At 34.7% G+C, this 50,814-nt stretch overlaps 1 protein-coding gene across 2 annotated transcripts; it reads left to right on the plus strand.

Annotated features, from left to right (window-relative positions):
• Nucleotides 1-2,053: 2,053 nt before the first annotated feature.
• Nucleotides 2,054-50,514, plus strand: LOC123307282. Of its 2 annotated transcripts, XM_044889523.1 has the most exons (5): nt 2,054-2,523; nt 30,289-30,419; nt 42,877-43,417; nt 46,052-46,408; nt 48,303-50,514. In XM_044889523.1, the coding sequence occupies exons 3-5, from the start codon at nt 42,904-42,906 to the stop codon at nt 49,232-49,234; spliced, it is 1,803 nt and encodes a 600-aa protein (XP_044745458.1). In that variant the 5' UTR covers nt 2,054-2,523; nt 30,289-30,419; nt 42,877-42,903; the 3' UTR covers nt 49,235-50,514. The 2 variants fall into 2 exon arrangements, with proteins under 2 accessions (XP_044745458.1, XP_044745457.1); XM_044889522.1 differs by lacking the exon at nt 30,289-30,419.
• The last annotated feature ends 300 nt before the right edge of the window (nt 50,515-50,814 follow it).

A 50,814-nucleotide genomic window follows, 5' to 3' on the forward strand; every position in this document is an offset into this window, starting at 1 on the left:
TCTCTCTTTAATTTTTTCCCGTAGAGTGGTCAGTATTGTCGAATAGTAATCTCCGGTTATTGTTCTACCCTTATCCAAAAAATCAATCATGACACGAAACTTCTTAGGTCTTGGAGAACCAGAGTATCGCCATTCCATCGATTGTTGCTTTGTTTTTGGATCGTAGAAATGTACCGAAGTCTCATCCATAGTAACGATTCGGTCTACATCGTTTTCAAATCGTGCACAGATCGAACGCGATGCTTCTACCCTTGCACGCTTTTAGTCAACATTCAAACATTTTGGGATCCATTCTGCAGCAATTATTTTCATGTCCAATTTGACGTGAACTCTAGTGAACTCTAAATTTCTTTTATAGAGTTCACTGCGTGAACTATATATGATGGAAGCTTTCGTATGAAATATTCAGAGCTTCAGATATCCGTTTTAGCCCAATTCGACGGTCTGATAAAATCATGTCATGAACAGCATCGATATTTTCGGCGACTGACATGAAACTGGCCTTCCCGATCGGTCATCATCTTCAATGGAAAATTCACCTCTTTTAAACCTTGCAGTCCAATTTTCACCGTCGCATACGAAGGACATTGATCACCAAGGGCATTAAGCATATCTCCGTAAATCTGCTTATACCTCTTAACCCTTTTAAATACAGGTACTTGATGATGGCTCGATACTCAGCCAATTTCTCGATTTTCACAATTTCGGTGCACATCTTTCTTTCAATATATTGCGTAACTCTGGTTTACTTTTTTGACCTCAAACTTCACACTTACACTTCTAATGAGTTATTGTTCGTTACTATGGTAACGCAATATTTTTTTTATGCATGAAACTGGTCTAGGCTAACTAGATATCAATACATCCTCGTACCTTTTTTAGGTTTTTGAATTGTTCGAATAAATGATTGTTATTGCGTAGAAATAGAATGCATTCTTCCATTTTTGTATATACAAGGCATATAATGTTAGTATCCTTTTTTGACGGAAGAAGCCCTGCACGATCGGTTGTATTTCTAGTTGCATATTATCCTCACATCTATTTTCTGTAGTCTGAATAAAGAGTGCATGTTCCCTGATCCGTAGAATATCCAGAGATATAGAGAATATCAGTCCATATCTTAATTTTGCCTCTATCGTGGCATAATAGACGGTTTTCGTTACTTCGGGATTCAGGTAGGTATTTGGCTGTAACTCCGAATGCATGCATATAATGATGATGCCAATTTTGTCTCCCAAGTTTATTCCCAGTAAGGTTCCACTCTATGAATGGTCGTGGGAGAGATTCAAGGACGTGCTGTATCCATTGGGTGTTTTTGATAATGTGAAGGATCAAACGCTGAATAAATTGGGTGGTTTTCTTCCCTAAGTTGTTGCGATACATCAATTAGAGTCTCGTTTAGAGGTACTAGACCAAAGTCCAAAGTCGTTGATATATATTTATTATAAACATTGCTGTTCCTGCTACGCTATCCTGTGGTATTCCCAGCTGTATCTCCTCTTCTTCTTATCTAATATCCGATCCATTCATGCGGATTTTGACCAGTAAGTACGTCCATTGAAATACGACCCTTATGCTTATGACGTTTCCATGTATGCATAGCGCTCCAGCAGATTTCCGCAGTGGATTTCTTGGTGAAGACAATCATAGGTCTTGGACATGTTATCTGCATTCTATACCCCAAAAACAAAGCGTAAGCAGATCACACCATCTTCGGAAAGAGCCAAAAATAATAACTAAAACTGAAATATTTTTCAATATTTTCTGCATGGTCCTCCGGTCGCGGCGGTCCCCAACGTCACTGATGGCGCCAAATGCTGCCGGTGAAAATGCAATTCATCTAAAAAAATTCCCACACACTCACCAATACCAAATTTCATGGAAACATCGTAAAGAAATGATTTTTGTGGTAAATGCTTTGGGACATAGCATACCCACGCGGAATTCCGATATTTATCAAATATAAGGAATTCCTGCAACAAAATGGTATAAAACAACAATACAGAATTGGTAAACATGCGCAACGCCCACTTTTTCAACAAACCCAAGTCGAGACGAGCGATCTCTGCTGCGAACAAACCAGACCAGCTAGTTTACTGCAAGCAAAGACGTCCGCAGCCGACTCTGACAGTTGTTTCAGTGTTATTCATTTGTTGTATGAACGGCAATGTTTTTTTTCCTGTGGCACTCCCTCACCGAACCTTCCTGCATGGAAAGGACAGAAATCAGACGATTAGGATAAAGTGAATAGACAGTGAAGATATGGATGGTATAGTGGTGTTTCCTAGGAAACGACAGTGTTAATTGTCGAGTTGAATTTGTATTCAGTGTGCCAACAATGCTAGTTCTTCGGATTCTTCGTTGGTGATGGTTTGTTTGTATGTGTTTCCGATAAGGTCGCATCCTCGTGTGTGTAACTGATTAAAAATGACCCTTATGATGAAAGTAACGAGCAATGTTTTCAGTTAGGAGCTGTAGTTACATGGATATACCGCTGGAATCAACAGACTTCTTGATTGAAATGTGAGTACCATTTTGATATACCTTCATCCTTTAGTCCTTCACACATATTTTTGAGAATTTATTTTATATGCATTCAACATAAGTAGAAGATGCGCAGTCTGAAACTTGAATGACTTTAGCCATTTCAATGAAAAGTACTATTTTGGGTCGAAATTCCAGTTATGTTTAAAAAATTCTTTTATGTTTATAAAAAATTCACATTTCAAATGTTCGTAATCTAAATCGTTACAATTTGAAGAGTAACAAATTCTCCGCGAAACATCTTATACCGCATCGATGAAAACCCTCTGATTTTATTATATGTACCTAACTATACTTAACTGAATTTTATGAAAAGTCCAATGTCACGATTTTTTTTTACTACTGATTTTTTTAGCTGACCTGAATGAATTTATATTTTCAGGTATATAAATTTTCATTATATATAATTACATTGATATCGTTATAGGGTTTTGTTAGTGTTCTAATATAGAGTATCCCAAGTAAACGAGACATTTCTCATATTATAACGATTGGATAAGTTCAATCAGATGCGTTCATTAATGGTCGAAAGTTTTAAAAACGCAACCAGTGACGGGAGGGGGGGGGGTATTGCAAAATTATGACAAACCTACTCGAATATGATGCCCTTTTCCAACAGGATAGAGCAACCAGTCAACAACACTTTGAAATTTTCTCAGTGAATAGGTATTTACTCCGATGCTCGCAGAGGTCTTGAGAATGGCCTATACCTGTTCGCCAGATCTGATGCGCCTTGAGTTTTTTCCGGGACATCGGAAGGGACATCTCAAATAAATCAAACTCGGCCAACAAGATTTACGACAAAAAATAATTCAGGAGAACTCTATAAATTAAAACCAGAAAAAATTCGAGTTTAAGATATACCTATGCCAATTGACAAACTTTTTGAATTGCGTTTGGATTATTGTATGCTCGATTGTATGAAATTAAATGAAGCCCAATTTAATTTCAAGGATTCTCTAGTATTTTTGTGTCCAATAAAATGAGACTATCAAAATGGAAAGTTCTCGGGAAAGTTTTTTTTCCTGTGAAATACAGATTGGACTTTTCCAAAAGGGAAACTGTAGGACCTTCGAAATGAGGTGTCACTCGACCCATGTTCTCCTATTCAAATTCTTGTGATTACATATATGGCTCTCTTCTGAGTACCGCAAAATGTGTCCTACTAATGGACACTCATTAAAATTTTTTTATCATTATGATATGAACTCAGATATGAGAAATACCTGGGATAGCTTTTTATTAGAATACAAGTACATATTTCCTATACCTAAAATTTTTTATGATTCGGCTATGATAAAAACTGATAAAAAGGTATAACGAATTTAAGTTTTCATAATGAGCTGTGCCACCCCTGGAAAACAAAATTACCTTCAAAATAACTAGCTGAATCTGTGACACTAACACATCTGTGGATCTTTTAAACAGAGTTGTATTCAGCCAAAATATCTAATTTTCCAAATATCACAGATGTTTTTATTTTTGAATACTTATCAAACTACTCGAAAACGGCGCATTATACGTGAAAATATGAAGAAAGAAAATGGTAAGAGAAAAAAGCTCGGAAAAAAGTGTTTCTTTTGACCCCAAGAATCTACTCTCAAAGACCCACCCTCTATACATAGGTACACAATGTAAAAAATTGAGTAAATAGAATAAATGCTCGAAAAAATGTAAATCGATGGCGTGTTCTAGCATTTTCAAAATTGCTCTCGACCACACTGTATATGGATAAATTTCGAACACAAATAGATACCGAAAAAGTGATCTTTATGCAAATTCAATCTTGAATAACTTTCTAATTTTCTTTCGTTCACATCATTTTTTTTTATTTTGACAAGTTGTCTTAATTGGAAGGTACTTTTTTCCGAGCTTTTTTCCTAACTTTTTTCTTCTCTTTGATTCGTCATTTGCGAGATTATTTGATTTACAGCAATTCAAAATTGATTTAGGATTATACATTTATACAGTGTGGACCTCGGTATAGACCTATCGTGGAATTATATCCAAATATTTTAGTACTTACCTGTGAAAAACTCATACAAGAAATAATGACAAATTTTTGAGCGAATTTCTTGAGAATCATCTCTATTCAACAGTTTATTATTTGATTTATTTCAATCTCCTCATTCTGGATGAAAACTCAACTTTTTCAATAATCAATACTTTCGAAGACCGAAATCATCATCCGAAATCCCGAAATCATCTTGATTTCCGAAATCAATGTACATTTTTCACATAGTGGTTATCTCAAAGAGATCAGTTCAGAAATTATAGAAGTTTGAATACCCCTATTCAGGAAACACCTAGTACCTCAAAAACTAGGATTAAAAATTACCCTGAGATTAACTCCACTCCCGATAGGTCATTGCTCAGAAATCTAGTCAGAAATCAACCTGTTTAATCCGGTATAATCTAAAAACCAAAGATTAGTATCTTGCTAAAAACCTTTTGGTGTTCGGAGGCAATGTGTAAAATGTCAGGTAAAATGTACAGGGTGAGCAAATTTCGATGTTTTAGCACTACAGCTTTTAAACCAGAGGAGATAGTCAAAATCTGATACCCCATTGTTGTTCTCTTTTTCTGAGAAACTAACAAGGGTAGTAGTCATTTTTGGCCACCTTCTTTTGTTTCCGAGTTATAAGCGAAAATTGGAAAAATGTGGATTTCGAAATAAATTTATAACTTATAACTCCGCTAATACTGATGATAGGGCTCTGAAATTAAAACATTATACAGGCACTTTTTTAAGTAGAATCCAGTGGCGTGCTTGCCTTTTTAGCAGGATTTTTAATTACGAAGCTATGTTTTTTGAATGGAAACACTAGATTTCTGTACAATTTTTTGAAAGCTTAATTTTTACTGATTTCAAAAATATATAACGTCATATGGTTTGCATCAATATAAATAATAGAAAATGGTCCAAAACTTTTTTCTCAATATGTCTATGGTTTCAACTTTTGACGAGCACAGAAAAATAGAGCTTCCTATAATAAGAGCAGTCTCCTTCCGTCAATGTCATTCTTTCTATGCTTTTTACCAATTTTCACAAAATTCGAATCTTGGAGAAATTGAGTAAGAAGCATATAAATGAAAGGACCAATAGAAGGAGACTGTGGTAATAATAAGATGCTACATTTTTCTATTCTCATCAAAAGTTGAAACTGTAGAAATATTGAGAAAAAAAGTTTTTGACCATTTTCTATCATTTATATTGATGCAAATCATATGATGTTATATATTTTTGAAATCAGTAAAAATTAAGCTTTCAAAAAATTGCACAGAAATCTAGTGTTCCCATTTAAAAAAACATAACTTTGGGTCATAGCTTCGTAATTAAAAAAATCCTGCTGAAAAGGCAAGCAAGCCACTGGATTCTACTTGAAAAAGTGCCTGTATAATGTTTTAATTTCAGAGCTCTATCATCAGTATTAGCGCAGATATAAATTTATTTCGAAATCGAATTTTTCCAATTTATAACTCGCTTATAACTCGAAAACAAAAGAAGGTGGCCAAAAATGACTACCACTCTTGTTAGTTTCTCAGAAAAAGAAAACGAGAATGGGGTGTCAGATTTTGTCTATCCCCTCTGGTTCAAAAGCTGTAGTGCTAAAACATCGAAATTTGCCCACCCTGTACATAAGTTATACATATTTCTTTTGTTAATTGGACCGCCTATCCTTGAAAATCCATGTCGAAAGATTTTGACATAAATCAAAAATGAAAAGATGGTGCATGAGAATTTTATTCAAAGATTTATTATTGTTCCATTGAAGATGCTCAGAAAATTTGGAAAATATGCAACATTTGTGTCCACCCTCTTAATTAAATATGACAAAATCTAATTTTGCATCGTATAACATATAGGTATGGATAAGTTGAATCAGAAAAAAAGGTGGCAACCATATAAAAAATGATTGTGATCGAAGGAAAATATAAAAAATGTTAAAGATTAAATTTGTTAAAAAACTAACTTGTCCGCTTTTTTGCTCAGGAGTCTATACCTTTCTAATACTCGGGGTCACTTCGAAAAAAATCCTTGATATTACATCATAAGTGATCTCAGAAATCGTGGAAAACTACCACACTTAACTACATACACATTACATACTTATGTATGTATTTTGAAACAGATACCGTTCGAATATTATGAAAAGGAACAGTTATGTATATTACATTCTAAAACAATCGATTTATTGAATTGCAAATATAGTTGTTGCGGAAAAATGTTTTTTTATGCGATGATGAATTCATTTTTATGAATTAATAAGTTGAACTCTCTCCTTGGATAATAATATGACCGCTAATTGGAAATGAGAATGGTACCATATATTTCGCTCTGTTACCCTCGACAGAATTTATGTGTAGGTACCAGATTTTTTACATTTTTCTGATTTCCATTGGCAGAAGAAATCGAGCTACGCCTTTGAAAGTATTCTACATGTTACACTTCTGCTGCGTGTTTCAAAAAGTTTGGAACATACGGGGTGACAATTTAAAAATTTGCCAAGCCAATTATTTCGCGACAAGGATATTTTCACAGAAAATGCCGGAACAGGTCAATTTTTATTCGGAGTTGGACATATTCTGAGCAGAATTGTTAGCCGAAATCTCCTTAACCCTAGGTGTAGGGGCTGTCAACCCTAAATTTTTAATAGGGAATAGAGGGTGAGCTAAACCTCAATTGGAAGACAATATGACCCTATTCATGGTAGTATTGTCTTGAAATTGAGGTATAGCTCACCCTCTATTCCCTATTAAGAATATAAGGGTGATAACCCCTACACCTAAGATTGAGGAGATTTTGGCTAACAATTCTGCTAGAAACATGTCCCCTTCCGAATAAAAATTGACCTCTACCGACTTTTTCTTTGAAAACATCCTTGTCGTTACATAATTGGCCTGGCTAGTTTTCGAATTGTCAGCCCCTGTAACTACTTCAAGGACTCAATAAAAATTTGCAAACCATAGTATTCATGTAGAGGGACAAGTGATCTTTCGATTGAGATAAATCTCACCTCCTATTCCCTATTGAGAATTTAGAGGTGCGAGCTCCTACACCTAGGGTTGAGGAGATTTCGGCTTAGAGTTCTGCTCAAAATATGTCCCCCTACGAATAGAAATTGACCTGAATGCATTTTCTCTGAAATCATCCTTGTCGTGACTTAATTGGACTGACAAGTTTTCAAATTGTCACCCTGTATAGGGAACTATGTATTTTATCACATTTTACTACATTTCTCGAGATTTCTTCAAATGTATTAAAAATTCCTTGCAGCTAAATTAATTCTATAATATAATTATGAAATCATGAATCTTGTGCGAAGGTATTCTATATAGCGAGGAAAAATCTTTTTATATAATCTGAATTGTAGTGGAGATTACTGTGAAGAAAGCTCTGGTGTGCATCTAAAGAAATGAAAAGGTTGAATGAATGAATACCAACAACCTCGCCAACAATTATTTTCACTTTTATAAAGAAAATTAAATTTATAATTAACATTATATATATATTATATTCCAGCAAGACCAATCTTTTACAAATACTTACGTTACTCTTCCAATATACAGGGTGATGCACGAAGATCGTTGGTTAGAATTTTCCGAGGAATTTTCAAAGAAACCCTCGAGACAAACACTTGAAATTTTATAGTTAAGCTCTATTGAGAGATTAATTCATGGAAAAAACTTCTGATTACATCGGAAACGTTACCAAATTTTCCCTTTTAAGTATAACACGCAATTTTGTATTCATAATCAGATTACCCATTGAATTCTACATTGCTTTGATGTATAATTTGCATATTTTCCCTAGAAACCTTGTCTCTTGCTTTGTCTGAAATGTGAAAAATCTTCTACCTCAATTACACTCAGCCACTGCCACTGCCACTCGCGCTGCCGGAAATATTTCCCGAAATACTTCTGCGGCAGTATCGAAGGCAGTGAGTATTTACACTCTGCTCCATCATTTCTCTCGCGGCCAAGTTTCGGCAATGACGGATGAAGAGATAATTGCAGCCATATAGGTTGAAAAACATCATCTGCTCCTGATCCAGACTTAATGGACTGGATTTTTCTCCTCAGAAGTGGTCGGAATGTGGCCATAAGTGATTTTTTTTTCGCCTTCAATTCCTCAATTGGAATATCCCCCATATTCCGACTGATCCTTTTCCAGGCGTCGTGAACCTTATGTTTGATTTTATGGGCTTTGTCGCTTTTATCCCATATCACCCTTTCACCTTCTATGAGTTCTAATAGCATAATTATTTTTTCATTGTTCCACTCTGTCGAGGACATTTCTCCCAATAATATTGATTTGATATATTATATTGATTATTTTCGAAACCCTTCGCCGCTTACGTTGAGAGCAGCAACCCGGTTGAATGTAAACACGTACTGCCGCTCGCACTGCCGGTCCTTTGACTTCCGCACGAAAAACCGCCAATTTAGGGAGCGTAGGGCAGCGCGAGTGGCAGCGGCAGGAGCAGGAGAAGTGTAGTGATTACATTCTCATGCTGCCACTTCCCTGCTCACTTCCCTGCTCTTTGCGGCTGAGTGTAATCGAGGTATTCAAATCAGATTTTCAAAATTGACGTTAGATTTCTTTGAACTGTGCTAAAAATGAAAATATGCGATGGCTCACGATGTGGTATAAGCCGAGAAGCAACATTTTTTTCATGGAAGATGCCATTTTTCAATTCTAGGCTAGTTGACACGTCATGGCATAACGTCAAGTAGGCGTGCCGCGGTAGAAGTGTAGACCCTTGCTAGTTTCACACCCTTGCATATACTCGATGAAAATACTCCTCGATGTCCCAGCAGTTTTTCTGATGAATATTAGGTCCTTTCGTTTGCATAAAAAGTATAGCACTTTTCTACACTCGATTTTAGTATTCGTTTGCTCTTTGGATTTACACGAGGATTTACACCAGTGTAGAGGAGGTGTAGTTTATCTAAACCTCTTTTTGACAAGGTGTGAATAAACTACAACTCCTCTACACTGGTGTAAATCAAATCGAGTGTAGAAAAGTGCTACACTTTTTATGCAAACGAAAGGACCTATTATCACTGCGAATGATACATTTAATCAGTTCATCGAATTTAATTCGAAACTGTTATTTGATATGAGAAACTGTGTTTTTAACAAACGTGAAAGGAATTCGAGATTAGCGTAAATAAAAATATGACATAATACACATAATCGTTATTTATTGTGAATTTTGTGATGAGACAGAACATTACAATAAACGATCGATGTGAATAATATACAGGAAGCACATGATCACTCAACGCAACATTTCGAAATGAAAATGAATTACGTTTTCTTTTATTAATTCGACATTTTGGTATGATCATCTGATTGCCGAACTTCTAGCACACCTTCGAAAAGTTTGTTGCAGAAATTCAGACATTATTCATCAAATTCCACATGAATGTTGAAACGATTTGCTGAACTTTCGATTGAAGCCAAGGTTCTTCACATTGTTGGAGATTTCAGGATAAAGATACTTCCAATTATTAAACGTAATCAAAGTTCCAAAGAATCGAGTAGGTATATGGTTTTAAAATCATTTCACCGTCGTTATATACCTCATTTCAAATACACAATTTCAATTTCACAAAATATTTCGAATATACAGGTCTCTCTACTGAAATATTCCAACCATCATAAATAATCATAAAATTTATTGCATTTAGGTTCGTTGTTCCTATATTGGATTCATGTTGCCAATACTAGAGGAAAATCTATAATCCAGTTTAGCACCATGTGATTAAACAACTCATGTGAGTTCACTGAGTTCATTGTTCCTTACATCCTAAATCCAGCACAAAAAAATTACAGCTTTCGAAAATGTTTTGAGACTTGTAGATTAAAAAAAAAAAACGAGAAAAAAAGTAATAAAGAAAACCCCAGAAACTTCCAGAGCTTACTGGATGAATTTCCTACAAAAATGCTACCAGTTCTTGGCTTCACTATATAGTGATTTGGTTAGAGGAATAAACAATAAACCCAACGGGATCCCAGATTAACACTTTTATCCAAATGGAGCAAATACCTCGTAGAAAAATATTCCCAGTAAGTTTTATACCCGGTTATATACCATTTTAAACTTCATTTAGTAGTAGGCCAGGAAGTCCACTTTTTCTGGCCCGTTTTTTTTTATAAATACCGAACACAAAAACACAGCTTTTCACTCCAAAAGTCGAATCGGTACTATACCCACACAGCTCTGTGAACGGTGCTAACCCAACAACGCTTACCTCACTTTTATCAATATTGTCAAACTGACGTGCATTTGTTTACATTTCCGTTTGGTAAACCTAAAAAATCTCAGTTTTCTCGTGCTTTTTTGGCCTATTCTGATCTTGCTCCAGGGCTTAGATTGTTATCTTGGCAAGGCCTGACTTTCGTTCGTTTTCTTCGCGACCGGCGAGACGCAGCGGTTTGGACAAATAGACTATTTTCTGAATCTTCTAAATCAGCTGATTCTCCCCCTCCCTTTCTGTCCCACTCGGTGGTTACGAAATTGGCACATGAAGGCTTTTTATGGCTGGATAGTTACTACTCATGTGAACTATGCGCTGACTTTTTCCATCAAAACTATCATGAGATTTATTTTTTTCTCTTGCGAAATGTGGGTTTTCGAATTTTTTTGCTGATATATTCAAAAATTTTTATTCTCTCGATTAAACTTTACGAACATATTTTGGAGAACAAGCCGAGTGCTACTCTAAGAATTCCCATCAGATTAGTAGATTTTTCGAATTTATGACCTCAATATATTCGATAAATTGAAAAGTTTTGATTTCTCGATTAAACTCCAGGAACATACTTATTTTTTTGATTTTGCCGAGTAAGCACTACTAAAATCTCCCATCAGATCTCTTTTGAGTTTATTTCTGCCTTAATTCGAATTCTCCATCCTATTATGCCTGATGAAATACAAGTTGTTTTGTTCGATGAAACACGTAAATTCTTTGTGAAACTCATACAGCACTACTCAAAAGAAATTATGGTTTTCCACAGTCAAAAATTGATTTTTTCAATTCCGCACCATTTTTTCCATAGACGATCAAGAAATCATTTGACAGAACTAATTGGAATTGTTATCAGCAATTCGCAGAACTCTTTCAAACCTACTTAAGCTACCCAGATCTAAAAAAAAAGCCATTTTATGGAAACTTCGGTGTCAACTTCACAGGAAACCTGTTGATAAAAATAAGCCTATAGATTTTTTTGGGCTACAATTTTAGGTTATTTAATGTTTTTTTAAATTTTCTTTAATTTTTTTCCGCAATTGTTGGATAAATTGTAAGTATTCGGTATTGTTTTTGTAAAAAAAATTTCGAAGTTGTGTTAGTCAAAAGGACCTCACACTATCCCTGGATTTTGCTAAGGAAGTCAAAATCTGCAAAATACCCAACAGCCAGGAAATTTCCTATAAGGTGAGGGTTCTTTTGTTTAGCATTTCGACCTAATTTCTAGAATAAAAGTATAAAATTAGCAGTAGTGTCAATTTCGCACACAAAGAGCAGAAGATAATCATGTTCTAAAATTTTAAAAGTTTTTGTCTCGAAAAGGCTGAGGTTTTTATATTATTTTGAATGGTTGTGATTTGATCTATATGACCACCTCGATGACCACCTTCAATATTGTACAAGGTTCACGGCATTCACGCCTCACGGGACACCCTGTGTCAAAAGCGTAACTCATGCAATGAAAGTCCATCATATAGTGACGTATTTTATTTTTTTCGTGCTGGATTTCCAAGGTTGGCAAGTACAGATGGGATTATTTTACTGAACTCTGAAGAACTATTAGAAATACTTTTTTCTACCTGATGTAGGTATCATATACCAGTAATATTATGGATTGAAAGAGAGCTACGATGATGTATGGTATAGGTACCTATATATAAATATACGACTATCCATCAATGCTTTGTTATTCTTCAATCTTAATCATATCCTTGCGAATTGTTCGCTAAGTGGGATGATTAGATAGACCAAAATATTCGATACTTGACTAGTTCGCATAGAAGTCTCATTTCCTGAAAACAATTGAATAATTTCAAAGCGATAAGGGTTTTGTGATCGACTTTACAAATGTGTCAGTGCTAACTAGCATTATGTTTTAGTGAAGCTTGTTGGAAACTGATTCCGGTTGTAGTGATATGAGTTGTACTCCGGTGAGTCCAATATTTCAAGACTATTCTTGAAATATTCCGAATCTATATTCGGAGTCCATGGCTTGGTCTATGGTAGCCCAGGTTGAAGAGGATTCATGGTCCCAAGGTAAATATTTGGGCAAATACTTACTTTAGGAATTTATGATATTATGTTTTTGTATATCAGAGATCTCTAAACACTGTTTTCTATGAGAACTGATACTCCTCCCCACAGTTTTCAAGCTCTTCAAGACTTCAAAGTTCTACGGAGTTTCCAATTAAAATTATAATATGATTTTTACGTGATTTTCTCCACAATTTTACCAAACTTCTCATAATGTGTTATTATTCTCAGGATTTTATTAGAAAATAAAATTATTATTTTATGAAAACTACGTAATCTACATTCCTAGGCTAAGAATGTTATAAGTTGCTACTCGGCCATTATAAATTATTGAAAGCTAGCAGTTGGCCGAGTTGGCGCCAATTTTGAAATTCAACGATATTCAGTTCGAAACCGTTTAGTGAATAAGGACCACAGATTAATTCATAGCCGAGTACAGTACTACAGTCATATGAAGACCCTATATAAATATCGTTTTGGGAATACATTATTTGAATTTCAAGAGTTGGGCATCAGCAGGAAGCAGGAACAGTTTCAGTGCTTGATTTCACGAGTGTGTGGCAAATTTTGGAAGACTTTATGAATAATAATTCTTCGAATCTTCTACTCGTACCAGTATTTTATCAGTAGATTCTTCAGGTCGAAAGAAACACTTTCTTTTCTTACCATTTTTTCCGATTCGGCTTTGATAAAAAGAAATAGCCATTTTGAGTTTTCATAATGAGTTGTGCCACCCCTGGAAAAACAAGATAACCTTCAGGATAACTAGTTTAATCTGTGACACTACACATCTATGGATCTTTTAAACAGAGTTGTATTCGGCCAAAGTACTCAATTTTTCAAATTTCAAAGATACTTTTTAATCTTTGAACATCAAATTACTCGAAAACTGCGCATTATACGAGAAAATGTGAAGAATTTTGAATATTTCACAAGACGTTCAAATATTCATTAGGTCCAACTTAGTTTCAAGTGTTGGGTTATTTGAATTTTTGGTATTTTTATGGTGCGTAATGGTAATAAGGAGAAAGCTTGAAGACGAGGGTGATATCTTGTGTTCGAAAAAGATCCATCAAATAAATGAAAAACTATATTCCGAAATTCATTTAATAAAACCGTTTGTGAGATAGATAGAACTAAAAATAAAATTTTTTTATGGTTTTTCAACAGTCTGCATCTTTCAAACCAACCCGATTCGGAAAAAATGGTAAAAGAAAAAAGTGTTTCTTTTACCTCAAGAATCTACTGTCAAAATGTTTGTACGAGTCTAAGACCCAACCAGTATAATACATACTTGAGCAAGCGTTCTGTAAAAATATCTTGTAATTGTTTTTTATTAGAAATAAAAAGTTGAATACATATATTCTGGGAACTTGCCTATTTATTTTATTTTAATTCCCTCTTTCATCCAGAGTCGTATGTAGGCCTTTTCCAGTGCTATTTTCAACCATTTGTTTTCCGGCTACAGCAACTATATTGCCATCTCTTTCTCTCTCCATCTCTTTCTAAGTCTTCTTATGCTTCTTTTTGTTTATCGAGGTCTCTAAAATATCACTCTGTGTGACAGTGTGACAGTGACTTCATCATATTGATAAAGTCACAGTATGTGATATTTTGCTTTGCCACTTGTGCCATCCATTACTACCTAAGTTTCGCTATACATGATTCATGATGTCGGTTACCCGTTATTTTTTTTTATTTTCGGTTGTCTCTTAAGCTAACACACAACAGAGTCCTCCCAATGCCTCTTTCAGTTACTCTTTACTCTGAGCTTAGTTGTTCTGCCACATTTTTCCTTATTGCCATAGTTTCTAGACCACAAGTTGCCTCTGATAATATTACCTCGATTATTACTGCTCATCTTTAGGCGTATTCTTCTCCTAATTTCTAATATTTGGTTTTCCTTGAAATTAGGAGGTGCGTGATATGTCATAAGAAATTCAAATGTATTGGTCACTGAAACTTTGGCATTCATCACATAATCATTAAACGTTCCTGGAATTTCAGATCTGCTTTGTTTTTGAGTACCTACAGGGTGGGCAAAATTGGTGATACCTAAACTACAACTTTTTAACCCAACGAGATAGGGGAGATTGGGTTAAAAAGTTGTACTTAGTTCAGGTATCATAAATGTTGCCCACCCTGTACTTGAAAACAAAGCAGATCTGAAATTCCAGGAACGTTTAATAATTATGCGATGAATTTCTAAGTTTCAGTGTGCAATATGTTGTTTTGAATTAATAAATTCATGTCAGAAATTGATGTGTATGAATAATTATTTAATATACCATCATCACATTCACATTTGAAGAATTTTTTTTCATATAAGTTCCAGAATTTTCAAGCCAATAATAAAATTTTTTTTACAGAGGTATGCAAGACCTGTATGTTAGCCAGTCAGTATAGGTTCTTTATAATATGGCCTCTTTATGACATAATATACAAATTGATTAATGAATGAACAAAACACTCACAGCAGGTTTCATGAAACTGTGACTTTCCAAACAACAATTTGACAGTCATTCGTTTCCCAAATCGAAATCAATACAAAGGAGTAGCAGTTGGACGTACAATGGTTATAATTTCCTTGAATGGGCCCTTCATGCAAGGGAATCTTTCTGCATACAACAATTCACGTGGATGAACAGTTCTCAATTGACTTGCAGTAAAATGTTCACTGCACTCTGTATTATTTGTTGAAGTCATTGTCTTTACGATCTGAAAATTTAGTCCACTTCTAAGCATTGAAAATAAAAACCAATGAATGACACATGTTAAGTTTTAATACTCACATAACCATTTTCCTTAGTGATGAAACTTAATCCATTTTATTAAATCCACAGCTTTTCACCACGCAATAATTAATTAAATTAACAATAAGAAATTAGACAAAAAAAAAATCAATAATCAGCCACTAGAACACTCAAAACCTCTTTGATCTAAATGGCCATATGAAATCTTACAAAATTTCATATGCTTCTGGGAATGGCTCTAGAATTAATATTTCAACCAGTCCTACGGTCTTAGAAATACATTCGTAACACAGATGGCGCTCACATCACTTTAGTCACTTCGTTTCCAATCCTTCTACTCTATAATCTTTGGGTGTGTCATTATCTTCATAACATATAATGAGAAAATTCAAATTCAATAAATTTAACTATTTCATACGTATAATGAAGAAACACTTGATGAAAAACATGTCAATGACCAAATGATCCTCAGCAATAAAAGGCTGGTACCTATTACTGGCACACCTTTGTGGCAACACTAACTTTTTAGGGTTGCCAGTTTAAAAACCTCATCTGCCCTCCACCCCTGCAAAATTATGCATTATAAGTTGCTTAATTTAGAATAAAAATTGACCTATGCGAGCATTATTCTACAATGTTGATACCGAAGATATGACTTTTGTGTTTCACTTTTTACTCTCTCCGTTGATTCTATAACTTTAAGTTTTCATTTCATTCCTTTCCTTATTTCCCGTGAAAATCCCATGACACTAAATTGTCTGGCTTTTGTACTTCATCAAAAATTGCTAAGAACGCCCCCGAATGTTCTCACTTGATTGTATTCAAAAGTCGGGACCCCCTACACAGTCCGCATACAATTTCCAGGTATGTACCATTGACCCCCTTTTTTAGCATTCTTCGTTCGGGCCACGACCAATTAGCAAATGACATTTCTATGTCAAATAGATACTACCGATCGCTGCCTGTATTCGAGTTTTCTCACTCTCGTTTCTATTCATACGGTTGGCGAGCGACGAATTCCTATACGCTCAATTAAAATATACAGTTTCAATATTTTCGGCCGTTGAAAAAGTCAGGCAAAGCGGCGTTTTGTCGGTACCGTTAGGTTGCCAGTATGTGATACCTGACTGTCTACTATTTGCGTGGGCAAGAGTTAAAAGGTGTGTCCGTCCACTAACCAGAAAGATACGTGTCATGTAGGTAATTCGTACTGAGATTCAAATTGAATATCTACTATGAACCAAATTGGAATTATCGACTGTTAACACGAAATTTGCTCGTGGCGTTACTTCTCATATGGAAGAACGGTAAAATGTGGCCACAAAAATTTGGTACCTGTCGGATTAAAGGAATAGAGTTATTCCTAACTGAACGATTACCCGATAAAAATTGCATTCTATATCAAAGGAACTACAGCTTAATTTTATTTGTATTCTATGAAAACCTTTTACAGGCGTTAATAAGGATATTCTTTTTAAGTCAAGGCCACATAAATTCCTGTATAGTATACTGACTATACATGAATTTATGTGGCCGATACTTGATGACAATCCATAATCAAACTAAATTTCTTTTTTGATTACCCATATCAAAAGGGGGGCATAATGGACGCCATGTTTTTTCACGAAATTTAAATGTTTTAGGACAAGGGATCACCTCCTGCATTTTTGCCGATGCTCTAATAACCACCCTGTATAACTAAAATAAAATTGTAAGCTGAAAATTCACTCCCTGATCGAATCGAAAAATAGTGAATATCAGTTATTAGTAGTAAGAGAGATTTGCTTTGGATCTGCCTCACTCTTTTACATAACCTCACAATTTCTCGACCTCCGCACAGTTTTGTGGTACTCGATCTTTGTGTTGACTATGGGACATCAGAATATAAACCCCAGATGTTTGCAGAGGAGGTGTCTTTTTGGTTTCTTTAGGAATTGGGGGCATAACCCCATATTTGCTATAATAAATTCGCGCTCAGTTATGTGTTACCCCATTTCTGTGTTCCCCATTAGGCTCCCCCAGACGGTTCCACAGAAGTTGTCATTGGGGACGACATGCTAGGGACCCATAGAGACCACAATAATAGGATATTGTGAGGTTATGTCAAAAAGTGAAGCAGATCTCTCTTTGATATACTTACTACATATATACAGGGTGTTTTCAAAGGTGAGGCTTTTTTCTTTGACAGAAGGTAGAACTCATCAAAATAAGTCATTTAACCAAAAATTTTCTGTATGAAATATCCAAGATGGCTGAGATACAACCCCTAGAAGTTCGACAAAATTTCATTGAATTTCAAGTACAGGACTGTGGAAGGTGACTCCGGCATCGCAAAAACGAAATAAAACATAAAGATATGGCTGGACAATGAATGGTTCAGTACCAAGTTCATTAGATTCATCAGGTCACTTCTGAGAGAATTTGAGAGAATCATGATTGTTGTATCGTGCAATTTAGGGTGAAAATAATATAGAAAATCGGGGCAATTTTTTGAAAGTGCTTATTAGAGTTATGTTGAAAAAGTGCTATGACTTTTCCCAATTTCATCCGATTTTTACGACGATTGTTGGAATGTTCGAACAAGAAGATTGTGATGCCCATTGTGAAAAAATTCGTGAATAATTTAGACGAATTTTATTGGTGAGATTTTGAAGTATTATTCTATTTTTTACACTTGTGTCCTAAGTCTCTTCTGTCAGTTGGTATGGAAATGAGCCATTTCATAAAATCGCGTAAGTTACTATTATAAAAAATAATGAGAACAATTCGGCAATCCTAATTTTCCATTTTCATTACCACGTGAATATCGAACGAGTCAATATCCTGAACGGAACCACATGGTCGAATCAGGAGATAAGTTTTTTCCCACTGCTTTGGGATGCAGCTCACAAACGGTCTAGGGTCGTATTAGAATCTATTTCAGTAATCATTTTCAATTTTTTTTTCAACTTTGTAATTTTGAAAGTTTGTAATTTTTGTTGGAACGCTTCATTATGACCAGTTCTACCTTCTGTTGAAAAAAAGCCTCACCTTCAAATACACCCTGTATAACGTTAGGCATAACAATAATGCGTTTTTATGTATTGAACGTAACTTTTGATTCCTAACTTGTAAGGTAAATTTCAACATGTACCTAGTCATACCATTAACTACTTAAATTATTTATACATACATATACAGGGTGACCCGAAACTCAACGTAGAGTAGATACGGGGTGATAGGCTAGGTTATACTACTTCTGGAAAAAATAAGAAAAAAAATCCGTGTTACTTGGTCGAGTAAAAACAGTAATACTCTCGAAAATGTTGAAAATTTCACCCTAGATCACATATTTGGGTACTGTGAGCAAAATTTCCTGAATTCCCAGTGATTTTTTCGTCAATAACTATGCTATTAATAAATTAATTGATCAGTTGGATTTAGACCGAAGGGGTCACAAAATTGAACCAAGGCTCCCAATAGCTATCTCCATTTGAGGTTTCTTTTAGCTGAAAAGGACCATTAATTATTTGTTTTTAATTGGTATTCAAAGATTGGGAGACGTACCACTGTATCTACGTGAATTTAGATTTCAACAAACGGATTTCATGTGATACCCTGTTTATCAGGGGTATTCAGACTTGAATCGCCTGCGATCTACTTATATTATCACACTCCGATCTATCGACTTTGAGAAACTGCAAGTATCTATATGTAATGTAGGAAGTTATTTATACAGAATTAGTCTCGGAGTTAGTCTTTGAATCGTACAAATATTTTAATAGTAGATTCTTGAAGTCAAAAGAAACACCATTTCTTCCGATTATTCCCTGATAAAAAGATATAGCCATTTTAAGTTTTCCTAATGAGCTGTGCCACCCCTGGAAAAACAAAATTAACTACAGAATAACGAAATAAATCTGTAACACTACACAGCTGTGGATCTTTCAAACAGAGTTGTATTCAGCCAAAGTAGCCAATTTCCAAATTTACTTTTCGATTTTTGAACATCAAATTACTCGAAAACGTCGCATTATACGAGAATATATGAAAATATGTACTTTTATTTTACAAAATATTCAAATATTCAATAGATAGCGTCCAACTTAGTTTCAAGAGTTGGGTTCTTTGAATTTTTGGTATTTTGATGGTTCGAGATGCTTATAATAAGAACACTGGAAGACGTGGGTGATATCTTGTGTTCGAAAAAGTTTCATCAAATAAATGAAAAACCATATTCCGAAATTCATTTCATTCGATAAAATCGTTTGTCAGATAGAACTAAAAATAAATTTCAGTCTGTATCTTTTGAATCGAGCCGATTCGGAAAAATTGGTAAGGGAAAAAAGTGTTTCTTTTGACCTCAAGAATCTACTGTTAGAATATTTGTACGAGTCGAAGACTCATCCTGTAGATTAGAATCGGCTTATTTTTTATGAGATAGACTCAAAAATCTCACGCGATCGACAGTTTAAGTACCCCTACTGTATTTTACAACTTGCAGAACGATCCGGTATTTTTTCACAGCTATCATTCTGAACTTGTAAACATCTAGATTAGAGCGCCAGGCAATGTATCATCACCCAGTCGATAGGCTCAGCGGAATGAGTACAGCCTTCGAGACCTCATGCAAGTGATGGTCATCATCGTCAAAGAGGAAAACTGAAAATTTTTATCTGTTGATTCGTTAATGATTGGAGAATTTTCCACTCCGCGTGTGTAATATTTGGATAGTTTATCTCAAAATATATCTAGGTAGAGGTACGCGCCGCCAGTCCTGTTCATACTTCACTAGTCGTTTGCCGCACCTTATGATTCAACTGGGTCTCGCTTATTTTCTGAACTTTGCTTCTTGTCTCCGGTCGCAAGTTTCAGATGAATAGAAAAAAGAATAGCATAAGTCGGTCATGCAGATCCTGCTGATTCGCGTGGTTGTACTTTTATTTAGTCCACTTCCTAGGTGCAATACGTGTAGACAAATAATGCATACACTAGACAGCATAAAACTGTTGTTGTTACGACGGTATAGGATTTATTTTTGCTTTCATTTTCAACCATTTACTTTTTTAAGTGTAGATTTCAGACTGTATAAGACGAAAATGTGAGATTATGATGCTTGTCAAAACATTTTTGGGTTTTAAATCACCGCTTTGTTTGTCCATTCGAAACATAGACATAGACTGACATAGAGAATGGACTGAGCATTCTCTGTCCACCTTTTCATTAAGAGCCAATTTCACCAAACGGTTACACTTAACTTAAAACGCAGAGACCTTCCATTCTTCATTTCAACTGAAGTTAAGATGCTTAATGGACATAAATCGGCTAGGTTTATTTGTTAACGCCAGTTATGTCTAATCTCGTTTTATATACTTCGTGGAATTCGCCCTAAATATGGCAGAAAAATGTGAAGAGGACAACCGAACATGCGGCCAATACTCTTTTTCTAGAATATTGATTGGTCCAAACTCACGTCTATGTCCAGGGAAAAGAGAAAAGCATTGGACGCTTCATAGCTTTGTCTCTTTCTATTCTACACTCTACAGAGTGCTTTTGATGTACTTTTGATAATTCATTATTAAAAGTCACTTCAAAACACTTTCAGGAATCCAAGTTCTTAAAAACTTCACTTTTACTTCAAAAATTTGTACAGTGAAACTGTCTGCGCGAAACTTTAAAGCACACGCATCCGTTCGTTTTTTTGTGGTCTTTTCAAATATTTCGATTTATAGGGTGTTGTTTCGAGGATTCAAACAATTCATAATTTTTTGCTAATCCAGACCTGGATTTTCCTAGCGGTTATTGCATGATACATTTGAGCTTTGAATAAGAAACACGTTTGCCAAGTATGAAGAAAATATACCAGGTGGTTCGTCTGATACGGAAGAAACAAGCAAAATTCATGAAACATCCTGTATCTCGGCTACGAAGACAGTAAGAACCGATAATTGTGGTATCTTCAAAACCACCTCGTTGCCACCTATCCGCCTGTTAAGTATTTCCGTTTCCCCATGAAACACCCTGTATAAACTGCATGAAGAGATTCACTATCTAATCATTTGCTTCAACAAGAAATTATTGTTTGAACATATTTATTTTTGCTATGGAAGAAAATTCAATTATTAACACACAATATGCATATGCTTATTTATATTGTAACGTCCGAATCCCCTGAATACTTCTCTGTTGCCACTCAAAAACATCGCGAATATCCCGATAGCTCTCGGCGGTGCTGAAATATTCTCGAACTAGGACGTATCGATATAAAAGATACGCGCGGCGGAATGCCCGAGCAGTTAGCAGGCCCGGACTGGCCAGGTCCGCAGGTCCGCGATCGCGGAGGGCCCCCGGCCTGAGGGGCCCCCCGCACTAACGTAGATAAAGATAATAGATGAAGTTGTGAGTTGCTCACAAAGAATCTGTTACTTCAGGCCGAGGGGAGTAAAATGTTGAAACATCTCAGATAAGCCCCTTGTATTCCAGTATAACAGTAAACTGTTAAACACACAGATTTGTTTTTAATTTTAGTATTATTTTTCTAATCACTAAAATCCGTTTTTCATTATTTTTATTACAAAAATTATATCGACCTGATTCATTCATACTAAAATACTGCATTTTAGAACTAGAAGCAGATTATTTATATATATGATTTTCAAATAAAATGAGTGGTAAACCACGGCACGTGCTTTGTGATCACAATAAGATCTTCAGGTGGTTGAGGGTAAACTGAAAAATTTGTACCGAACGAGGATATTTATGAACAAATACAGGGTGTTTTTGAGGTAAGGCTTTCAAAGCATTTTCAATGCATTTTCTTAGTTCGTCCGCACTATCCACTTCACCGTCACTGTACACTATTGTTTTCAAACGACCCCAAAGGAAGAAATTACAGAGGTTGAGATCTGGGAAAAGAAATGAATCCGTCACGTCCTGTTCACCTATTCGGGAACACCTTTATAAATAAGTTCGTTTCTTCGGAAGTGGCCTGGTGCTTTATCCAGTAACAACCACATTCTCTGTCGAATATTGAGAGGAACATCTTCTAGTAATCCTGGCAAATTGTTCTGGAGAAAATGGAAAAAGTCTTCACCCGAAATTCGTGGTGGTGGAAAAAATGGCCCAATAAGCATTCCACACAGGAGTCCGATCCAGACATTCAAGGAAAACCTTTGCTGAAAATCTGTTCTTCTTATAGCGTGAGGGGTTTTCTGTAGACCATACATGGGTATTGTAGAAATTGTTTATTCCATTTCTTGTGGAAGTGGCTTCGTCAGTAAACAAAATGGATGTTGTTTGATATTGGTGATTTAAAAGACATAGGCATAATTCTTTTCCTCGAGGATGGTCTTCTGGTTGGAGTGCTTGAACTTTGTGGAAATGGTATATAGGGGTACAGTTGCTCTTGTCGGCTATGGATCTAGTACTTGTTGTCGCTTTTCTACAACTATGTCCAGAATCTACTCCTCGATTTCTGCCATTTGCGATGTTACAAGCCTGCCAACATTTGCGTTATTAGGGATTAGTGCAAACGTCCAGTATCCCTACATCTCTCCACCAAGTTTATGAACATCCGAGGAGTTGGGTGATTTCTTAACGGAAATCGTCTACTGCACAACCTGCAGTCCGCACTAGCACTCTTTTTGGATTTACCATAAATTAAAATCATGTCAACAAGTTCATTGTTTGAGTAAACGTGAGGCATTTTTCAACTTCTTGGCGACATCGACACTCCGAAAATTCACAAAAATCTTACGCCGACTTTCACAGTTTCCAGTATACTGACCTTTCGACGGCACAAGCCTACGCATAAAGATATGGTTTCGGTAGTGCGTAGGATGCATACAGTGGCTGGAGAATGTGACTACCCATATGCAATTACCAAGCTGCAGTCACATTCTGTAGCACTGTAGCATTGCATCCGAAGCACTACCGAAATCATACCTTGAGCCCTGGTGAATATTTTATATAAATGATTTTTGGTACCATGACTTATTTTGAGGAGTTCTATTACCTGTCAGAAAAAAAGCCTCACTTTTGAGAACACCCTGTATTTAACTCTACTCCTAAAAATATAGAGGGGGCGGGGGTAGTTTCCAGAACATTCAGAGCAATTTCAAGATTTTTTCGTCTGTTTACAACTCACATATGGATCGGCGGCATGGGGCTTTGCAGCCAAGACCCACATCAAAAGAATACAGGCCACTGAGAATGAACTCCTTAGAATGGCGATGGATGTACCCTGGTTTGTTAGGAACAAACAAATCTACAAGGACTTGGAATGGGAAACAGTTACAGAATTTATGAAGAGAAAGGCGGAAAGGATATTCGACAAAGCCAAACAACATCCAAATGAGGAACTACGAAGATTAGTCGACTACGAACCAACAGAAGAAGCTAGAAGGTCAAGAACCTACCACCGAAGACCGAAAGATCAGTTAAGGATATAAATGTAACCAAAGAAGAGCTTAACCTATAAAAGATATAGGCAGCATACAACTATCAACATGACTATGATCGGTGAGAGTCCAGAAACCATATAAGAGTCAACTGGCAAAATGCCCGGAATCTATGAAGTTTAGGGTTTTTAGTAGGTCTCGAACTCAAGAGAGTGAGAATGCCCACACTGTTCCTCCTCAGGAGAGGGTGTGTTCGTCTGTCTTGCAGATTTTCCCCCTGCTACATCAAAAAACAAAAAAAAATAGTCTGTTTAGTGGCTTATATAAAACAAACAAACAAACCAAAAAAAAACTGTCGAACAAAAGAAAACTAATTTGAAAAAAAAATTGCATGTGAAATGAATAAAAAATGGAACAAACTCGTTGAAATCTAGGAAAAGATGATAATTTTTGATAACATTATTTGCATTGATAGAAGGTTTCCTTTGCTATATTATTCAATGACCGATTGGTAAGTATTTTGTAATTGATCTGAACGTTCCGAAAATTACCATTACCCCCTCTAGTCCGATTTTCACCAACTCTGAAATGAAATATCCCTGAATGTTCTGGAAACTGTCACTGCCCCCTGTAGATTTTTAGAATAGAGTAAAATGCTTGTTCAAATATCTTCTCGATCGATACCATATATTTCAGTTTACCTTTACCCACCTAAAGATGCTACTGTGATAGCGGGACAAGTGTCGTGATTTGACAACCCTTTTTTGTGAAAATCATATATTCTGTTTCAAGTTAAATTATGGATGTATCGGCCACATCAATTCAATACTGCACTCTTATTTTTAACTCCTTTGTAATTATTGGCAGTTCTACAGAATGTGTTTTCTAATGGTTTCTTAAAAATACTGTGATTTTCTAATTTAAAAAAAATAAAGTCAATAAATATCGGGAATCATAATATTCGCATAAATACCTATCTGATTTTTTTTAAAGTGCTAAAATAGCGTAAAAACGCGTTTTCATTGTTTTCAAGCACCTAATTCGTTTTCAAAAATTTTACGGGTGAAGCCCCGGACCTCCCGATGTAGGGCCCCTTAATAGGTCTCAGCTGAGGGCCCCAAGTGGTCCCAGTCCGGGCCTGGCAGTTAGTAGTGTTAGTAGCAGATTAGGTACTCTGTAATCTGTGGTAGTGTTCTGAATTTAGTCTCTTCATCCGTATTAGCCGTATGGAGGGGATATACTACCAAACTGTAGGGTGTTGCCAGAAAACTTGAACGATCAGTTGAAGTTACAAATATTACAATAGTTTTGACTTTCGTCGAACTTATGGCATTACTTAACAAATTTAGTTCCCAATTTTAGCAGTTTAGCAGATAAAGAACTGTTTGAATTTAATCATAATCCTTTGTATACGACAACGATAAGGAATTGACACCTACATCACTCCAAAGACTTTTATAATTTGAGTATGGTCCTGCGTGAGCATTTCACTTCGATTAGAAAACATCTCTTAACATTATTGAGCAACCTTCTAATATACAGGGTGACTAGTGACATAAGGGACAACGGCTAAGTGGAGATAGAGGACCTCAAACTGGTTTTTAAATGTTCCATAAGGGTATTCGTTTCGGAGATATAGGGTGATTCATGAAAAAATACTAAATCTATAAACTCCCATATCTTCGTTAATATGATAAATTTTTCGCTGGTATTTCACAAGCTTGTTCCTATAGGCATTCACCGTCAGCGCAAGAAAATCAAATAGAAATTTGAGATGAGCGAAAAGATCTGTTTTTTGTTTGAATGGCACAAATTTTCTATTGTTTTTATATGTTGAAATCAGAATATTACAATATTTTTATATTCCCATCATGAAAAATAATATTCCTCATAGAACAAACACTGAATTCTTTGATGGTTTCTTTCTCTTTTGAGATGAGGATCATTTTGAGACCAAATGTGATATTTATTCCATCTCGGGTGAATTGAGTTTCATCTGTGAAGATCTATTCTATGGCTCACTACCCATTTACAAAAAACAAGTAGAAATAATGAACTCTTATCATCGTAAATCATTATTTTCTTCAATATTCTGTTGTTTGCAATAAAGAAATTCCATATGTTGGATGAAACGATGATTTTTTTTAAGTCTAACCCCCTCAGAAACTGTTAGAAGAAAATTGGTCCTTATAAAGTTTACATTATTTTGATGAAGAGTAAATTTTGTTGGAAACATACCAGATGGATCAGTGTTCCACATTTTTTAGTTTAAAAGAATGAGCTGGAGTTCTGGGAGTAATTAAAGTAAGTCAAACTTATCTTAGGCGAGATTTGCAGGGTGTGATGAGAACAGCTCTGTTAGGCAAAATAGAACTTGAGGGCACTGAGAGATGTAACCCCTTCCTAACTATCAACCTATCTTTGACTCAAATTTAGGGTTTTTGTTTATCAGGAATATTATTTTTCATGATCGGAATATAGAAATATTGTAATATTCTGATTTCAACATATCATAAAAACAATAGAAAATTTGTGCCATTCAAACAAAAAACAGATCTTTCATCAGTTTTTCGTTCTTCTCAAATTTCCATTTGAATTTATTTTATCTCATATACCGTGTCATATTTCTCACCTGACAAGTAAATTAAAATATTTTGATACGGGCCTGCAATTTCTTCTATTTTTTTTTCTTGTGCTGACGGTTAATGCCTATAGGAACAAGCTTGTGAAATACCAGCGAAAAATTCATCATATTAACGAAGATATGGGGGTTTATAGATTTAGTATTTTTTCATAAATCACCCTATATCTCCGAAACGAATACCTTAATGGGACATTTGAAACCCAAATTCCCATTCAGTTTGATGTCCTCTATCTCCACTTAGCCGTTGTCCCTTACGTCATCAGTCACCCTGTAGTGATATCAGTAATTTGGAACATCTCTTCTGAATGATCTCTTTCATGAATTAATTGAAACAACAAGTTTCTTGAATTTGAAATACCTACAAGAAATTTCAGATACACATGCCACATTCAGATGGAAAAGACACTTGAAATTTGAAATGATCTGTCAATCTCACAACATCCCATATCTGTTGATGGTACGCTGTGTATGGAAAGGAGATAATTTTGGGGAAGTGGAATCCTCATCAAAATATTGATGTTACTGAAGAACCAAACTACATAATTTCAACTAAACGGGTTTTTCGCTAACGAACTTGTTTTCTCTTCTTCGGGTGAAGGTTATAAGTTATACCTTCGCCTACATGAACAAGCAAAATACGTGTAGTAGAAAAAAACTTGTAGGTGAAAATCATGTATCATTTAGTTTTTTAACTAACAAAAATTGACTGAATAGACTAGTTATGAAGGGTGTCTTGATCTAGTCGTCCTGTAAAACAGCAACTAGTCAGAGAATCAAAATGCAATAAAATCAATATCCAAGTGTACTGAACTCTTGCCGTAGAAAGTTGAAATCTACAAGTTGAGTTCCTCACATCACATCCATATTCATAGATGAGTAATGGGTTTGAGGACCCCTACGAATTTACGAGAGAAGAGAGGTCAATCTCAAGGTTGTACCACTGTGTGTATGTATGATCTTCGTACATCGAGTAGTCTGCGAGTCAGTAGTCGATTGTGTCTCGTTTTCTTCTCGGTAACGCGAGGAAAGATAAACCATGGGGAATATACAAACGAATCACCCACCTTTATCATCGTATTTCTTGGGGCGTTACAATTAATAAGGTTTGTCGGAAACAAGCTATTAGAGAAGGAGATGGCTGAGGATTGACGATCATTGAATTAATATCATAGTGACCTGGATTGGTATTGAAACGTTACACTTGTGTGAGCAGCAAATTTTCAGTCTCATTAACCACAATGAATTTCAGGGAGAGTAATTTTTTCACGTACCCGATCCCAAAGATTTATTATCTATACTATACAGAGTCTCATGTTGAAACCCGAATATAGATAACTGGAATTTGGCACGAAACGCATAATGCCATTAGGGATTCAAACGATATATGGATATATCAATACAATTTTATAAACTAAGTGACGTAAAAATTATAGAAAAGGGAACACCCAGTATCAATGAGTTTATAAGAAAAAATTTCTTGGAATATATTAGTTTGAATCAGTTTTTGACCATGGTGGTTCTTGTGTTATCGAATATATTCAATATTAGGTGTTCTGTTTTCTATGTCACTCAGTATACTATACAGAGTGACCCATTTCAGAAGATATCCACTGAAATCTGAAATAACTCCTTCGGAAAAAGCTAGATCAAAACATGTTTCAAATGAAAGTTTCTTAGTCTTCCGAGGGACATCGAATGCAGATATTCAATCTTAACTTGGAGTTTGATTTCAAGTAACTTTTTGAAAAGGGCATATACATGTTTCTTTGAAGAATATTAATCTTCGTGAAAAACCATTTTCTATCATTTTCAATTCTATTAAATGAATTCCTCTGGAGATATAAATAGGGAAGAGCCTAGATCAAAAAATGTTTCAAATGAAAGCTTCTTAATCTTTGAGGGGACTGCAGAAATTTGATCTCACCTTGGAGTTTGATTTCAAGGTCATTTCAAAGTCAAGTAGATTTTTTGGATAGGGAATATACATTTTCTTTTGCATCTTCGTGAAAAACTGAAAGTCTGCCTCGTTTTTTCCATAAAATGAACTCCTCTGAAGTGAAAGGATCAGGATCCTCAAGGGACCAAAACATTTTTCGAAATGAAAGTTTCTTGGCTTGCGGGGGACATCGAATGCATTTGACCTTCGAGTTTGATTTCTTTCAAGGTCAAGTAGATTTTTTGAATAAGGAATTTTTCGCAGAATATTAATTTTCGTGAAAAACTAGAAAATTTTGTCTCGTTTTTTCCATCTCTCCTCTGGAAGAGCCTGGATCAAAAAATGTTTCTATTTGAGTGGTTGAATTTTAATAAAATCCTCGAATAACAAAAGAAAGCAAATTCATTTCCTTTTAAACTTAACATCAAGTGTGTCTTGATAATATCAGATTAACCAACTACCTGAAGAAAACCATTAACAAGATACATCACACTTTGTTTCATTGCACAGATAGCAAATAGAAATTCATTTGAACAAATAGATGGCGCCATGTATGATATTTTAATCAGTTGACTCGATAAATCATGGAGTTGATTTGACATGGAACAGGACTATAGAATTCACCTCGGATTAACTGATCAATAACAGTTTCAAATGAAAATTTCTTGGTCTTCAGGGGAGCATCGAATTCAATCTAACCTTAGAGATTTCAAGGCCAAGTAGAATATTGTGAAAGGGAATATAAATTTTTTTTTGCTCAAAATTAATCTTCGTCGAAAACTCAAAACATTTTGTTGTTTTTTTTCCATGAAGTGATTTTATCTAAAGAAAAAGTGTTGGATGCTTAAGATGGTCATAAAGTATTCCAATGTTATTTATTATAGAATCATTTGTTGTGAACATTAGATTTTTTGTTTGCATCTTTTAATTGAAAAATTAATTTTTTTTTAGTATGTCTCTCCAAAATATTTCAGTTCTTCAAATATGCTCAGTAGTTTGTGTGTAGAAGTAGCCTTTCATCATATTCGTCCAGCATGGCATGAAATATTTCATATCTCCACAAAGATTAATTTTATGGCGGAAACGAAAGAGACAAAATGTTTCTAATTTTTTACGAAAAATAAGAGTATGTAATGAAAAATGTATATTTCGTATAACAAATCTATTTGACCTTGAAATCGAACTTCAGGTCAGACTAAAGGTCTTCATTCGATATCCCCCTATACTCCCCCTAAAAACTGATAAACTTTAATTTTAAACATTTTCTGATCTAGACTCTTCCCAAGAAGTTATTTCAGAGAATTTTTTGATGAGTCACCATGTATAAGGACTAAATTCAGATAGTGATTACTTTTACCAGTAATTATTCATTATTATTTCATTTATTTTATTTTTTCAGTTAGCTCTGGCGTAAATAAAAGCTTAGTTGTACAAAATTCCTTTTTTGATTCTCTTATATTTATCCTTTTTAATCAACGAAGATTGACTCAGAAGTATAAAATCTCTATTTCTTATAATGTAAGCCGCTATTTAATGACGCCAAATTGCAAACCTACAATATTGTTTCGGCAAAAAAAAATTGAAGGGGTGGTTTTTCAGTACAGTCGTGCACGAACAAAAAAAAAAGGTGGTGACCTTTTTCAATTCATAGATCAAAGAGATATTCGCTTGCGCCGACTAACTGAAACAACGCAATTATGAACGTGCGCGATCATTGTGTTGTCTATTTTCAAATGCCAGATTTCAGGTGTGAACACCCCAATCAATAACCAAGGGAAAACATGAGTTCAGTCTGATGAAAACAGTGTACATGCAAGCAGAGCAAACCCTGTGGGATCGCCTTTTTACGAGCAAAGCCAGACATGTATGAGGTATGTCATCTAATTAAATATTCATATCTTTCGATGCTGAAGTATTCCACGAATAGTTCCCGATCCTATCTTATCTCTCAATTCACGCACCCTCTAGTGCTAGTGCTTTTCGACAGTAACTTTGGCGTGTTAAGGTTGCCCCAATTGAGTTTTTTCTATGCTTCAGATAGTTTTACGTGCATCTCGAAGTATCAGTAGATTATAAAACGATTTTCAAGTAAAGCTTCCATTATTGAAATTTTTTAACGAAAAAAATTGTTTGAATTTTTCTTTTAATTCTAATGATAAACGAGATGAAAATGTACAGGATTGGCAAATTTCGATGTTTTAGTATTGCAGCTTTTAAAAGTTTTAAACCAGAGAAGTAAGAAAAAATCTGATACCCCATTCTCTTTCTCCTTATCTGAGAAACTGACAAGAGTAGTAGTAATTTTTGCCACTTTCTTTTGTTTTCGAGCGAAAATTGTAAAAATAGCGATATCGAAATAAATTTATATCTCCGCTAATACTTACGATGGAGCTTTGAAAGTAAAACATTATACAAGCACTTTTTACGTAGAATCCAGTGGCGTGCTCGAATCTTTAGTAGGATTTTCAATTACGAATCTATGACCCAAAGTTAGGTATGTTTTCTAAATGGGAACACTAGACTTCTGTGCAATTTTTTGAAGCTTTATTTTTACTGATTTCAAAAATATATAACATCATATGGTTTGTATCAATATTTCTTTGGTTTCAAATTTGGACGAGCACAGAAAAAATAGAGCTTCCTATAACAAGAGCAGTCTCCTTTGAATGCTTCTCACCAATTTTCACGAAATTTGAATTTTAGAGAAATTGAGCAAGAAGCATAGAAATGAAGGGACTAATAGAAGGAGACTGGTAATAATACGATGCAACATTTTTCTGTGCTCATCAAAAGTTGAAATCATAGAAATATGGAGAAAAAAGGTTGTTTAGGTTTTTGATAATTTTCTATTATTTATATTGATACACACCATATGATATCGATTGAAATTTATTTTGGGAGGATTTTGCATCATATGATGTTATATTATATATTTTTGAAATCAGTAAAAATTGAGCTTTCAAAAAATTGCACCGAGATCTAGTGTTCTCATTTAAAAAAAACATAACTTTGAGTCATAGTAGCTTCTTAATTACAAATCCTGCTAAAAAGGTGAGCACGCCACTGGATTCTACGTAAAAAATTGTTTTAATAATGTTTTAATTTCAGAGCTCTATCGTAAGTATTAGCGGAGATATAAATTTATTTCTACATCGCCATTTTTCCAATTTTCGCTTATATCTCGAAAACAAAAGAAAGTAGCCAAAAATGACTACTACTCTTGTCAGTTTCTCAGAAAAAGGGAACCAGAATGGGTTATCAACTTTTGTTTATCTCCTCTGGTTTAAAAGCTGTAGTGCTCAAACATCGAAATTTGTCCACCCTGTACAGAGAACTTACTAGTGATTAATGATTTTTAAGAAATAAATAAATAAATACCTAAAACAAGGTGATACAATACGAAAATAACTTTCGACTTTTTCTCAATAAGTTACGATTTTATTACAAACAAAAGTAGCAGTATCCATCTTTCAGACGATGTTCGAAAAATGCGTCAATTTTTTTTTCATACCTACATTATATTTTGGATCTTTATTGTAAAGCATGTCCAACATCCATCATTTATAACTATTCAAATATTTATTTTTCCCAAAATCCTCAACAACTGTCAATACATTCAATATAAGAAGTTAAACATTTCACTATATGTTTCACAGTTTTTAGTTGAGTGTTCAATTTTTTAGTATTGAAATTATGCTTCACCAAGTGATTGATGCACGAAGAATCAATTTCGACGTTAATACATTCGTTTTGGCGTGAATGGATAATTATTTCACCCCATATCGTTCAAAGCACTTCCCTATACTAGGGTGGATATATTTCCACCTCGATTTTAACACTCTGATTGGAATACCATTTTCTCTTTAGTGTGCTGAGATTGAATGCTGAAATACAGATGAGTGAAGATCGAAAACAGTAAATCAAAGACAGACCATTTTTTTGTCAATGGCAATCTTAATTTTCATGATGATCTTTCTTATCTTCTTATATTTGACAAACATCAACTAATTCGAAAATCAAGGGATTCGATTCAACGGAATGAAATTATTCAGGCAGTGTTAAATGGGATGTCAAGAGGTGTTTGTTTATCATTGTTTGTCAAACAAGTCAGGGGTGTGGTATCGTATCGTATCGAGTGAAGACAAGTGAAGCTATTGACTATTGACATTGTGAAGCTATTCTACTCTGTAATCTGTGGCTATTGATTAGTTTGTCGTTTTGTGAGAAACAACGTTTGTTTAAGAATCGGACCAAACGTATCAAACTGAAACTCATAAGATTCAAATTAAAGTAATGATTGGCTATTGAGATAGGAAAGAAACACAAAATGAGGTTTTTTGTTCATTCAGAGAGAATTATCCTGATTTACCTACCATGTCGTGAAGTTGCATCAGCAAAACTGAAAAACGATTTCGGGAAAATGGACATAATAAAAAATAATAATCCTCGTAATGCCCTCACTGAAGATGACAACATGAACGTCCTGTTGTCTGAGGCAGACAACAACCTACAATGAGTAATGAAAGGCGCATTCAATATCAAGAAAAAAATCAAGGGATTGCTCATTATCGACAGACCTCTCCCTTTTTGCAAGACTTTTACGTATTTGGATGACGTATTTCCAAGTCCAGGCCGGTAAATAAGTAAAAGATGACCTCTTGAATGGCCTCCCAGGTCTCCAAATTCAACACCTATGGACTATTTTTTATGGGGATACTCACTTCGGCTAATTTCCGTCGAAGTAATTAGAAATATCCAAAACGAACTTACTTTTAGGTGTCAGTAAATTAATGAGCAAACGTTTTAAGCATTTAAAGGAAACATATTTGAGTTCATATCAGATTTCTCCATCTTCGTACTGAATAAAAATTTGTTATTTGGTACGCATGTGCATAACTTGATATACCCTTTACCAAAGATCATACGATTATAGAGTAAAAAGATAGGAAACGGAGCGATTAAATACAGTGACTCTATCAAAGACAGTGGCGACAATTGGAAATTTAGCAAGAATATGGCGGCTTAGAAGCACAGATTTCAATGCTATGATCTCTAATTCGGAATGCGGATTGGCTCACGTCACGTCACGTGACCAAATCCGCCATATTCTTGCTAAAACGATGAAAAACGAGACCTTAGAACATAGAATATCAGGAAGGAGCTTTTTCGAATAAATGTGACGGGAATTGTGCGACGGAAACGGCCATATTGGTCTTCCAAATTCTGATTTGAAAAGTGGCAGACTTGGAAGTCAAATGATTCTGTTATCTGTGGCCAAATGAACAAAGTGATGTTTTAACTTAATTTTGGTAATTTGGATTCTTGAAATTTGCTGGAAATAAGGATTTTGGATATTTCAGCGTGAATAATTTATAGGTAGGTGATTTTTAAAGCTGAATATCAGGTATTAATTATGAGTTTCTGAATTTCATGACATAACAAGATTATCCCATGACAATAACACTCCATGGGCATAGGTGATGTCATAGACCTTAATACCATTAAGTATATAGCCAAGCAGTGTTAGACGGGGTGAATTTCCACTTTGATTATCAATTTGAACGAGCGTGAAAAAGCTTCTGACTTTACGTCAGTGCTTTCCTAATTTTTTTGATTAATCAGAATCTACGAAGGCGTAGAAGGGCCACATAATATTTTAAAAATATTTTTCCTTAAATTCCGACTTTGAAGTCGGAATTTAGTTAAATTCCGAGTTCAAAGTCGGAATTTAACAAAATTCCGAGTTCAAAGTCGGAATTTAACTAAATTCCGACTTCAAAGTCGGAATTTAACTAAATTCCGAGTTCAAAGTCGGAATTTTACTAAATTCCGACTTTGAAGTCGGAATTTTATTTACTTCGAAACGGATACAGGCTAGATGCACAGGGTGTTGTTCTACGACGACATAGATTATTTCTCCATATATACAGAGGGGGGGCCGTGGAGCTCAATGTTATTTTATGGTTACTATTTCAGTACTGTGGTGGGGGGAGGTTGTGCCCAACCTTACCTTTACCTGTCTACGACCATAATTTCATAATTATTCAAAAACATGGACCTAATCACAATTATCTCCAATAAAATGCATCAAGTTCAATATTTATTAAAGAACAACTTGTTTATTTTGTGAAATCTGAATCCTCTCATGAATATCTCAGCATATTCGGAAATGAACCAATTCGTCATAGAGCTGCCTATATGAGGTTTTCTCACCGTTGTAAGAAACATCAAAGCATACCGGGTGTACCTTGGGGTGTACTGATTTCTTGTCCATTGAGATAGCCTAACGAGTACATATGAGAAGGAAATTTTTTCATAAAATATCCGGAATATACCTAAAAAACAGTTATGTCTAAAAAAATATTCTTGTCATGTCATGTCTGTAAAAGGTTGTCATATCATTGTTATGACCTCTCATAGAAGAAAACTGAAATAATAATGTACACCCTGTGTACATAATTATTTATTCATCATAAATGAGGGAACACCTTGTATTATATTAATTTGAATATTTTTCCTTAAATTCCGACTTTGAAGTCGGAATTTAGTAAATTCCGACTTTGAAGTCGGAATTTAGTTAAATTCCGACTTTGAACTCGGAATTTTGTTAAATTCCGACTTTGAACTCGGAATTTAGTTAAATTCCGACTTTGAACTCGGAATTTAACTAAATTCCGACTTCAAAGTCGGAATTTAAGGAAAAATATTTTTAAAATATTATGTGGCCCTTCTACGCTTTCGTAAGAATCAACTGACTATTGAAGTTAGTTTTTTGGAAACTTCATTGTCCTACGCCACTGTTGTAACGGAAATATGTGTCGGCCATATTTCTCCTCTATTCCGGTCAAATTGAAATGAGCAATATGCTCCTTCCTGTTATTCTATATTCTAAGAACGAGACCACAATTGTCGCCACTGTGTTTGATAGAGTCACTGTACGACTAAAGTTATGTGAGCGCCATCTGTGTTTCAAAAGTGTTTTAAGGCACTAAGACTGGTTAAAATATTAATTCCAAGGACATTTGCAGAAACATATGGAATTTTGTGGGATTTCAGATGGTCATTTTGATCAAAGAGGTTTTGAATGTTTTCGTACCGCCTTTTGTGTATCAAACTCGTTCTAGTTGGTGATTATTGAAATTTTTGTCTAATTTCTTGGTGAAAACCTCAAAATATCGTTCGAAAATTATTGTTTGGTGAAGAACTTTTTATCAAATAAAAAGAAAAATGGGAATGTAAGTATTAAAACTAACAAGTGACTCGGTCATTCATTTTTTTCAGTACTACGAAGTGGATAAAATTTTCAGGGCATAAAGGCCTGCAAACACTAATAACTGCTCCATGTGCAGTGAACATTTTACTGCAAGTCAAATGAGAACTGTTCATCCACGTAAATTGTTGTTTGCAGGACCAGGAAGCATCCCTTGCGTGAAAGGCTTATAACGGAAAATTATGACTTTTATACGTCCATTCAAAGATTCTCAATTGCTACTCTTTCAATATATTCAGAAATGCAGAGGTTTTATTGATTTCGATTTGGGAAACGAATAACTGTCAAATTGTTCCGAAAGTCAAAGTTTTATGAAACCTGCTGTGAGTGTTTTGTTCATTCATTAATCAATTTGTATATTGTATCATAAAGAGACCATATCATAAAGAAACTATACTGACAGGATTAACATACAGGTCTTGTATACCTCTGTAAGGTTTTTTTTAATTGTGGTTCCGAAAATTCTGTAAATGATATGTGAGTAACTGAAATGTGTATGCTATGATGGTATATTGAATATTGGTTCATATTGATTTCTTATATGGATTGTACAAATTCCACAAGTTTATACTTAATATCAAAAAAATATATTGCGCAGAAATAACACCTACAACAAGAGTTGTCCAAGTCAGACCTTGTTGTCCATAATTTGAAATTTTTGTAAATTGCAAATGAAAATATAGCTCATCCAACATAGTATTTCATTGATATCAATTCATTCCAAACAATGTTCAGATGAAAACTAACATCCTGGTTACAAAACGAAACCATACTTTTGTTTTGTCGCTCAGGATGTTTGTTTTCTGGTTTCAACAAAGTCGATATTAAAATTCAATACAAGGAATAGAAGTCGAATCTCGCGCCCCTCAATTATAAAACAGAAAACTGTTATTAAACAGTTTACTGTATTGACAGAACGTTTTCAGCGCCACTTCCTTGCAAAATGTGTTTTCACTGTCCAAAATGTAGTCGGTTTTTAGTACTAGACATATGAGGGCGTTTCCTATCTTTCTACTCTATAATCTTTGCCTTTGCGTATAAATATAAAAAACTGGGAATGGGAATGCCTTTAAAAGAATAATCGATGCGTGATATGAGAAATTTGGGACATGCTGTATAACGTATAACACTATCTTGCAGCAAAAAAAACGCAATTTAAAATATCCACCTGTCCGAGCATATTTACAAAACTAAAAATTTTCTGCTTTATTGATTATATTCCATGTTAGAGACTTGCATTTGAAGGGTTTTTCAACAATGGTTGAAGCTGGTAAGCTTGGCAATTGTTACGATAAATTCCATTTCACTCGAAAATCACCAGATTCACCATACCATGAAAATGGTGGATCTGTGAAAGTTTTACAGATCGGTCATCATATAATCGAGAGATGTTAACAACCAAATTTTGGCCTATTGTTTTGAAGATATGGATATCACAAATATGTGGTTTCAACAAGACGGTGCCACAAGTCACACATCTACCGAAACAATGGATTTATTGCAAACCAAATTTCCCGATCGCATAATTTCACGAAATTCAACCGTTAAATGGCCAGCTCAATCGTGCGATTTAACAGCGCTGGATTATTTTTTATGGGGTTATGTTAGAGACAGAGTCCAATCGAATCGATTGCAGCCTTAAAACTCAAAATTCGTGAAGCGATTCACGAAATAGACCCACCATTTTGTCGAAAAGTGATTAAAAACTTTGATCAAAGAATCGACATCTGTAACCGTGGTCGTGGTGGACATTTATTAGATATCATTTTCTATTCATAATTGCCAAACCTTTATTTTCTGAATACAATAAAAATTTGAATTATTGTCATCTGAATTAATTGTTTTATTTCGATTTACAAAACAAAGTTCTAGTTGAAAAACCCTTTATATTTTACTTCGAGATATCAAAACTGCAATTAACTTTATGACGAGATGAAGATGAAATATTAATTCATTATTTTCTTTTCTAAAATTACGTTTCTTATGTTGAAGAGTTCTTTATTTTGGATGACGTAGGCACAGAACACATATTTAATTAACTTTATGGACGTAGGTGCATAATTTCGGATTCACATAATATCAGCATAATATTAATAAAAATATTTATAAATGAAACATGCGCAAAACAAATACCTACTATTATGTTCAATCTCATCTAGTTTCTTGTTTTTAACATAGTAGGAACATTTGAGCCTCTGAGGATATTTTATAAGAGATATTTTGCAAAAACGAATTGCAAATTGACTTTTGTTTTTATCATTCCATTTGAAACATTAATGCCCGTTCGAACCAAGGCAGACTTAACTTTACTTATTTTGGTGTGTGCAATAGAAATAAGAGTTTAGAAAAATTATTATAATATACTATGTACCTACCTATTTCCAAAAATACAGATTCGATCGAAACTTGTTATTGCCTCTAAAATAATATTTCGAAGGCTTGTGCAAAATTTTAGATCCATCTGGAGAATCTTTTCCGAGATACCTACAGAATTTTTCTTCATTTTTTAAGTGATGCGAACCAGCGAAATTCTGTAGATATAAGTTTTCTTTTTGCCTTTCAAATACTTACTGATTTTCCATTTAATAGGAATGGTGTTTCTCAAAATATTGAGAAATTATTATTCAGATACCTACAACACCGAAACCATTAGGTCGATTTTGTTAATTACCTGAAGAACTTGCTGCTCTGCTGCCTTCGGACCCCAAACCTGCTCTGAAAATTTCAATTTCCCAAATACTTTCTTCTGGAATTACTGATTGATGGTTCATTTTTATTATGCATAAGTTCTAAGTAACTATCATTACCCTCATCTATACAGGATGAGTCTTTGACTTGTACAAATTACTTTAACAGTAGACTCTTGAAGTCAAAAGGAAAACTTTTTTCCCATACCATCTTTTCCGATTCGGCCCTGTTAAAAAGATGTAGCCATTTTAAGTTTTCCTAACGAGCTATGCCACCCCTGGAGAAACAAAATTACCTTCAGAATAACTAGCTAAATCTGTGACACTATACATTTGTGAATCTTTTAAACAGAGTTGTATTCTGCCAAGGTACTTACCCACTTTTACAAATTTCACAAATACTTTTCAATTTTGGAAAATCAAATTACTCGAAAATGCATTATACGGGAAAATATAAAGAATACTTTTATTTTACAAAACGTTCAAATTTCAAATGTTAATTACATAGCGTCCAACTCTGTTTGAAGCGTTGGGTTCTTTGAATTTTTGGTATTTTTATGGTACGTAATGGTCATTATGAGAAAACTGGAAGGCGTGGGTGATATCTTGGTAGGAAAAAAAAGTGTTTGTTTTGACCTCAAGAATCTACTGTTGAAATATTTTACGAGTCAAAGACTCACCCTGTTTATCTATTTTTACAGTAGATTCTTATGGCGAAAAAAAATATTGTTTTCCGATTGGGCCTAGATAAAAAGCATATAGCCGTTCTAAGTTTTCATAATAAACTATGCCACCCCTGGAAAAAATTTCCCAAATTTTTGAATTCCACAGGTATGTTTTATTTTTGAATATCAAATTACTCAAAAACGGCGCATTATACCGGAAAATATAAAGAATATTATTTTCCAAAATGTGCTCCATAAGTGGGCGTTCAACTTATTTTCAAGAGTTGGGTTTTTTGAATCTTTTTTATAGTACCTATGTTATGGATGCAGGTGGAATTTTGTGTTCGGAGAACATTAAGCACATAAATGAAAAACTATATTCCAAATATCATCCCATTGGATAAAATCGTTTGTGAGATATAACTCAAAATTACATTTTTTATGGATTTTCAACAGCTTGTCGACCGAGCCGAACTGGAAATATAGGTTCAAGTCAATGTATATTTAGAAGTGAAGTTAATTGCTTTTGTCTATGTCTTTTCTTTCGGTTATAAATAATTTAGTTTACCTTCACCGCCCTGAAGATGCTACAGTGGCAGCGAAACACGAGACTTGATTGAATAAGTCATGTTAGTGAAATGCATGTATTTCATTTTTAGTTCAATTAAGAATTTTCATCAAGTATCGGCTACAGCAATTCAATCTAATTTCATTCTTCATCGAACTCATTTAAAATTTTTCTGGTAAATAAATTGATTGACCTATTAGCTTTCGACAAATCGAGGAATAAACGCCCAATGAACCATGCATAGAAAAGTACACTTTCTCCGTCGATTCATTCTAATTATTATTAATTTCTCTATAATGATTCAATCGTGAAGTGTTTGCTTGGATGCTTGATTCGTTATTTTTACCATTTTAGACGGTAAAAAGATCTTCATTTAAAGTCTTCAACTTTTTGATATGAACAAGGTCTAGTTTTTGTTTGATAATATAATCATTGAAAACTCTGGATAAAAGTTATCGTTTCAACAGTAGGCATTTAAATATGTATTTTATTTATGTCGATATGCCCAATAACAATTTCGAGAACTATCTTCAAGCAAGGAACTAAAACCACAAGAATATCACCAACTGTGAGTTTTGCATTTATTGGAACGTTATCAATTTTTTGTGATAGGAGAATTTAAAAAATTGCCCCCCATTCGAAAATACCACCTGGAAAAAGGAACAAGAGACAAACAAAATACTCACCCTGTATGTTCCACACTCATTGCTTACTTACGATTGAGTAAATTAGTAGAAGGCTCTACAAAATGAAATAAATGAATAATGACTGCTGCTATCTAGTAATCCTCACTAATTAAAATTCCTTAATTAATAATTATCATTAACCTGATTACATCCTTGCCTGTAAAATTTATTGTTAACATACTCATTTCTCAGAAAGATAGATTATGGCCGTAATATTCCGTTTAAAATCATAAACGTTCATTACGGAATTATAAATGGCTAGACTTGGAGAAAATATCAGACGAGAGTAGACTTTTAAAATTGTATACTTAGATATACATAGGTAGTTGTTCAGTTCTATACCATTGTTTGTTGGCGATATTCAACTTGATTCATTAATAATGACAAAATGAGAAAAGCTCTGACGTGAACTAAGGAGCTTCTGCGCGCTTGTTCAAATTCATAACCAGAGCGGTCATCCATCCAAGGACTGAGTTTGTTGGCTCAAAAATATTAGAGAAGTTCAATGTACAGGGTGGGCAAAATTGGTGATACGTGAATTACAACTTTTTCAACCCAACGAGATAGAGGAAAATGCACGGCACATGACGGTCATCTTTTTTCGAGAAACTAATAATGCCATCAACTGCATTACTCTATCTTCTTTTGTTTTCGAGTTATAGGACAAAATTAAAATTTCAACTTTGGTCATTATCTCCGTTTCTGTTTAAGCTAGGATGTTGAAATGAAAACATTATACATTATTACATTTTTGATAGTAATCCAGTGGCTTACTTTGATTTTTTCCAGCAGGTATATTTGCTGAGCTATAACATAGATGTATTTTTTCTTATGAAAACAGTATTTTAAAATGACTTAGAAAGGCTGAGGGTGATGAATAATAATTTCTAAAACGGTAAAAAAATGGCGATTCTTTCTAAGTCATTTTAAACTACTGTTTTTATAAGAAAAAACCCAACTTTATGTTATAGCTCAGCAAATAAACCTGTAGGAAAAAATCATAGTACACCACTGGATTGCTATAAAAAAAGTGTCTGTATAATGTCTTTATTTCAACATCCTAGCACAAACAGAAACGGAGATAATGACCAAAGTTGAAATCGCCCAAATTTAAATTTTGATCTATAACTCAAAAACAAAAGAAGATAGAGGAATGCAGTTGATGGCATTATTAGTTTCTCGAAAAAAGACGACATGAATGATACATTAATTTTTCTCTATCTCGTTGGGTAAAAAAGTTGTAGTTCAGGTATCACCAATTTTGCCCACCCTGTCCAGGGTGGGTTACGTGGTTACGTTCTTTGTCCAGAGTGCTGTCTATTAATACATACCACAGATTACAGAGTAGATACATACATAAATACATAATATGAAAGAAGTCGTATTCCAGGTCCGTCCTCAAAAGAAATACAAAATAATGATGATCAGGTTTAGAGACTAAACAAACAACACTCTGTATAGCAATATTTGGTAAATTCATTTACGAATTTGGAAAGATCAGGAAAAAATAAGTGAGACTAAATGTATTTGGTTTTTCTGCATACACCTTTTCCACTTGTTTGACTCAAACAGTTTGAGTCAAATATAGATGAATTTGATAGCAAATTCCTCAAAAACTTCTTTCCCAGCTTGAACTATCAGCTATTTATTATTTTCCTAATTTGTGTATCCCAACCTCAATGAAAAACTAGAGAGCATGTCCGTATTTAGGACAAATTTGTAATTAGCAATTACTAATTGTATGCGTGAATTAATTATCACACAATTATTGGCCACATTTGAAGAAAAATATGGAAATGATGAAAACTACTCATTGAAAAAAATTAAGGGGACTTTATTGTAAACAAAAATAACGACATTTCAAAATTTGAAGGCTAAAATTCTAATCATTTTTATAGTTACTTTGAGTTCGATATCCCATATTGTTGTAATTATAAACCTAAAGTTTATTATGTAGTGAATTAATGGTTCAGGCTGCGCTATTTTATGATAATTTTAGCGAAAATGGATCAGAAAATGATCATACTCTAGCTAAAAAAGTAAATAGACGTGGATAAAAAATCTAGTTTTTTTATTCTCTATTATGTTTAACCTTCAAAATGTAGATTTCTTCCAAGGTTATTTTCGTTTAATGAAGTTATACTTTCTATGGAATTACTCTCATTCTCCATTTTTTCTTCGATGTAGTACAATGAACAATTGTTATATGATAAAATTTGTTTGCCGATAAAGAGTGTTTGGGAATCAGTTATAGATAATAGTAATTGGTTCCAATGACGGACATGTCCTCTAGTTTGAGAATTGGGAAAATGAAAGAAAGTTGATGTTTTTATGGAATAACTCTGGAAAAGTACCAATATATCATCCTGTATAATTGAATCCACCATAAAGCTATTTATTCTTATGATATACCTACTTTATTACCAATTTTAAAACCTTCATTCTTTTCCAGATATGAAGTAGAACAACGGATGGAAAAATGGCCGCCACACCCGGCCAAATCATAGCAGCGGCAGCCCGCTGGTCCGACGAGGGATACTACATACAGGAGTTCGTGGCGAAGAACAACCTTCCCGCCATAGTGAAAATAATAAAGGGCCAATACAGCGGCCTTGGGGTACCCACTCTGCCAAGTCCGGGCCTTCAGTCGATCGCTCTTCTCGTTTCCGTCGGCAAAAGACAAAAAATACTAGCGCAGGCGGTGAAAATCAAAGAAGGAAAACGATTAGTGAGTGTCGGTCCTAGATTAGTGATTCCAGATAGTTATTCCGGATATTTTGAACTTTTGAGTGAAGAAGGTAGGGCGGTTCGATGCATCGACAGCGTTTCCGAATTGTCCAGACGAAGAGCCGAAGGAGGCTGCCTGGTCAGGGAGACCATAAGGGCGGTACAAGCCAAAATAGATCCTCAAAGTGGATCGGTTAGTCCAGAAGGTGCCAGAACTATTCCTGCGGGTGAAATACTAGTCCCATTCGGAGAGATCAGTCTACCAGGTAAGGATTTTCATCCTCATCATGTCCGGAAATGCTTAGTTTCCGAGATACAGGGAGTTACATATTTTCCAGTAAATAATAAATTCGATATATTTGAAGACTTTACTGTTGTATACTAGCTGGAGGCGGCCATTTTCAACAATTCTTGTTATTTTAAAAGCTTTTTGATATAATAAAATTGTTGGATTGCTCTACCCGAGTATTTTTTTGAGTAACAAACAACATTTTTTTACTCAAAAATGATGCATCCTGGAGAAAGAACGCAGAGTCTCCTTTTGTTCTAAATTGAATAAGAATTGTAAAAATTAATTTAATTTTGGAAAAAGGCACTGGCGTAGGTACTATTTTTTTCTTAAAAAATATGAAAATCAGTGTCAGCCCCTGCACACCATTGTAGTTGCTGAATACGGAGTACCTATCCAACGTTAAATAATCACCTTAATGAGGTATCCATTTTGACCAAATCTCCTTAAAAAATCTGAGGCGGTTTCGAAAATATCGTGGAAATCGTAATTTATGTGGAATACATTCAATTCCCTGTATCTTGGGAACGAAGCATTTCCGGACAAAGGCCTTAAATACCTTTCCGATTGCCAAAATATCTCAGAGATCAATATCATGAATGAAAGACTGATAACGCCTTCTTAATTGGAGGCAATGAACTAATAAGAATTAATTCAGATGCATACCACACGCTGATATGAAAATCAACAAGTGTCACGATCTGAATCGAACAAGCCAATTTGTAATCGTAAGGACAGCAAAAGGGATAACGTTCCATCGAAGAGGAAGAGATGCTGACCATGGTTTCGGTCTCATTTGACCTCGTCAGAGCAACACAACCCCAATTAGGGTCTGTCAATTCCAAGCGTTTTCCATCGGAGAGGAGGAGAGTTGTGTTGCTCTGTCGAGGTCAAATGAGACCAAAACTATGATCTGCATCTGCTCTTCTTCGGTGGAAAGTTCTCCCTTTCGTTCTCCTGACTATGACAAATTGGCTAGTTCAATTCAGATCGTAACACTTGTTGATATTTGTATCAGTGGGTGATATGCTTCTGAATTAATTCTTGTGAGTATCATGAACGTTTTCGCAATGTTCATTAAACCCTGTTTAATCTCGAGCGAAGAAATTCAACGATCTGAGAAAAAATGTGCCTTTAAACTTAAAACAGATTTTACAATGTTCCCAAAAATGAGTTTTTAAACCACGACACGTGTTTCGCTATCACAATAACATCTTCAGGTGGGCGACGGTAAACTGAATTATTTGGAAAAGAACGAAATATATAAGTTGGCATTTAACTCTACTACTAAAAATCTAGAGAGGTAATGATAATTTCCGGAACATTTGGAGACAGGTACAAATTGGACTAGAGCTGGTAATAGTAATTTTCGGAAACATTCAGAGTTATTTACGGGACATGTTCCGAAAATTACCATTACCAGCTCTAGTCCGATTTGTATCTATACAAAATTGCACCGAATGTTCTGAAAACTATCATTAGCTCCTCTAGTTTTTTAGGAGTAGAGTTAAGAGGGATCTACACCTTTTAAGTGGTCAGTTCAAAAAGAGAAAATGAATATCTTACGTCAGAAACAACTAATTTATATGGGGTTTTCATTATAATTCAATTCAATCAGTTCGTCACCTCGGAAAGTCGAAAAATTTTCCATTCGTCAAACGGAAAAAAAAATTTTCATTGAAGAAAAAATATAATTCATTCACGATATTAACTTTCCGAAGTGCAATTATCTCTTCTATGAATTTCCACGTGAACAAATTCCTCGAAAAGTCTCGCCATTGGCTACAATTCGTATCCTGGTGAAATCCCCCCTGAAGATGCTATTGTGATATACATTTTTTCGAACTAATCACCTGGTTAATGAAGCGCTGTAAACTCTTTCTATTGAAGGGATGAACTGGCCAGTCCGCTTTCCAGACACGAATTGCATCGAGCATGTCTAGACAGAGATGTTTAGGCATCTGTCCTCTGTAAAACAACCGATTAACAATCTAGAGCAGCTTTCTGCACTTTGGTGAATATTTGGACAAAATTGTCGTAAAATTTCATAAATTGTCTCATCGAAAGCATGCCTCGAAGTATAGAATACTTGAGACGAACTCCTTGGATACCTACCAACTAAGTCCTAGCGTTATCGAGACTGTTATTCAAATTGAAATTCTCTCATATTTCCAATACAATAAATTATCTATGAAACTTTTCGATCTTTTTTCTTTTCTGAAAAAAATAAATATGTTAACTAAAGATACACTGGTATCTGATCAAAATAACATCTTGAAGCAAAATATTCCTGAAATAAATTGATGGTAGGTCAGTGATCCCTATCAATTATTGAGCAGTGTATTTCTTGCGATCATACAGAATGAATTACGACTTCATTAATGTTTCTGCAGAAACATGCAATACCAACCTTACAGAAATTTTAACTATTGAGTAATTCACTCATGAAATGAAAAAACTAAGACTGCCACTTATTCGATGCCTGAGCAGACCGTATGATAAGACCAAAGTTAAATGGCATTTTCGTTATCGAATTATTGCCCATATCTTCGCATCTATTTACACTCATATTCATATTAGTTTCTTAAAATTATTGATGTATTTCTTCCAGGTTCCAAGAACCGTTATCTCAAGTGCCTTGATCCAAAAGGAGATACTCTGCTGCTCGGATTGGAACAGAGGGGCAAGTTCTCCATTTTAGCTCGGGAGGATAATATCAGTGGCGTACACACGGTAAAAAATTTGCTTAGTAAACGGTTGCCACTTACTGTTAGGTTGGTACATGGTACAGCACCAAGAGGAATCAAGAGTCCAAGCCAGTTTGTGCCAGAAATAAGACTTTTATCTATCGTCGAAGAAGAACACATATTTGCAGTGCCCCTCCAGAAGGATGATCAGAATGTAGTAGCTCTACCTTTGATAGCACCATTGAAGTTACTTAAGACTAAAAATGAAGAAATATTGAAAGGTAGGTTATAATTTCTTACACGTAAAGTTAGTTATTCCAACCAGGTTCTGTGGTACCTACCACAATTAACTAGAAATCTGAAAAATTGTTTTGTTTTCCCAAATCCTTGTTTTTTCGGAGAATTAGCAGGATTTTCGGCATGAGTTAGTATACGTGTAGCGCAATTTTTCGCACGATACAATGTTTTCATTATAAAAAGAACGGGTCAATTTTTCTTCAATTTCGCGATTTCTCAAGAAATTTTCGTGGAAATATTCACCGCACAAGTCACTAAGTCAGCACAAATGTAGCACGAAATTTTCCACACATTTTCAAGAAGTTAAATATAATATATATAATAATATGATTGATTGATTAGCGTTACCCGTCAACCAAATTCTTTATGAAATATCCTTAAAAACCACATATCTATAGGAGGTATGTATCGGGTGAAAAATAACATTTCAATGTACCTAAATGGGGTGTGATTCCCTCTTAAAATATAAATTCATTTGTCTCAAATTTGACGTAAAGATAGTGTTGAAAGAATGGGGAATTCTCCTCAATTTGGATTATCACTGCATATGCAAGTTTGAACTGAATAATTGTGAGTTTCATTCATGTTTTTTTCAAATTCCCCGCGGAAACTATTCAAAATCATCCTTCAAATATGGGGTTTTAAAATTTAAATCACTTGGTTCTGAGTTTACGATTTGGCAACAGCGTCTACAAGACAATGAAAAGAGCAATGTCCGATCAGCTTGTTTATAAAATAACAGCTGTTGATCTACAGGCGCGTACTTACTGGCGAGCTTCAACTGCAACCGGTCATGAAAATCCCATAAAATTTTACGACCTTCCTCGTTCGTCGCAGACTTCATAGACAGCCATCTTTGTCTATCTCATCAATATAATGCATTTGTTGTCCTTTATTATCAAGGCATATTTCAGTCGATGTTGCCAGCTTGTGCAATTCTCACAAAACGCTTTAAACTTCAAATACCCGATTTTATTTTTCATTTTTAAGTGCTTCGAATAATTTTTTTTTGGGAAACGGTTGAAATGGTTATTTCAAAATGTGACGCTTCAAAGATATTTCATAAAAAATACATCATTTTCGTCAGAAGGAGTATTCCCTATTGTTATAACTTCACGAAGAATCAACTTTTTCGTGTTCAAACACAAGTCTCAGTTAGAGTCAATGCCCCGAGAATCATTCTGATCAACTCAAACAACAAAGTAGAATCTAGAAAACATTGCCTGAAGATAGTATAATTTTAAACTCTGTAACTTTTATCAATTGGAAGTTATAACAATTCATTAAAGAAGAACTTAAAGTCGAATAAGAGACACATGGCTCAACTTGACCAAGACGAGAATATTTAACTTGAATTGATCCCGAGCATTTATCATGATCAACGAATCTTCAGAAAAAAAATCTCATTCGGTTCTCTTAATAGTTTAAGTGGACACTTTGCCTGAAACATCCTGACGACCCTAAATACAGATTCCTTCAACGGTGGCTTGGTGTTCCACATCTACATTTGGGGATCATATTTGATCCCCATAGTATTCTATTGAATACTAATTTTTTTTTAATTATCCAATCTCTGAAGCTCGACAAAATAAAAATATTGTCGATCATCACACATAGCGTTCAGTTTCCACTGGGCTAGTCCAACTAAACTTTAAGGTAACCTTTAGTCTCTCAACAGTCTAAATATCTCCTACTTTTCTCGCCTGTCTGACTCACAAAAGTTCATATTCTACCCTGGTTTCCTTGTCGTAGGGGCTTAGCGATTTCCGAGTCGATTTCTTTACGGAGTAGACGGACACCAACTTTAAATTATGATTAATTTGGTAGTTTTTCATCGATAGTTCAAGACATCATTAAAGCATTATGTCTTTCTTTCAGGAATGGTTGAGTACAATAGACTGGTAGAGAGAGTGACGAAATTAGCAACAGAAGTTTGCGATCGGATTCAAACGATAGAGGGCAAACTCGGGGAAAGCAAGAAACTCCCTCCAACACATCCGCCCGATACAAGAAATGGCTTTTTGCTACGCCGCAGTGCCTCATCTGATTCAACGAACCATAAACCGAAACATTCTCACAGGAGGGATGAAAATTTTGTGCCCATTTCCAAAAACTACGACGAGATCGATCAGATTTACGATTATGTCAGAGGGGTTGCACCTTTACCAAAAAACATTCGTTCGCCTTATTCAGAACCAAGTCCCTCGTCCATTTCACACAGTTCAGCACCTTCGAACATCCACTCCACGTCAGATGTTAAGCCTGAACCACCACCAATAGATACAATTCCGACTAAAAAATTACACGCGGAAAAACGAAACAGGAAAACATCAGCTTTCCAAGAAGCTCCTACTAAAGTGGTTCCTTGTATCGAAAAGACTCCTCCAGGATTGCCGAAGCTCTTTGTGAAAAACGGACAGTCGCAACGAGTGAGGTTACTTAGGCAGAAAAGTGCATCCCCCATCAAAGAAACTGCTCCAACGAGCCGCTCGAAGACAGGTTCGCCCTTGTTCAGTATCAGATACAAGTCTTTGAACAATCTTCAAGTGATGGAGCTTGATGGTACATTAGATTCCAGCAATTCTGGAAATGATTCCGGTGGTGTTGTGAAACAGCCCGAGAAGCGATCAAGAAAACTATCGAGACCCAGGAGTTTGACGAATCTCATCTGGGAAGTTAAAGAATACCCTGATATCACAGTGCCAGTCATAGAAAAATCGAAGAAAGTTCAAGCAGCTGCCATAATATCGAAGAATAAGCATTCTAAGTATACCATCAATAGTCAACGTCGTGGTACTCTTTATTTATGAATTAGTAATGTTGAGGGGGAGAATTCAATCCTTCATTTCGAATACAGAGGAGAGAATATAATCGGCAATGTAGCTAATTCTTTGTAGTTCATCTTCGAAGCTGAGTTAATATTATATATTTATAACCACCAGGAAAAAAAGGAACTTTCAACAGTTTCACTAGAATTGAAGTTTAAATTTTTATTTCAAGATAATTCTAACCTGAAAATAAAATAAAAATGTAACGAGTTTATGACCCAATCGAAGTTTCTAGTCGCCAAAATCATCACCAAATGGAATTCAGTGTCTAACCTGCATATACTTTCTCAGTAAAGAAGAAAAAAGTATCATTCAAACATCTTTTGACATCATGTTTGGAAAAATTAAAGATTTCCTGGCTCCACAAGTTACCTGTTTTTGTTTACATGTTTATCATCCGAACAAATACAATGAAAGTAAATTTTGAATTTTTCAAAGCTTCAACTCTTTCATTACTCGATTATGCAAACATTAGTTTGTTTTAATAGGGAAATTATCAAACAGGTTTTTGTTTTAATTAGCTTTCTATAATGAACAAGGTATAAATCTTACTTTTTAAACTTTCTAATACATTCTCTGATAAAATATCAAAATCATCATTTTTTCATTGAGAAAATACTGAGAAGCTAATGCAGATAGATAAAAGAAAAAAGTAAAATAAAATCCTAAAACGTAAGTGAACGTTAAAATTTATCAAGATGATGTTTTTGAATTTCGCAATTTCTTAACTATATATCTATCATTGTGCAATGTAAGCCAATATAAACAAAAATATAGAATATATTGTATCCTACTTTATTTTTCAATTTCGAAGGATACCTGATCTAAGACCATATCATGTTCTAAATTTTCGAATAATTTTCAATGTGCCTTTTGAAAGACTAAAAATTGTGTTAGTATCGCGTACATTATTTATACATAAAAACTTTTCGTGTCGCATATAGACTCCCCCCCAATAAGCTTGTGATTTTTATCATAGTATAATAATAGCATGCCTTCCATTTTTTTAAATTTGTGATTTTTTTAGTTTAAGTTCATTTTGATAAAACGTATTGTGATAATGTTTTTGCGAGAGAGTATTTTTTCGAAACTTTTCTACCATATATAGGTAGAATGTTATTTGCATAGAAAATATTTCCAAGAATCTGCAGATATTATTTCGATATATAGTAGTTATTCTTTAATATTGTATGGATGCTAAAAGTTATGTTCTAGTACTTATCAACACTTTTGGTCGAATATAATAAAGTGCTATTTTCTTCTGTGGTATCTTTTACATATGCACGAACTTAGTTTCAGTGTTAACCCCAATACCTAATAGAGGCGCTGTACGGGTTTTCTTCGGAGTTCTCGATCGCCAGCTATTCTTTTGGGAGAAAATAACAAACTTACCCACCAGGGTAAGTCAGCAGGCTTCTTGTCCTGTTCTCTAGGGCTTTTGCGATATCTATTGAAGGTCAGAATAGTGAAATCTACCGATTTACAGGAATATAAACTAGTACAGCACTATAGATGGAAATAACAAAAATTTTTCTACGCGCAGTTAAAAGATTCTCCGAGTA

Source organism: Coccinella septempunctata, chromosome 2, assembly GCF_907165205.1.
Source record: "Coccinella septempunctata chromosome 2, icCocSept1.1, whole genome shotgun sequence".
Taxonomy (NCBI): domain Eukaryota; kingdom Metazoa; phylum Arthropoda; class Insecta; order Coleoptera; family Coccinellidae; genus Coccinella; species Coccinella septempunctata.

Bases quoted from the DNA above. Each gene is read 5' to 3' on its own strand.
- LOC123307282 (XM_044889523.1), top strand. From the start codon at position 42,904: ATGGCCGCCACACCCGGCCAAATCATAGCAGCGGCAGCCCGCTGGTCC. The intron at 43,418-46,051 runs GTAAGGATTTTC...TATTTCTTCCAG, and splicing joins CGGAGAGATCAGTCTACCAG to GTTCCAAGAACCGTTATCTC. The intron at 46,409-48,302 runs GTAGGTTATAAT...TCTTTCTTTCAG, and splicing joins AAATGAAGAAATATTGAAAG to GAATGGTTGAGTACAATAGA.